Below are 51,759 nucleotides of genomic sequence, written 5' to 3' on the forward strand. Positions count from 1 at the left end.
TAGAAATAACTGCAGGAGCAGTACACATGCACACACAGGATTATGAGATATATTGTACAAACATTAATTTTGCAACTGAACCACTAACTTTAAAAATACTGTCATGTGAACTGCTCTTCCTTTCAGAGTTTGAATTTGAATTTGACCAAAAATGAGCAATCAATGCCGAAAATGAATGGACAGGGCATTGATTTTTGATGCTAATTACCTTGTTGCGTTTACAGATTTCAGTTTCTGTTGATCTGTAACCAGGCTTATATATTGTGTTAGTGGAAGAGGTGTGTGTGTGTGTGTGTGGGGGGGGGGGGGGGGGGGGGGGGGCATTCCCCATAAGAGTGTGTGCGGTATTATAGTGTAGAGAAGTCTAGTGCTTCCGCTCAGACAGCTCACAGACAGAAATAGTCCTGTGTCATCAGGGTAAATACTGTACTACAGGTTGTTGTATGTTGATGCATACAGGAAGTACAGCCACCTTCAGACGCCTCTTCAGAGGCTTCCTGCAGAGCCAGCGCCGGTCCAGCCGTTTGTTTTGTGTGCGAACGATTAATAAAAGCTTAACTCGGGCCTCAGTTGGTGGTTGACGAGGCCTGTAAAGCTCCCCCACAATCTCTTCCTTCCTTCCTCTCCCTTTCTCTCCTCGCTTTGTCTCTCTTCCTTTGCCACACCTCCCCCTGGGGAACCAAGGGATTGCGGCTGGTGAGGCAAGGTGGGGTTCTTGGCTTCAGCACAGGTGTGCTTGTTTACGCTCCTTTCTTCTTACTTTTAATGATTTCTTGGGAACGCCACCTGTCAGCTTGAAACAGCAACAAAACCAAATGGTGCACTTAATGGTGTCCCTACAGGTTTTTTTTTTTAACTAAAAAATGGCTTTCCTTAGCCATTTTTAAAAGGTTGATATTTTATCTATGCGTTGTGTCACTTGGTGTCAAACGAAGATGATACCACATGTACTTAAGTCTAATGTAAACCAAAGGGATCACAATGGAGCCCTTGAGTACAAACTAATATGAGCCAATAGGATGGGACCAATTGGTAAAAATGCAAATTTTACGGGGGGGTGAAAAACCAAGAGACGTTGTTGGAGACAAGTGCTATTTTATAAGAAAATCACTATTATGAAGCATGAAATACAAGGCTAAACTAGAACATTACACTGTGATTTTTCTCAAAAATAGGGTTCCCTAAAAATATGTATTTACAAAAAAAAAATCAACCTCAGGTTTTTGGCACAGCGTTTCTCTATGTATAATGAACAAAAAAGCAGAGAAAACAAATAAAACCAAGTGTTTCCATTCCAAACCCAAATAAATACTGTTTATGGTTTAAAAAACAGTACGCATGTGCACTATGCTATTTTGTTGAAATGTAAGCGATCAATGGCAGTGATGCTCAGCGATTGGCTGGCAGGCTGGGCACACCAGATTTAGATCAAGCGTACAGCAGTGTTTTACAAAATATATAACATAGAAACTTTAACAATATAACATAACACATGACATCAAACACTGACAATAATAAAGTCATAACTTCTTACATACAGTACTTGTTTTTTGATGTGGTTATAGATGAAAGAGAAGTTTCAGTCTTTCATCCACTGATCAGAAATGTCATGATCACAGAGTGCAAGACCTCACACAGCCCTGCTGATATTAATTGTACATGAAAATCATTTAGTCATCAAATTAAAACATCAGATAGAAAAAGAAAAAATATTTTTTATTGCTGAAAATGTCTAAATAAGTTTAAATGTATTAATGGTCGTTATCAAATGAACTAATTCAATGGCAGCCATTTTCGGACACTCCTTTATCCTAATATTTAAAAAATGTGCAAAAATATGAGTAAGAACCTAAGTAAGTAAAATTAGGCCTACCCTTTAATTACAAATGCTACGCACACTTATACACACTGGTTTTAAAAATTTTAGAACAGAGATAATACAGTACAGTACCATCAATTTTGCTCTAGACGGAAAATATTTGTGTTAGACTAGAATAATAATAGTTTTTGACAATCTTAAACAGATGGAATGGGCGGGATGCTGTGGCATGTCGTGTGACGCCAATCAAGGTGGGTGTTCCCTGTCGTGGCAGATGTGCGGAGTGATTTCAGAGCGCTAACGCTAACAGCAAAAGATTTTGGCGAACTTGTCCTTGTGGTCATTTGAATTTGGTGCCGCGATTCACATTTTCCTCATGCAAATGATGTGGCTTGCTTCCACCAAAGTTAAGAACCGACTCGGTCACAGCCGCCGGCTTTTCACATGCTGAAAAGTCTTTTCTTTGGTTTCTCCTTCTCAACTCTCTGTCAAACTGCCCTGAGGCTGGTGCAGTACAGGTCCCAGGCCCTAAGAGGTCAAGGTTCACAGAGAGACAATGGTTTCCCACTGAGGGTCATTTGTGGTCAAGAAAACAAAAAAAAAGGGGTGAAGGTCTGGTTTGGACAAACTGATGCAGTGTTTTAAAGTGCTTGGTTGGCAAAGCACTTGAGACAGAGGGGAAGAATATGTTTGAAAAATAGAAGGCATTCTAAAATATTATTAGCTAAGCTAAATTTCCGAAAACGGATGAAAAATGGTTAAAACTAAAACCAAGAAAATGTAGCTCCTCAATCAACCTTATTTGTTTAAAATACTACTTATTTCATACAGAGAAATGAGTTTCTACTGTATTATACTTGCTCAAATCCCTCTAAACTTGTTCCTGCCGCTCCACCACCCTGCTGACTTTCCCTCTTTTCCCCCCTCTTTTTTTTAATCCAGTACCATTGATCATGCATGCAGAAATTGAGCACGCCCAGCCAACAGGATAGGTTAGCTGCATGGTGCAAGGCCCTGTCCTACATACTGTTCCCTCGCTATGGTCCACCAGGCCGCAGTCACACCCTCCCCCTGATTTGCCTCAGACACGCAGACATACGCTGCACTAACCAGCACTTGCACACATGCATCCACTATATTTGACTTTATCTTTACCTAAATGTTCTAGACAAGCTCTCAAGTGAATCTTGGGAGCAAAATAAATTCACTGTGATGTGTTGGGCTTTGTTCGCAGCAGCTGAGGTAAATGACGGCTCCGCTGACCAAACTCACCCCGGTTGAGAGAGTAGCTGATGTCGAGGTAATGCTGCTAATCTTCCACTTAGCTGGTTAGGTCTGCCTGTCACGTGGGCTCCGCACCACAGGAGTGAAATACTGTACGAAAAAGGACCAGTAAAGACCGGAGTGGGGTTAGATTAAGTTGAACTTGTGTAAGAAGTGGATGAGAGATGTGCCGCGTTGACATGATGTATTAATAATGGGAGTTTGGCTGGCTTGAAAAGGTGTGCTGAGTGGTATTGGAAGAATGGACCAAGCAGGGATGATTGATAGAGAGCTTCTCAGAAAGAACATTTTCTTTTGGATGAAATCATGGGTGAGCTGGAGTGGCTCCCGGCTGACTTTTGCTGAGCGGTAGATCGGACTGGTCAAGCAATTGCAGGACACGTATACTGTAAACCAGAAGTTCTCAAATGGGGGTAATGAGTACCCTTGGGGGTAAATGAAGGCACGTCTGGGGGCAAGTGAAATTTTAGGTTTCCGAAGCTGTCAGCAAATCTAATTTGATGCTTTTTAATGCCATGGCAGGAACCGTTTCGTTCTCTTTTCGAATTGAGAGAAAATGAATTGGAAGGTGAATCAATTGTGTCATGGTGACTCATTTGCAAAACCGCACATGCCTTTATTTTGTTTACTTTTATGTGAATTCTCATGAGTGAAGGAATTCCCAAGCAGATGAGCTAAAGTATAATATTACACTTTCCATCTTCTTGGGATGCTAAATAAAATATGCAGAAGAGATACTCCAACCCTATGTAGTTCTATTGTCTGAGGATGCTAAGAGTCTAACTCAACCCGTCTGCTGCTCATGTATGTACTTTTATTTTTCTTATTAAGATGGTGAAGCTATGCTAGAAACTATTAGAAAGGTCCACAAACACCATTAAAAAAATGACTGGTTTTGCCGCCAAACACAAAAAGAAAGAGCCTTTTCACGCCTCTAGACATATAAAGGCAGACTTCATGTCCCAAGGAGATGTTTTCCTTTACAGTCATGTTGTCTTTGGGAGCAAACCCTCCACTGGAGAAGCCTCTGTCCACCACAGTTGACCTTGAAATATAGTAAACCATGACTTTGCCTCAGCAATGCATCAAAACACAAAATATAACTGTAGTAAATATAGTCCACCCCACTATGTTGTTCCACGTCATATCCCCCTGATAATTCTCTCATAGTGCAGCGAATGATGAGCTTTTCTTCACGATAATGCTGCACAGAGAGGAAGAAAAAAAAAGGCTGGAAATATTCAAAAGCGCCTTCATGGGCCGTCACGTCGTGAAGGGCCAATGACGTGAGCGGAGGGAAACACTAAGCGAGAGCGCGCCAATGGCTCCATGAATAAAGACAGGCCGTTTGGGAGGCGGGGCCTCTCGCTCTCCCTCCTCCCCTTGTGTGCGTGCGTATGTGTGACGCTCACCCCTCCTCCTACTAAGCACCCCACCCCCAGCGCCCCACCAGCCCCCCTTCCCCTTCCCCTTCCCCTCCTCTAGGTTTTGCCCGCCCCTGAGTCTGGAGCAGCAAAGCGGCGGAGCTTCACTGGCTCTCCTCGCCTCCTCTCAGTGCGGGAATACAGCAAGCGGAGAGCAGTATGGACACGGAAGGGAGCCCGAGCAGCTTATCGTCCGTCACGGACAACTCCCCCCACGACCCCTGGTAAAAAGCCTCCGCCTTCGCCCGGCCTATTTGGCCCGGTTCGAGTTCACCTTGGACTTTTAAGTTGAGTTGAGTGCGGGAGCGGAGCCGAGACAAAAGACAAGCACGCCGTGTGTGCGTTTCTGCCTGTGTGTGGGATGGGATCCACTAAACGGAGGAGACGCTCTCTTTTCTATTTTTTTTTTACATTTTTATTTCCACATCCTTCTTCCTCCGGCAGGCCACATTTTGTCCTAACTTCTGCAGCATCAACGGAGAAAATCGCTCCCTTTATATAGTCTCCCTTCTCGTCCTCTTGGGGATTATAACGGCCCATTGGTGACTTCGCAACATGGCCGATGCTTTCGTCTTACTTTAATGATGCTCTATCGCACGCACCGACCCCACTTTTCACTCCTCGTATCGTTGCTTGTGTCGTGCTTTTCTAGAACACGCGTGTTTCCCTCTGTGACTTACTGCTTGTGTTTCTCCCATTCAGCAAAATGTTCATCGGCGGTCTGAGTTGGCAGACGACACAAGGTGAGATGTCCCGCACGCTACTTTATACACACGCACACCGCGGTCGAACGTTTGCGTGTTTACGCTCGCCTTTTTCCACCGAGTTGCAAATAAACTGCAAATAGTTCCATGCATGCCTTTCTGTTCATTGAGGATCAGCTCTTAGGATTTAGTCTTGCCGAGACGCGGGGAGATTAACGCTGCAAAACATACAGGCACACTGGCGGACTTGTGTGTCCTTTCCTATCGAAAACATCAACGATGAAACGATAGATGATGCCTTCACAAGTTTACACATTGATGGCCACGCTGGCGTGTTGTTTTGCTTACTGCAGTTCTCCGTGCACCCTCACAGGAGCCATGCGCGCAGCACACTGTTTATTCCCGCCACTATGCACCCCCTCCTCAGCCCCCCCCCCCCCCCCCCTCCTTATTATCATACTGACTGCAACGGTGTCCAAACCATCAAGTGCTGCGTTGCTTGCGTGGGTCCTTCAAAAGAAAAGCACCTCATTAGACGCTTTAGTGAATGATTCACATTAGTGAATTGCATATGTCTTTTGTTATAGAATAGTATAGAAATTGCCCATCCAATCATCTCACATGCAAAAGTATTTTGTCACAGAGGGCTTGAAGGACTACTTCTGCAAATTCGGAGAGGTGAAGGAGTGTATGGTCATGCGCGATCCCGTCACTAAAAGGTCGAGGTAAGAAGGAGCCGTGTGCACCCCGTTGCCACACTGTAAAAAAATAAGGAGTGATATTAACTTCTAAAAATCCTGGTAAATGTTTTTTTCACTCCAAAATGCAAAGTACATTAAAGGGAGAGTTTTTGAGTAAATTTTCTAACCATCCATTTTCTTAGCTGCTTGTACTCACAAGGGTAGGGGGCTTGCTGGTGCCTATCCCAGCTGTCTTTGAACAGGTTGCCAACTAATTGCAGGGCACACAGCGATGAAAAACTATTCACATTTACAAACACACCTAATGGCAATTTGGAGTGTCCTATAAACCTACCCATGCATGTTTTGGGAGGAAACCAGAGTGCCGGGTGAAAACCCACATGGGCATGAAGAGAACATGCAAACCCCACATAGGAAGGCCAGAGCTGGAAGCGAACCAGGGACCACAGAACTGTGAGGCGGACATGCAGGACCTCTCGGTTGGGAAATGGCCGCTCTATCACCAGAGCCATGCCACATTAGTAGATCAATGGTGTCAGGTGAAATCCTCATACCTACAATAGTGGACTTTTTTTTTTTTTTTTTTAAATCTCCATTTGGGGACACCGATAAAACACTGTAACAGTATGAGCAGCATGGCTAACTGGTGGTGGCCATCTCATAACCTGAAAATTGTGAGTTAGTTCCTTAACATCTAAATATTTTTTTTTTTTTTTTTTTTTAATATTCAGAAGCGTTGTTCACAAACTCTCCTTCTAAACTTTACTTAGAATTTCTGATTGAAAAATGTTGCCTGTTTTTTTTTTCCAAGTAACCACAGTTGTGCTGGGCTCAGCAAGTAACCTATTAGGGCTCACCCGTTTTCTGAGTTAGGTCATGTGATGTTTGCAAGCTGAGCCATGATTGGTTGGTACCTGTGCTCTGAGCAACTGTTATGTCTTTTTCAGTCGACCAAAAAAAAAAAAAAAAGTTAGCTGTTTAATTCAGATTCAAACTCAATATTAATCAGAATGTTTAGACATGTATGGCAGCAAAACAATTATTCTATTAAAAAAGTTGACTTCCCCTTTAAGCTTTTTAAGTGATGTTGTTTATTATATCTTCCAGGGGCTTTGGGTTCGTCACATACGTGGATCAGGCCGGTGTAGAAAAGGTGCTGGCCCAAAACAGACACGAGCTGGACTCCAAAACAGTGAGTCCAACCTCTTTTTACTTATGGTGCCACTCAATGCTGTAACTTTTCCAAATGAGTATTGCGTGTTTTTCCCCTCAGTGCATTTAGCCACCCACCGTATGGCTTGTAAAGTTGAGAAGTACATTTCGAAGCAGCCCCCCCCCCCCCCATGTCTTTTCTTTGCTCATTTCCCCTTCCAAATCCTGGTTCACGGCGCCAACATGAAAGCGTTCTTTCTTGGTCTTCATTGCCATGGTTACCTGGGGGACCTGAATGGGGTCGAAGCCCCCTGCAAAACCCTCGTGGTGTTTATGCAGAGAGTTTTTCTCTGGTCGAAAACATTTTCTCGTGGTTCTCAATGGGGGGGGGGGGGGGTGTTTAGAACAGAAAATAGCAGTAGAGTGACTGTTGTGAATGTCAGGAGTGACGCTCATGAATGCCTGCAAGCTCGGTTTTAATTACTGACACTGTTCATGTAATTTCCCCTCCTACACACGTAACATGTGGGCACTCAACTGTTCGGAAATGTGTCACACACAACCTACATGTGTGATGCTGTGACACTCCCATTTCAATCTCTATAAAGGTGTGAATATTGCTGTTTTGGTCATGTAGATTGGGTGTTGTCAGCTTTGCGGCCTTTTCCTAACCACATACACACATAACAATAGGATGATTTGAGAGTGAAAATGAGTGGCACAGCATGGGCCCAAGGGTGGAGAAAGGTAGTGTTGGTTAGTTGTTGGAGCAAGCCTGTTGCCGGGGGTGACGCCAGCCACTGGAGACAGTACTGGAAGTACACAGCCTGTTGGGATTTATGTCGCCATAACAACTTCGCAGCTATTTTGCATTCATTTAAGACCAACTTTGCGTGTGTGCGTGTAGTAGGGCTACGGTTGGACTAACACACAACAACCGTGCTAGTTTGCTAGTATGTTAAGTGCGGATATTGTCGAAAGTGTTTAAAGGTATTCGAATTCAATCGGAAAGTGGTATTCTGCCGGGGTTCTTCAGGCAAAAGAGCGCCATTTCATATTTTAGGGTGGAAACGATTTCCAAGCCATTATAAAGTGTTATTTAAAATGTCATACTTGTGTTTGTGTGTGTACTCATGTGATGTGAATACTCGTTTGGAGGAGGAAGCTTTTTAAAACACAGTTTTGAAGACCCTTATTACTATTGTTAGTTGTTGGTGTCCTATTGTAAACTGAAATATTTGAACTCATTCACTGCTTTTAGCAATAAAAATAACCCCAACCCAGTGAATGAGTTAGTTTCCTCGTTTCCTGTCAGCCCTGTAAAAATCAATCTGTGACGTCAATAGCCGTCAATGGCAGTGAATGAGCCAAAAGGATTTTTTTAAAACAGGCTTTGATTTGCATTCAGTTATTGACAACCAGGATTCTTTTATTTGACATTGCAAAAAAAAAATTGAAGATTTCATTCCTGGTTTGGTCTTTAATGTCAGAAAATTGGCAAATATGTTAATCATTATTTTCCAAAATAAAAGACGATTTTTGCAAATGTCTTATTTTGATTCCACACAATACTAATGGGTGTGCTTTCAATGAGAATTAAAGGAATCTAAGAATATTTCCTGTCGAGAAGCTGAAAATCTGAGCATTTAGACAATTTATCATCAATGATGACCAAAATATTTCTTGATTAATTTGGTAATCGATTATTTGTCGATTAATAGTTGCACTTCTATTTGTGACATACAGTTCAAAGCCTGAAGTTGCATATGTGAATATCTACTGTGTAGTTTTCCTAAAACATGCTTAAAACTGAAGGTTCTTATATCCATTTAAATGTTTACTCCTAAATTATTTTTTGGGTGTTTTAAAAAAAATATATATATTTATATATACATATCAAATTTCCAATGGTTTTTAAACACAGCCAGTTAACAAGAGTGTTACAACTTAACTATGGCTACTTAAGAGTGGGACATAAAGTCTTCTGGACGTTATAATGGACAATTTATATGTATCAATATTTGCACGTTTTATTTGCAGTGTGCTCACTTTAATACCAGACAGCCCTCATTACGCGAAAGGCAAACATTCCTTATTTGAAGGGATAAAAATGATCTGAAGCTGGATCGCCTCCAGATAAAGCCAAACTTTTGATGTGTGAGGGGGAAAAAAATTCTTTAAGGTTCAAAAATATGACAAGGATAGGAGATATCAAGAGTCCCGCTGCCTTTGTAAGTAAACTGCATTCACAGGTGCAAGGTCCGCAAAACTGGGGAACCAGCGCTTGGTTTTGCACGGCATCAAACATTTACAGTTTTCTTAACATCCTGCTTTGTATTACAAAATTGGCCACAGCTCTAATTCTGATTGAGCTCTAAAACCGTGCTGTAAAATGACAACAAATAGCAGGTCGTGTATTGTTTTTAGAGTGGGCTTGTTGCTGGTTAGATTTCCTGCCAGGGCAGAAAACGGCCTGAGGGCGGCCGTGTGCTGTTTTCTGGACACAGGAGAAGGGCACAACTGGTATTTGTTTTCTCGGGAGAAATACTTCACTGGAAGCAGTTAGGGGAAAGAGACCTTCTTTTTTTTCCACCCATTTTGTATAAACACGGATTTAGTCAAAATGATTTTAGTTTCCACTATTAGATGGCTTGTAAACTTAACTGAAATGTAAATAAATTGTTCCTTGAGGTAATACAGTTTTAAAAGGATCATGAATTGATTGTAAGATTAAAAAAAAAAGAAGTAAAAATGCGGAATATCACTTTCCATAATCGGTCCATCACTTCTTTTTGACGTTTCAGTACCATTCTAGTTTAAGATTCAATGGTTGGTGTTCATTTTCGTTTACATTTTGCATGTTAAATCTACATAAGCTCATTTTATTTCAAATTAGAACATCCAGTATCTTTATAAGTTCACCCTCAAGAATCACAATTCCAATAAGCATAAATGACTCTTTTCGTCATCCATACATTGCTGCTGACCAATGCTTATTTTGTTTGTGTCTTTGTTAGAATGAGATACAATGTTTTACAAGGAGATACATTTCAGTTATTTTGAAATTTAATTATCTGCCAAATACTATTGGAAGCTGCAGTCTTTGTTTATTTTCATTTACACCGTTCACAATAATTTAAGGATATTGTGAAACACATCTTGATGGTATTTGTTTCAATTGAGAGATTTTTCGGTCAGTTAGCCGATTGTACTGGGGTGTTTAGACACACCTCATTTTCCACGTTTATCGTTTTCCACAAAACCGTCTCACTGTTTACAAGTTGTCTGCACTCATGCAAATAACACTATTCCTAACTTATTGTAAACCGTTTAATTTTTTTAAGACTGTGATGAGAACTCCCTGAAATTTTTGTTCAAATGACTGTAACTCAAAATGTGTTTGCAAATCCGAAAAGCTGTTCTACTGGATAAAATTTTGCTTTAGGACATTTCAACAAAGTGCAATATTGGGGTATCTGGAAGAAAATAGCACTTCTACTATGTTGACCAAAAAAAAAAAAAAAATCCTGGATATGTGCTCCACCTGTCTGAAAACCTTTTTGCAAATTGAAGAAATGAACAAAACTGACTTTTTGGACTGCGGAGCAATGTTGTTGATTTGATCTTTTTCTTGCAATTTGGGCGTATGGCACACACTCTTTCATCTGTAGCCCCACTGAAACTGCATATGTTAGAACCAGCTGCCGTGCATCGACGGCAGCGCGCTTCTCGACTGGGCTAACACCTGGTTAGCAGAGGCTGGCTGCTGGCTCCGGCTCTACCGGAGATTAGCGATTAATGCTGACGTGGTCGAGACTTGAACAAGGGGGATGGAGAAGGTGCAAGAGAAGAGGAGGGTGGGAGGATTGCTGTAATTAGTATGGATCTAAAAAGCAACTAATCGGATTGAAGGAAACAAACTGGATTGGGCTTCCGAGGTCCATGCTCGGCCTCAGATCTGCAGATAAAGCCTAGAAGGTGGATCCAGGCCCTGCATGTGCACGCCACCGTTAGCACGCATGCCCAAATGCTCGGCTTGGCAAAGCAAAAATGTCATTGGCTAACAAGAGCATGGGGCTTTTGTTATATTTGGGGTGGGGGGGGTCCTCATTAGTAAGCTTCGTTAACTAATTACTTGTGCTATTGTTGAGCTGTGCAGACTGACCCTGCAGGGTCCAAACTGAGACTCTCTCCATACTTTAGTCTCGCTGTGCTTTTAGCACTTTGTAGATGTGCAACGATTTAATAATTAATCAACGACTAATCATATAATTTTAAATTAATTGATATATTATTATTATTTTTTTTTTAGTCAATCAATTATTCTTTTGGAAACCTGAAATTGTCCAAATGCTCAGAATTCCAGCCTTGCAACTGATGATGTTTTAATTTCTTTCGTTCTGTATGAAAGAAGACTATTTATTTATTTATTTATTTATTCAACTTTGACAATAGTCAGGAAAGACTTCACAGGTGACAACCCTTGTGAGCGATCTTCCTAAAATGTTTAAAGAACATAAGAAAAGCTAAAGGTAATAAAAAAAAACACACACACAAACATCGGGGAAAAAGACAGGAATAAATGTTCTATATCAGGGGTCACCTTCCTTTTTGAAACCAAGTTACTTCTTTGAAAGTGAGAAACACAAAGAACAACCAGTTTGGTGCACACTTCTGAAATGACTATCTTACCTAAAATAGTTTCACCTTTTTCACAATAACTAGAAAACAGCACTAGCAAATTGCACTAAGTAAAATGAAATACAATATTTAATGTACATATAATGTATGCAAAATTGTATGTAAAAATACAAGGTTGAATATGTGTTGGAGTGGATGCATCTCCTTATTTATCTTCTATTCATATTAATTTTTAGACATCAACCAAATCTGCCTTTGCTATCTGGTTTCATTTTGGTAAGCAATCACAATTATTTTTAGCGCACTGGCGATTACTGTCTAAGGTCAGCAAACACTTAACTAACATTTGGTTCACACGTTCATAATGTTAGATTTACTGTATATGTGTAATGGAGACCTTAAATTCACTTACAGACAATACTTCAACAATATTTAATGAGTAAACTTGAGAGTAGAGCTACCTTATACTTACTATGAGGTCAGGAACTTCCTGTTCTTCTTCTTCATCGACTTCTTGACCAAAAGACGGGGCACCTTTTGTGCTTGACCATTCTTTGCTGGTTAAAATTTAAACTCCTAAAATTGAGCCACAAGAGATTGTTTGCAGTGAGTGACAAGTCCTATTCTTGGATATACAGACCTTGTGCTTTTTGGGAAGTTATTTCCTTTAATTAGGGAAGCTCCAAATCTTAATATTTTCTTGATGAAAACCAGTTCACGACTAAATCGCTATGTGTTTTTAAGCTCACAAATAGTATCAGCCATTTGACCACTTGTTTTCCTGTTCCTTGTTTTTTTTTTTTTTTTTAAATGATTCCAAACTTATTTTTGACAAAAAAAGGCCCATGTAGAAAACGGTGGCACAAACATGGTTTTGGCAAAGGTTCAAGGCAGATATTTTTAAAGTGCTTACCCAACTTGGTTGACCCCCCCCCCCCCCCCCCCCCCCCCCCCCCAGCTCTGTATTCCACCGATAAATTGTTCTGTTAATACATGAATGTCGGAAAGTATCCGTCTTAAATATAGGAATTCTCATCAAAAATATATCCTTTGCTTGAAGTGAAACAATTTACTGTATGTTGAATAACAAAAAAAAGACATTCACAAAGATCTTTATTTTTTTTTGGGAGGATTGAAATTTTTGCTGATTTCCTGACATTTGTTTTCATTGGACCAAACCAGCTACCAAATCATTAAAAAAACGTCAGTGCATTTTCTGCAGCGTCAGCTTGAAAAAAAACAAAAACAAACGTTTTTCAATAAAGGAATATAAATTTGAAGCCCTTAAAAAATCGGATTCATCATTCGATCATTACTAAGGTAATTGTCGGTGCAGCCCTAGCTGATTGTTGCTATGATGCGATATAATAATACCACAGTTAGCTTTCGGTTGTTTGCGATTTTGTTACAGTCTTAGCAAGTTGCTCACTCGATACTTGTGGATTTGCTGTAATGAGCGATTCAAAGCATGGGTATGCTTATACGTTAGTGCTCATGTTGGTGCTACATTATGAGTTTGCTTGTGTATGTATACAGTATAGAGTATGTGGGCCTGTGGGGGTAGCACGGGAGCCCTAGTTCCTCTACGGGCCCATCTGTTTTGTACTCTTTGTCCTGTTAATTAATGAAATCAGAAGGGTTGCCTGCTGGGATGGCCCCGCTGCACGGCTACACTGGACAGGCCCGCCTTCTCATGAGCCCACTCTGTTTTCCAAATGAATGCTTTCTCTTTCTCACTGTGCGTTTGCATCTTTAGTCACTCACCTCTATTTTACCCGTTATGGTACCAGTTGAAAGTAGTTTTTGTTTTAATGTGTTAATTTGAGGTACTATTTAAAAAAACAAACAAACATGTTTTTATTTTTCAGTCTGTTACACTGGTGAACACGCCGGCCCATGTGAGGTGACTATTGGTAGTAGATTAGTCCTAAAAGCGAAGCTACTAAAAAAAATTATATTGCTGTCACTTTGCTGCATAGCTGGAGCACAGGTTGGATGTTATGAAGCAGGGTGTTAGTCAGAGCATTACGAAAACACTCAGTTATAACTCTTGACAAAGAATTGCTTTCTTTTTACAGTACTGTATACACGATTAGGCACATTTTCACTAGTTGACTGTTACATGGCTCAGACACTTCTCAAATGTCAAGCCTCTCTGTTCAAGATGTGAAGAGCTATTTCTGAGTGTTGCAAACAGTGATCTGGCTAAGCCATTTTACGTTAGCTTTTGTGGCCTGTCTGTCTTCCTCAAGGCTAATTCAGCAGTCTTAATAGATGCTTGAGTTTTCATTTATTATAGCCTTCCTCTGAGTATAGCCATTTGTAGAAATGACGTTAGATGCATTCTGTTTTCTTGCTGAAGTGGAATGATTTTTTTTAACAGCATGGCATGATTGCAGTAGCCATAGTAGCACAACAAAAAGATGCATTAGGCCTAACCTATACTCATAGTTGGTATAGTAACCTTCTGTATTGTAGGCTGTTTTCAATAGGAGCGCCTTATCATTTCAGTTACTTTTACTGTTTTGGCAGGGAAAGATCAGTACATTCAAAAAGAGATTTTCCCATCCTGTTAAAAATAACAAGTAATCAAATTTATTAGTCAAAGGCTCATCCTTAAATAGAACACCTGATCTCAATTTTCTTAGCCTGTGTTGGATTAGTGCATTCAAAAGACACTCGGGTTTACAGGTGTACCGATCTGAAATATTGGTCCAACTTCAGTCAAAAAACATTATAGGATATTATTGACGTACATGCAAAAATCTTGACTTGAGCTCTTTTTTAAATCTCTTATCCAGCAGTGCCTATTTTGTCCTACTTGGGGTTGAGGATTTTTGTGTTTGGTTGTATGGTATTGCTTGAAATCTTAGAAGATTTCATGCTAAAAAAGTACATGAAAGCTGCTGTCGGATCAAAAATTGCTATCAGACATCTCTAGAAAGAGTCCCGATTCATTCCTAAGGATGGTATTAAGAGCCTAAATAAGTGTGGATCCAAATTTTTGTTTTTAATTAATTTAATTTTGGGTAAAAAAAAAACTATGTTAACATAGCACTTTTTGTATAGCGAGTAAAGCAGTTGTTTAAACCAAGTGGCCTAAAATGTTCTAACGTCCATGTACATCCCACCTTTAAACTACAATATCGACATCATATTAACGTTTGTATCGGGTGATGCCTACTAGGGCTGCAACTAAAAGTCATTTCAGTTATATATTAATCTGTCAATTACTTTGTTGATACATTTATGAATCGGATCACCTTTGTTTATTTGAAAACAAGGCATTTCTAGTTAACCATCAAAAAAAATGCTGAAACATAAATAATATATTTTTAGTTTGCTCCATGACATGTTAGAAAAAGGTAAAACATGTTGACAATTTCCTTCAAAGCAAAAGCAGATGTTTTATTTTGATTCGTCATAAAGATAAGTTAAGAGGACAACCTCAAAAAACGAATATTTACTGCTGAAGGGCAGAAATTCAGAGTTGGATCTTTTAAATTACACTAGGTCTCGAAACAAATACTTTCTGATCAAAAACCGATTAATCTTTGCGGCTCTAAAAGATACTGGGGCCGTTAAAGAAAATGATTGTTGTGTCTTTTGCTAGTGCCGTTGCCATTAAAAAACATTGCCATGGGACCGGTCTTTAGCCCGATTGGGACCTTCTATCTTGCACTCACATAAACACAGTTTACTTATTCTGTTACCGTGTTACACTTCAGAGATCTGCTTGACTTTTGCTCTGAATAGTTACATATTAAATTTGGGTCATTTTGGTTAAAGCGCTCATATCAAGGTGACCAGTACACATTGTTGAGTGAGAAGGTCTTCTGCGGGATGAGGAGTTGTTTGACAAACTAAAAGCCGGTAACCCTATGTTAAATATGATAGTCAAATCCCGGACGGAATATCACGTGGTCAGTTCCTATCGCCAAAAGTGCGTGTCCTTGTCACCTTGGCGTACGCCGTCTCTAGGCTCGGAGCAGCTGGAAGTGACACGCCGCTTCTTGTCTTTGTCTTATTTGAAGCTGCAAAGTCGTCCAGCAATCCCTCCCAAGGGCACTGCTGCTGCATGGTAGTTACCCCGCCTTGTGCTCTCCAAGTGGCCGCAAAGACACTCAAAGGTCCTCGAAGAATATTTTGGTCTGAAGAGTTGGCATCAGAAGCTGGGCATTATCACAGGAGAGAGAGGAATTCATTGTGTGAATATTGAAGAAAAGCTCGCCGGATCGTGCGCGGTGCGCATTGCTCACTTTTCGAGTGCGTGTTGTCTGGCTTTTTGATAGGCTCCTTTTGCTTGCCAATATAAATTCAACGCCTGTGTGAGACACAAGGGGTTTCTCTTCACACATCCAATTATTAGAACAAAGATGGAAGCCTAAGACCTTAATACACTACAAGGTTCTGTGACCTAAAAAATCATCTCTTGTTGGCTTGAGTGAGAATAACACAAGATTCCACGCAAATTTAAAATGCCAGGCCAGGCTTTGCATATTTAGCATTATTACAGGCCAGCTCATTCAAACCTCATTTGCGTCTAATTTTATCTATAACCTTGACCACCGCTCAGACATTCCAGAGGGGCAAAATATGGATACATCAAATCTTGTTAATCCTAAATGGAGGTTGTCTGGATTTGTCAGTGTGAACAATCCTTCTGAAAATATGAATATGAGATTCCAGAATGCCATACTGGTGGCTTGTATGTGCTCAAGATCAATTTGTTTATGAATACACTAGTAAGAATAATACACACATGTCCTAATGTGTATCTTGTTCACCGTGCCAATGGATGTTTAGAGGGCTCGCATCAATAAGGGTCTACGATACATATTAGAGTATTCGCATATATTCTATTTTGAGATGTGTCTCCTTCCGTGACTTAACTACAGCATCTTTCTTGGAGAAATGATCATTCTTGGAAGATGAATTGATTGATATATTCATAGCACGCAGAAACCTTTATTATTTTGTAAATTAAGCTTCCTAAAACTGCTTTTTAGCTTATGTTATTTTTGCTTATTTTAGTCTCAAATTGATCAAGGGACTTTTTGATTTCCTTGAAGGATGCTACATTTGTTTAGCCATTTCAATAGGAAAATAAATAAATACAGTTTTTTGAGTGATATTTTTGAGTGTTTAGCAAAAGAAATGTCTAAAAATGGTTGGAACTAAATGAATCAGGTACTAAAGTAATCAATTACTTCCAGTTCTAAAGTAGTTAAGTAATCACTTACAGTAATTGATTATGTTAGTACATTACTTTAAACATTACTGTTTTTTTCATACTGTGGCACCACTTCAAAGAAAACACAAAATGCACTGCATTTTCTGTAACACTTTGATGCATACTGAAGTTTGTTTTGTACGCAAATTTCCTCCTGAAACATTAACATCATTTTAAAGACCTATACTGTCTGTAATATCACATTTTTCTTTAAAGTTTCATAAAATTAAAACCTTCATCAGCTGCTATTGCGAGTATCAATACATTAAAATAAGGCCCGATATCACCCTGATAACGAAACTTGGTTTTGGTATACACCTGCCCTTAAGTATAATACGTCTGATAGTTATTCTAAGAGTAAATCAATATTAGAGAGAGGTAAAGAAGAAAGTCACTTATGGAAATTAGTATCACATTTTTCATTAATGACTAAACGGTTCCTCACATCATGACAGTGTGATGACGTCTCCCACTGAAAAGCATCAAATACTCTAGTGCGCTGCTTCACAGAATCATAGCATCACAATTTACTAATAAGTTAAAGCGCAAATGTGAACGTTGAAAAAAACGTTACGACTTTGCTATTGTTTGTGCATGACTAAATACAAGCCGTCTCCCTTCATGTCTCCCCAACAGATCGACCCAAAAGTGGCGTTCCCTCGCCGTGCTCAGCCTAAGGTGAGTGCAGATGGAAGGCCAAGTGATGTCATGTGTCACCCATAATCGCTCAGCTCTGGTTGGTTAGGATTAGCGTCGGTCACATGGTGGAGGAGGGGCGGCAATCCACTTGACCAGCCCGACACTGTGACCCTGTCACCCCGACCCCGCCTCCCCCACCCTGACCATCGGCCTCACCCCCCACACAAACACTGACATATTTGTGCACTTAAATGAATGGACACACTGCATGTATTCACCTGTGCGCACACACGCATAAAATTTAGCTCACTTAGCCCGTATGTTAAGCAAAGCTTTCAGAAAATGAAATTAGGTACGAAAAGTTGCATAATCAGTGATTAAAACTTTGCTCCTTTTTCTCTGCTTCTAGTTGGTCACCCGAACAAAAAAGATCTTTGTTGGTGGACTGTCTGTCAACACCACCATTGAAGACGTGAAGCAATACTTTGACCAGTTTGGAAAGGTAAGCTTGGAAGAACTTTCTAATATTTCTAACATTCTAATATGTTCAGTAGTCTGCACATCTGTGATTGATGGCCTCCTTCTTTCTGTGCCGTTTATATGTTGACCTTTTCTATGTCCACAAAAACTGACATTCACATTGTATTTATTTGCTTTTACGACATCCACCTTTAGCCATCTCTCGGAAAAAACAAAACAAAACATGATACAATAAAGATCATGGTTTCCTTTAGAGACCCAGCCTATTCATTTATGTCTAATGTTGTGTCCATTTTGCCTCGGCGAGACTCAAAGTGAATTGAATCACACTCAATGACATCATTGGAAAGGCCAGAATGTCCTTGACTGAGCACACAAGGACCTAGTTGTGTTGCTCAAATGAGTCAAAAGATATAGACCAAAAACAAATGTCCACTACAGTGGACAAAAATGATCAGGCTGGATCTCAGGAGGTTATTTGGAGCTGATATTCATATCCAGTAAAAGGAAAAACATGTCCCACAAAGTTGAATGAAAAGTACAAACCTTGATATCGGTTTTTATCATAAAAAAAGTTCTCCAAAATTTAGAAATCAAAGAACATTTTAAATTTACCTTATCTTTGTTTTCAACCAAATTTTCCGCCAAAACAAGCAGTGCACTGCAGTGCAGCATCTCCTATAAAGTTAATTGAAAATGAATTGAAAATGTAATCACCACACATATTTAGCTGGGATAGGCCTGCGACTCTTGTGAGATAATAGATGAATGGTTGGATAATATGCAGTAAATTCAAAATAAATAGTTCGCTCCTGTCAAGTTATCAGTAAGAAAGGTGGGAAGGTGAACACGCAGAAGAAAGCTGAATAAAAAGTGTTTAGATAAAATTGATCATTTGTATGGTGTTGCGCAATTTTGAGTCACATCTCACTTTGTGTACAGCTTCTTTGAATAAAATTTGGTGCAAGGCAAACATGCTGTGGAGACAGATGCGTGGCTAGGGAGAGGGAGGGAGGGGGGGGGGCAAAAAAGCCGTGAGAGGAGGGTGAAGGAGATGGCGGGGGACTGAAAGGGAAGAAGCAACCCCCCATAGAGCAAGAGGGAGGGGAACTCGGAAGGGTTGAAGGGCAGAGAAAAGGAGGAATGTTGGGATGGTGCAGAAGAAATGTGAGTTTGAATGGGGGAGTGGGGGGTGCATATGATGGGCCAAAAACGCACTAAAGTATTTGGCTTGCATGAAATAAGGGGATACTTTTTAGCTTACTTTTTTCTGGATGTCGGCTGTGGGGCTGAGACTCTTTAAGGACTTCAGGCTTTTCTCTATTTACTAACCAATGCAACAGCTGCTCCTTTACTCTGTTAGTCCCCCCCAACACACACACAAACACACATACTTTTCCCCAAAAATCAGTATCATGGATGCCCTTCCCCATGATACACACATACCCTGATCAAGTCCCATTGCTTGTTGCTGTGGTGACCCGCTTTTGCCTTTTGTCCCAAAGTAATCCAATGTTGTTTCTTTTGGGGTTGGGGTGGGGGTGGAGAAGGTGTATTTGCATGAATGGAAAGAGGCGTGTGTGACAGTGGCACAGTTTTGGCTTTGAGCAGAGGTGAGCTTGCATACATTTGTGTAGACAAAGAGGGTAGAACTTGCAGTCAGCGAGCCAACAAATGCTACAGGTTCCGTTGTCAAAAAGTCTGCTAAAATTGGACGTTGCTTTATGCTTAAGGCCTACTATGTTGTTTGTCTCTCTTGGCCTATGAGTCAGGGCTCTGAGCATATTTAAGGCGCTGATTTGGCTTCAAATGAAGTCATCTAAAGTCTATCTATCTATTTTGAGTCATTTTCAGGGTTACTCAGGCTTAGGGTTGCACGATTATGGCCAAAATAATGATCACAATTATTTTGGTCAATATAGTATTAAAATCACAATGATTAATTCCGATTATTCATCATGTTTGGTCGAACATGTCTTATTTGTTGCCCTTTTTTAAGCAAGCAGTATACAAACAAGGCTTCAAGGCTTGATATATAATAATAAACTAAAATAAAGTAAATAATAATTCAAACAAATTCACCCAAGTCATGGCCAAAACTTGGCACACAGGGCAACACAGCTAACTTACTTGCTGAGTGCAAGCCAATGAAAAAAAGGGAGCCTACTTAGAACCAAGCACCAAGTAATTTGAAAGTAAATACTTTTTAGGGAATTTTAACCAATTAGCAGTCAAAATGTAATTTCGGAAGTCATGACGCGTGGAACCGCACGGATCTCGTGAGGCGCGTCAAACATAAACCAAGGCTTGCTTCTCGCCGCTGCTGCCGGATATGTTTGCTTGCTATTTCTTAAGCTTAATGAAATCTTAACCTTGCGTTTGCCCCCTGGTGGTTGGATGCCAAAGTGTTTGATATGACATGTATTTTATAGGCTTTTTAAAATGTTAAAATCACCAAGGATCATTTTAATTAATCATGGCTGCCAATATTGTTATCGCGATTAAAATTCGATCAATTGTGCAGCCCTACTCAAACAAAGAAACCTTTATGGCACATTAAGTTTTTCATTGATTGTTGCCATGTAAGACAGGAAGCAAAAAATTATTGGCTAACCTTGAGAGGATTATAGGCAGTGAGCATACGTATTACAAATTTTCAGCTAGTTTTGCAGGTTTTCATAAAACCCATATGTATGTTGTTGAAAACCTACCGTTTGTCTTGTAGCTTGTGACATGCTAAATCATTTTACAGGTGCTTTTGTGGCCTGTCAAGTTCTCATGAACGTTCCCAAAAATGTCTGCAGCTCTGAGACGAATCACTTTTCGCTGCCGGTTACACACTCTCATATCAAAGACAGCAGCGAGTCCACAGAATAAGGGAATATTTGGACTGTTTGGACACATGAGACTGAAGCTGTATCATGCGTAGCGCCAATCCCACAGTGCATTCCTGCTGAGCAGGAGGTATTTCTTGTTTATTATCTGAGCCCTGTTACAAGGTGCAGGTTGGGATGGAGTGGGACTCAGTGTCCTGTTTATTTTCATACTGTGGCACCGCCTCAGAAAGAAAACACAAAATGCCCTGCATTTTCTGCAACACTTTGATGCATACTCAAGTTTGTTTCTTTAAGCATACCCCTGAAAGCACATCTATACGACTCGGCTTCATCAGAGTGGAGGCAAATGGATTTCCAGCTAACGTTTTTTCACCAAGCCAAGGTGCAAGTTTATTTGCACGTACGGTAAAAATGTTGGCTGTATGGGAATATCTTTTATCCTGTATGACTGTGACTGGCATGCACTGTATGTATTCAGACATCATGGTGAAGGCCCTCTCTTCGTTTTGACTCAAAGGAGACTTTAGACTACACCCCTTAACTTTTGCGCTAGAATGATCTTTTTTTTCTGTCATTCTTAGGTGAAATTATTTGATCATTAACATTTCACACAGACAGTTACGGTCCAAAGGAAATCCCAGTTTCAGGCTTTTCATAATTTCCCTCCGAACTCTGTAACCTACGGAAGTGTGGACCTAACAATGTGGAATTAATATATCTGACTGGCAAACTTGTTTTGGCCCACTTGAAAGAATGTTCAAAAGTATTGGTACAAAATGATTTCAAACACACTTGAAAATACGCTAAAACATGCCACAAAGTACTGACATGTGCTTGCACGTGTAAAAAATAATGAGATGTTTTGGGTTTCTCATTTACCTACATTATACCAATACATTTGAAAATCAAGTAATTAAACAATGTTCATTAGTATTGTTGTTGTCAGATAAAAAAAAAAAAAAAAACATTTCAAAGGTCTGTGATTAATTTATCTAATCAAACTCATTTTAATCCCACCTGAAAATTCTTGGAATTTTTTCACTCGCCAAATAATTACAAATCCACTTAAATAAAACAAATTATATTTTGTGTTTCACTGACTTGCATGTTTTTGAGTTTAGTTTGGCAAAGAACTTTGCTATCTCTCCCTAAATTAGCATCTTTGTTGCTCTCAATTTATGTGGTAGCCTAAACGAGAGCTCCTTTATCGGAGTTGCCCTTAGTTCTTTTTTTTTTTTTTTTTTTAAAGTTACTTGTATGTATAACGTTACAAACTTTCAAATACATTTGAACATATTGAAATACGTTCAAATGAATATATTTGCAAGTATGTTCAAACATCTTTGCTGGTGAAAATGTTTACGCTACAAATGCACCTCCATAACAAAATTACTGCTAAAATCTTTGAGTAGAATCCCAGACATTGGAGGGGAGGGGGGGGGGGGGGGGGGGACTTGGATACACATTAGTTGTTGATGGATAACAGAGTGGCAGAGATTTAAAAAAAAAAAAGTATAATGCAGCATGGACAGGGCAGACGGGAAAAGTTGGGACTCCACTCACCCGTATGAGCCAGCAATTAAGAGGCTTGACTGAACACTTTGTCTGCTGGCCTGTTTTGAGAGCTGTCCGGAGAGAAAGAGTGCAAGGATGAAAGAGGAAAGATGTGAAGAGCGAGCAGCGAGGAAAATGTGAACACCACCCTTCATGATCTACAATGTCGAAGGCACAAAAATAACTGCATGTAAAAAAGGACATTTTTTCTCCTTTCAGGTGATCCTCAGCTGGTCTTGAACATTTTGAGAATAAATGTTGCTAAGTAGTTAGAGAACAAGTATCTAAGATAATCCCAGTCGTCCTACTGCTATCCAATCAGATTGTCTTACAGCACCCTGGGTAGTGGACATCGGAGATCATCTTTTTATTGGCTTTGGCAAGGGCAAGGGGCCGGTGTGCGACCGTAACACAAGATCATACAAGTTCCTTTAATGAAATAGTGCATGAACATTGTCTTCTGTGGAAATTCTTTTTTTTTTTTTTTTTTGCTATCTTTATATTAAATATGTGATTGTTGCTTCCATCTCGGGATTTGTGTGCGTGTGAATGATTTGGCATGTCATGCTAACCTAGCATACATGCTTCTGATGCTAACAAGGGCTCAAAGTGCTCATGTAACTCTAGTCTTATGATAACATGTTGACTTGCAGCTGTCTACTTACTATCCTGTTTGCTGTGCTCTCTGCTGTGTCATTGAGTTTGGACGAGCGGAGAGTAGGGGAGGACAGAACAAACTCAATGAAGGACTGAGGGAGGAGGGGGCGCTGTGTGTCTTACTGGATGGCTGCTATATATTGAGATAGATGGGAGTCAAAAGGGTCATGGAGACTGCAGAGGCAACCTTGATCCTCTCCATTACCATCATCACTACATCGAGCTCGCAAACTTTTTTTTTTTTTTTCAAATGTGTTGGGACAAACAGACACCAGATCGGGTGGCGTGTGTGTTCATCATCTGAAGGAAGGGTTAGAAATCAGACTGGCCTGGTCATCCTGAGGTCTCTGCCACTCACGTTACATTGGTGTGAGTTTCAGTGCTGCTGCAGCTTAATGAAAATAGACATGTAGTCATTCCCCGGCTGTGTCGCCATGTGACTACGACATAGTCGGACCGCGTCTTTGCATTTTCACCTACAGATGACATTGTTGGCAAAATGATTCCTGCTGGCAGTGACCTCAAAACAGCTGAACTATACAAATACTGTCTGCTTACCATGCCAGAAGGTTTTTTTTTTAATTCCCCAAGAAACACTACGCCCTCAGTTGACACTGCTGGACACAGTGGCGATACGGTACACAAAAATGGGCACTTGGCTCGAAATTAATTACAAAATTAGTACAAATGCTACTACAATCACAGATCACTTAATTCTTCCAGTGCCATGGATGAGAATTCTCGTCCTTTAAAAGAAAAAAAAAAAGCATTGAAATTGCATCTTGTTTTTCAAATCTGATTTTTAGGTTAATTGTCAAGATAATTGAAAAATCAAGTGATTGTTAAAAGAATTGTTAGTTGCAGCCCTAATATTGACAATGACGAACTGATGTAAATTTCCACTGTCAACATCCAAACATGGATTCCGAGATATCTGCAAAACCCCTCTCGAGCCTGCGTTTTTAGAAACTTCCTTTTTAATGGAATAAAATCTTCGGGGATGTGTGGATGACAGGGCAAACCGCAGAAAAATATCTCCCCTCCGCACAAGTTGGACCTCTTCGTAACCTGCCTTTATGATCAGACCACATGAGCGCTCCTACACCATCAGAAGCTTCAAAACTTTCCTGCCAGCAAAGGGTAGGCGGGGTGGTGATTGGGGGGAGTTGGGTTGAGGCTTTGCTGGTTAAAAAGGGGAGGAGGAGGAATATGAATAGGGCAGTGGAGTGAACGCGAATAGCAAAGTAGAAGGAAAAGAAAAGGAGTGCATGTTGACAAAGGCCCTTGTTCACTTTATTCACTCTCTTTCAGATGCAAAGTGTTTGTCATCAATTTTTCCATGTTCACTCAAAAACTTTCTCCTCTTTTGATCCCTCACGTTATTCAGCATTACAGTTTCTCATCTTCTCTCCCCTTTCCCCCCTATTGAAAATGAAGCTGGGGGAGCCCTGTCCTCCTAATTGAAATTCTTTACATCTCCAAGGCAGTTGTAAACTTAGCGGAGAAAGACGAGCAGCAAGCGAATGAAAAAGACGATAAAAGAGGGAAGAATTTCCTCAAGTATCCTGTGATTATTCTTGGTTTTTCCCCGATTGTCTCGTTTAAAAAAAAAACGCGGATTTCAAGTTACACACACACACAGCGGTCACCACTTTTTTGGACCTCATTCTGTCTTTTCTCCTTTGTCACCTGTCACCCCTCCCTGTCCCTCCACCCTCTCCATCTGTTTTTCCCTCTTGCTCCAGTGCTAAAGAGGGACAATGGCACCCCATGCTGTGTAATGTGTGTGTGTGTGTGTGTGTGTGTGTGGGTGTGTTGACGGGGAAGCCCATCCAAGTCTTTGCTTTGTTCTCACAGGTCGACGATGCCATGCTCATGTTCGACAAAACAACCAACAGACACAGAGGTGCGTAGAGAGAGTATCACACGCCCACACATACACAAATTAAAGTAATTGGCGTGCAGGGCCTTATGAGAAGTCCTCGAGGGAGGGGAAAAAAATCTCCCGGCATATTCATGTGCCTTTCCACCCTCTACTCCTCCCTGCTTCATTTATCTCTGTCCTCTCCCAGCGAGGATGAAGTGCCTCGCCCGCTGAGGGTCGCAATAAAGGGTCAGAATGGTTCCGGGAGAGGATGGGACTTAATGAGATGAGTGAGGAATAACGGGGGAAGGAAAGGAACGAAGCAACGAGCTCATAAAGATGATTTGAGTCAGGGAAAAAGGGGTGTGGCCGGCAGAGGTTAATTCAGGTGTGGAAGAAGCGGCATATCGAAAACAGCTGATTGGCAGGGGAGCAATGTGACGTTGGTTTCATGTTGCTGTCTCCCCGCCTGAGAAAAGAGCTGTGATGAAGAGTGAGGACAGCTTTAATGGACGGCCGTCACTCCTGTCCAGTCTATTCCTGTCTGCGTGTCATCAACCTATAATAGTCATGTTCCTCTATGGGAGCGAGATCTGAATCCATTTCCTGTACAAATTGGTTTGATTTCCCTGAAATATTAAACACTGTCCAAATGATTCTTGATTTTTGTACCGTGCGAACGCTCTTAACTTTTACTACACTTTTTGATTGCGAAGATGACATTACAAGGGTTGTTGTGTCATTCCAGGTTTTGGTTTTGTCACCTTTGAGAATGAAGATGTGGTCGAAAAAGTGTGTGAGATCCATTTCCACGAGATCAACAATAAAATGGTAAGCAATCAGAAAAACAACATATTGAAACGTGACATAAAATATGTAATAGAAACATCCCACAATATATTATAATATGTATTTTGTATTTTTTATAATATGTATTTTTCCGACTATAATGGGCTTACTGTATTTTTCAAACTATTATAGTTGTAGCATGTTTCAAAATCTAATACTATAGAAACAGTTGCCATAAACACTTTTTTTTCAAAATTTCTATATCATTTTAAGACGTAGCTTATTTTGTGTCCACTGTTTATCTTTTTTTTTAAACAATAATCGGGGTTTACCGTATTAAAACAAAAACATGATGTTAGACAACCTACCTTCAGGGGTTGCTGAATAAAATACATCTAGAGATACCAACACAAATGTAGTTCAAGAGTTTGATAAACCAGACACAGCATTCGTTTTTTTAATATTTGTTTTGTCTGAAAATGATTTTCACTGGTTGCGGAGTCCCTGACTTAAAAAAAAAAAAACCCACTCCTCTACAAATGGGCTGTCAAACACATCTACTTTACCAAGCAAGAATAATAAACACAAATACCAGACAATATGTAATTAAATGTACTGTACTTGTAAAGGCAAACCAAATCTTCATGTCAGAATGAGTGTTTGGGACAGTTATTTTCACGTGCAGATTTTCTTAACTCGGTTGCTTCTGTCATTTTATTTTAGCGTCACTGAACTGATATTCCCTGTGTGCTATAGGTAGAGTGTAAGAAAGCACAGCCGAAGGAGGTGATGACGCCAACAAGTTCAGCCAGAGGTCGATCCAGAGTGATGCCCTATGGGATGGACGCCTTCATGCTGGGCATCGGCATGCTTGGTACGAACAACAACTTCAATTACCTGGATTCAGGCTAGTTTTTTTCATGCTTGCCTTTAGTCTACTTTTTTTTTCGTTCTCCAGCCTTTTCATTTGTATCCACTGTTGTGGATATTTGTTTTTGTTCACGATATTTTGACTCATTTGATTTAGTTTACTAAGCTGGTGCTCAGTTGAGGACATCTGCCCTTTCAATTAAGTCTTTGGGTGGGACGCAATTGACTGTCTTGCTGAGACAAAACGGACACAACCGTGGACACAAATAAATATGATTGGTCTCAGGAGCATATTAGTGAAAACATAATCGTCAAACCAAGCTTGTTTGATGTTTTTCCATATTAACCTACAAAGAAAAAAACCTGCAATCAGAGGTCACAGGAAAAAAAAACATGCTAGCATGCGCAACTAAAAATCATTATCAGATGTTTAGTTCCCTCTAGTGGACAGTTGGAGTTGTGTTTGTACCAGTGTTATTACCATATCAAACATACGCTAGATGTTATGCTGCGTTTTACTTCACAAAACCCATTAGCACCATGCAGATTGTCCTCAAATCGTCACTCAGCCTTTTCTATTTCTTGATTTTTCTGACAGGCTACCCAGGTTTCCAGACCACCACCTACACTAGCCGTAGTTACTCTGGAATTGCGCCTGGTTACGCCTACCAGTTTCCAGGTGAGTGTGTGTGTGTACCGTACACCATTTTTTTCACTTTGCACAGGCGAGTCACAGAGAAGAAAAGCCAAAGGATGCGGGTTGTGGCATGTAGTTGACTCAGCTGCAAACAGTACTGAGGCCATGAAATATGTTTGAACGACAAAGGTTCAAATCTTTTGCTCTGTTTATTTGATCAACTTATATAACTTGTGTCCTTTGGCTGAATGTGGCCTCCTCTTCCTCTGTTCCCACTTTCCTGCCTTGCCCCCACAATAGATGTTTTCACGTGAAAAACCTTATGCTCTCTTGCCTTCGTGTTAGTCTCCCACGGTGGCTCTGTAGTGCGGCTTGTGGATGGTGACTATTTACAGAGTGCTCTCTCTTGACCTTCTCTGTTTCTAGAATTCCATTTAGAGAGGACCCCCCTCCTGACATCTTCCCACCCCCCTGAGCTGACAGGTCAGTAGTTACCAAAAATATTAATCAGGAAAAAGTCAAATCCCAACATTTGACTTAATGTCTAAGAGCAATCATATCCAATGCTGATTGCGCTCGTCTTCATACCGCCCCCTAGTGAACGTGACGTGTACTTACACCTTACAATCGAAACCACATCCTCCTCAACATGATGCTTGATTTGGTTTCAGTTTTGCTGACGGATTAATGTTTGAGCAGCTGTTCGAACTTCCTGGACCTGGATCTTGCTCAGTAAATCTGTGGTTTTGTCCCTTTCTAGCTATTCCCTTGACTGCATACGGACCAATGGCAGCGGCGGCGGCAGCAGTTGTTCGAGGTGTGTACATGATGGAGTAGTGGTTCTCCACCCCCCTGCTATCCCATATGAAATATTTTTTCAACCAGGTACCCCCTGTCCATTGCCAAACATGGATGTGAAAAATAGACCTAAAACAGAGCCCTGTTCCATCTTTATCTTTAGATGAGCTTTACTGCTTTCATCATCGTGAATATTAGGAGAGTAATTTGAACACCTTAGCTTGGCCATATACGGAGCAAGACTGACTGAGGCTTGCTCGTGTAGCATGACATCATTACGTCATCATCCCCTACAGCACACACACTACTTCACGCCATACATGCACAGGTATAAATAAAATAGAAATACGTATTCTAAATCCTAATTGAATATCAAGATGTATAATATGTTAAATATACTGGCCCTCTAGCGATTGTTTTTTTCCCCAATAACGCTCGGCACTGAAAGAGTTCAATTTTATATATTGAATACCTGCAGAAACCCTGTTAGAATCCCACATAGCCAATAAATTGCCTTCACGTTTCCCTCAAAGATATTTAAATGGGCGTACTATTTGTGAACCGCTATGATAGGGAATATATGTATGCACTAGCAGTGGTAAAGAACACACTTTGAAAGAGATATATGTTTGCCATCAACCTGTAAATGTTTAAGATGGACTTATCGCTTGCTGCCCAGGCGCCACTCCTTCTCGCACAGCTGGATTTCTGAGTACCAGCAGCCCTGGACCAATGGCTGACTTGTACGCTGCAGCAAATCAGGACTCAGGAGTAAGCAGCTACATCAGTGCGGCTAGCCCCGCCCCCAGCACAGGGTTCGGCCATGGTCTAGGGGTATGTCGCTAATTCTCCACTCCTCTTGAACAGCGTGGATATAAAAGGTCTTTGCACCAGTGTTCGGATGCCGCATGAACTCCAGCGAGTCCATTGGCTGGTTAGCCGTGTTCTCTCCCACAACGGCGCACACACCCGCTTCTACTCAATCATCTGCGTCTCGGTCATCTGGCTTTCGTTTTGTTATATTTCATAGAAACCTGGCATTTGAACAGGGGTGTGTAGACTTTTTGCATCCACTCTGTACACCGTGCATGCTCGTGTTTATTTGTGATGCTAACGTGTATGCATTCAATCTGTTGTGTGCGTCCTCAGGGTCCTCTGATTGCTACTGCGTTCACTAATGGCTACCACTGAGATGACTCAGGTCAGAGATGATTCGGGGGCTTCTCTTCTGCTGATGAGCCAATCAAATGCTGAGTGCCCTTTGGCGGCACAACCTGATTGGCTGGCTGCAGCTCCGCCTGGCTGTCCTGTGGCTAAACCCACCGACTGAATATCTTTTTGAAAAACCTGAACTCTGTTTTTGCTGTACTAATCTCACATGAACGTAATATCCAAGCGCGTCCTCATCTGGATCTTCATTCGACCCCACCAATATTCTTGTGAAACTGAGAAAACTGAAAAAAAAAAAAAGGCTCTGGTGAAACCTTTGACAAAGCCACAGAGGACTATTTTTTTCTAATTTTTACTGTATCTCACTGTGTTACGTCTCCTCATAAAATCCTTGAGAGCTGTTTCTGATAAAACACCAGGCACGAAGCGTTTTCCTTAAAAATCCTTTTTAACGTACAAAGAACAAATCAAGTCATTTTTCTAAGCCTCATGGAAATACGGAGAAAAAAAATGTATATTTTGATAGTCTTTAAAAACAAACCTTTGTAATATTGTTATTAATATTGACATAATATGATAATCTGTGAGGTATTTTATTCTGTTATTGGGTTTAAAGCAATGTTTTTATGTCTTCCTGTAAGATATTGTACATAGACTTTTGGGATGGGTGGGTCAGGGACTACTGAACCAGCTGGCATGTCATTGGTTGGTTTGTAGAGGGTCGACTTCGATTTCACTGGATGTCATCGATTATGGAATGATATGTGGTCATCTCACTACTTATTACATGAGTGAACAAGGCTCTTGTGTATGTTATTGGCCTATTCTCTCCAGCATTGTGTGTGGCACTGGCGATGAGAAGGCAAATACTTCCAGGAGTTTTTTTCTGGCATTGATGATCTTTTTCAAAGGCATCATTTTTTTTCAAGCTTTTCTGGAAGCAGCAGCTATGTTTTATTTTTTTTTTAAATGGTGGCGAATTTCAATTTCTTGCATCTGCATGGAAACTACTTAATGGAGTATGTTGACGCAGTAAATTCAAACCGGAAAAATCAGGTTGGGGGGGCCTTCACTTGACTTGTTTTTTTTTTTTTTTAGCCATTCACTTCTTCTTTTTTCTTCTTTTTATGTTTACACGGTGAGGCACCGTGAAAATAAATGAAGGACATTCTCTGAGAAACAAATGTAGAAAACATCACAACGTTTTGTTCTCACGAATTTTGAAGGTGCACGTGAACGCGTCTAAGTGTGTGTGTGTGTGTGTGTGTGTGTGAGTGTGAGTGTGCGGGTTTGAAAATGCGATGTGGAATGATTTTCGGCAACCAACGGAGCTTTCCAGTTGCCCGAATTTGGTACTGATATGATCTCCCTGCTCCATTTTGTTTCACTGCTTCCCTCGCATCTCTTATTTTGTATTCATGGCTTTGTGCTCCTCCATATAATTGTTGATTATACACAGTTGCTGCTCCATGTAATCTTGGGTGGAGGGGGTTTGGGCAGGGAACGTGAAATGTAACAGGGTCTGGTCCCAGTCGGCTCTGATAAAGGGTCTCGATGGAGACAAACGCTGGCTGGAAGGCAAAGTCAAACGCTGGAACAAATTCAACATGTGCAAAAAAAAAAAAAAAAAGGTGACCTGTTTGTTCAGCCTTGTTTCATGTTGAGCAGAGCAAGACACTTGAAGCCACTTCCTCGTCCAGCCAGTCATTCCTGTCAGACCATCTGGGACACGACACAAAACTACTGCTGGACACCTACACTGTAACTTTTGAACTTACAATAAAGCAATAAGTTATTTTGTACCTTACAAATGAAAATAGTGCTATTATTGGTCAAAGCCGACTGTGTGGAGAATCTTGCGGCATTAAGATTTTATTTTCAGCTCAAATATAAATCTATATTTTTTCTGTGTTGACACCTGCTCCCCTTTGTATATTGATGATTTGATCTGTCTTGTGTTGATGCCAGGAAAAGGGCCAATGCTTTGAAATGAGCTTGTCGCGCCTTATACGTACAAGGTCATATTAGGGAAGGCCCCGGCAAGCTTTACAGCAATTCTTTTCTTAATCCCCAACCCGAGACCATTTCAATTTTAAAATCATAATAAATTATTCTAAAGTGTATGTCACTGTTGTTTCTGTTGGGATTTATGTGTGTGTTTTGTCTCCACCATGACACTTATTCACTCATTCAATTCCAAAGAAATATATTTTTTTAGAACTTCAAATACTCCAGACAATCTATTCCAGGTAATTGTATTTTTTTTTTCAATTTTTTACAAGTGTTTTTGCAAAAGGAGTATCAAAAAATGGCTGGCACTAATTTAAGTCTTAAAGTAATCAATTATTTAGGTAATTAACTTATGAAGTAATCAATTACTTTGTACATTGAAAGAAGCAATTGCATTAGGTACTTAGATAGATCATTAAATACTAGTACTTACAGTAAGTAGTACTTGATTACCTTGATATGTGAGTATCTAAAATAAAATAGCTAGTTTAGTGCTTATTACCTAAATTTATCAAGCATCTTAATTCCTTAAGGTAATTGATTTCTTTAGTACCAATCAATTAATTGATTAGTACTTTTACCACCTAAATTAATGAATTAATTGAACTTGTAGCAATTGATTACTTGTTTCCTGAAGTAATCAATGAAAATATCGAAGCACACTTGTAATGGTTTCTCTAGGCATACTTTAGCAATTCCAAAAGATCAACTTTTTTAACATGTTTTATTTCTGCCTCGTCCGCTGGAAAAATACCTCCCTAATGACAATGTGCATTCGTATAGTCACTGCAACAATTTAGCAATGATACTTCATGTTCCAATGAATTTGCTCTTAATTAGAAAAAAAGTACCATTCCTGTCACAGCATTAGAAAGAAAACTTGTCCCAACTACCCCCTGAAGTGCCTTCATGTACCCCCAGGGGTACTCATACCCCAATTTCAGAACCATTGCTCTACTGGATGGAGGCCAATAGGGTTTGTGATCCTCTCCTGTCTCTCCTCAACCCTTCCTTGCTCCCTCTCCACTCACATTCACAGTTTCAAGCGGACAAGAATTATCAACACAAGAATTTCAGATGTACGGCGTCAAACTTATTGTGTGACCTTTTATGGACTTTAGAAACTGGAAAATTTCCCCTCTGATTTGAGATTTTCCTCCTGCTGTGACCTATTCTTTGGTGTGTGACAAAATGGCTCTGGGAGTGCTAAACCAGCAGGTGAAAAGTTCAGCGAGCGACGGTAACCTTTGCGATAGCAGTTCAACTGAAGAAAAGAAGCCTCCACTTAAAAGTTATCTTTTTTTAACCATGCTTACCTGTTTTTGTCCTGCATATCCTGTCAACGTTGTTGCTCTGGTCTTTTCTATCATGGTATGTATATTATTGTGTCGTTACACTTTTCAGCTAAAATATTCTCACAAGGATATAGCATGTCATAGGTAAATTTCTGATTGTATTCTTCTTGTTAAAGCAAGACATGATAACATGATACTGGTTTCAATTAAAAGTGTTTTAAATGCAACATGTCAGTAGTTTATTGGTGGAAATAAAGCAGAAGCTGATTTAAACGGATTTATAAAACCAAAAACACAATGGAGCATAATTGTTCTGTGCGACGGTTATACCTTTGCCATCATAAAACATTTATTAACTGCTCGGGTTAAATGTACGCAAAAGTGATCATCATTACTAAATAACCACAATTCAAACGCAATGCTTTATTTTCATTGGTTTATGTTTTTTTTTAACTCAAGAGTATTAAAAATACAATTTTCCCAAATTTCACACAAACAACTGAATTTGTCTTTTTATGGGTCCCAGCCTTCTGTACTGGCTAAATATTTTGACCACTACCATTATTAGAAAACTTTTACCAGCATTTTCAATTTGGGGAACATGAAGGCACTTGGGGGGTGAACAGGTCATTTTATTTTCAAATAATAAGAAAATTAATTGCAACATGAAGCAATTTATTGCTAAACTGTGCTGTAGTGACTAATTTGCAACTTTAAAGGCCTTTATTTGATAAGGTTTTTCACATGCACATTGTTATTAGTTACGCGATTTTCCAGCAGAAGAGACAGCAACAAATAAAAGTCTTCTGTAGTTGCTGAAAAAAATATACGCCTATTAATACCACAACAAATGTAGTTGAAGAGTAATTAATTATTGAATTTGGTCATTTTTTTTGCATCCAAAATTATTTGGTGGTATATATTAAGAGGTATTGTTAAAAAAATTACATGTGGTTGAAAAACGGTTTGAGAGCTACTGCCTTAGAATTTGCTTCATTTTTTTTTAGAACCTCCTCAGCAATGTCTGAGAACTAATGCAGAAATATCAAGGTTTTTTGTTTTTTTTAGAAAACTATATTTTTTTTATCTAACTTTATATTTCAGAAATATAAAGCTGTTTTGTTTTTTTGTCTGTGATATCCTCAGTCAAGGAACAGTTATGAAAACGGTGACTACGATGGCTCAAGGCGGCTGGGCAAGAACGCTCTCTATGTCGCTATTGCTTCCATCATCATCGGCCTACTCGTCATCACTATCATCTGTATTGTGCAATTTACCACCGTAAGAATTTTTTTTAGCTGACGTACACTGCGAGCAAAGCTATATCTTTTCTTTCTTTTTTTTTTTTTTTTTTTTTAAGAATAAGGCATTGTGTTTCTTTCTGTTTATGTTCCAGATGAATCATATGGTCTGAGGGAAGAAGTGAGAGGGAGTTTTGGAACACTGGAACAGGACAAACAAAACTGCTGATGTAGGATGTCCATGACAATAGTTCAAAAGAACCGGAGGGACTGCAATCATTTTTATTTGTGATCTCTCACAACTCATCCTGTTTCAACCCTCTCTATGTAGACTTTTGAAGACTTTTAGATTTATTTTTTTTAATTCATTTCAGTGATGTCGAGGGCCAGAATGGCTGTGAAGTCAAATCAATTTGAAATGTGTTTTAAAAGTTTTGAAATCAGAGGCTGGTAAAAACTGTTCAAAAGAGAGAACGGGTTATTTTTTTTCTTTTTTCTTTTCAAAAGTTGAGGACAACTTGCAAGTTTGGTATTTTAGCCAGAAACTTGAAGACGAATCAGAATTTCGCGGGCCACACATAACGATGTGACGGGTCAGATCTGGCCCCCGGGCCTTGATTTTGACACCTGTAGTTTAATAAATATATTTTGTAACATATATGTGTCTGTTGATTAAATTAAGAAATGACTATATTTTGTTTTTAAGTGATGAGAGAAAACCAAATCCTGATGATATGAATATATACTGTAAACGGGATTATTTCTGTGTATTTTTTGCCCTAATCAATACAGTTAATTGCTGCACAATTTAAAATGGGCTTCCCTTTTTTTTATTCCTTCTGAAAGAAAATTGATTCCAGTCTTGCTACTTGATTAGCGTCACACATTCTGGCACGCTGAAATGGCTTCAGCGCCAAACTCGCAAACTTAGCTGAGATATGTTCTAGTAGCCTGATATGTCATAGTATATCCTCCTCTAAATATAACTAATTTCCTGTGCGCTTTGCCGGTAGTTTGGACTATCGCAGCTGGTGGTTAGTTCAGTTGCCATGATTTTTTTCTTTTTGTTTTTGTCAGCAGCATGGCTTGAATCCGTGGCCTCGACCGCCAATGAGAAATGCATTTGCATTAATAATGTACATCTGTAATGTAAATGGTTGCTAAAAAAAGTGCTTTCTGACGCACTCCTTTTAAATACATTGCATAAGACACAAGACTTGAAATTTCTTTTTAGAGGCGCTTTAAAGTGACAGTAATATTTAGTTATTCTTTTTTTTCCCTTCATAGGAGGTCACCATGTTTCATCGCCATCTTTAAGCGAGTTTCTTTGTTTGCCAACCGCAAGTAAAACGAAAGAAAGAGCCGGAAAAGAAAGAAGGGGAAGGAAGAGTAGAAGAAAAAGGAAAAGGAGAGGGTGTTAATTATTTAAACAATAAATCCATAATAGATAAAGGGTAATAAAAATGACTGACTAAATGACTGAATGAATGCTTGAGTAAATAAATTCTTCCTGAATTTGAAATATCAGAATGCTTTTGAATGCATCTCATGTCTCTTGCACTCTTCAACGCTCTGTCAGAGCGGCTAGCCAGTGGCGGTGTAATTAACTTGTGTTTAAGATGATTATTTTTTAATACTACACTTTTTTTTTCATTTTATGTATCCTAATCACTGAAAGAGTTGGATGAATACAACAAAGCATTTCATGCGTTTTTTATTTTAAAAGTTGTTTTGGACAAAAGCATCTACTAAATGCCATGTAATTGAAATCCAATAATGTCATATAATGTGCGGTAATAACGTAAAGACTGGACTGCAACCATATATACATTTTTTCACTCGAAACCAGTATAGTGGAGGTGCTCTTTTTTCCACCTCAAGTCACCTGAAGCATTACTGTTGCACAATAGCCAGTGTGCTGGAAAAGCGCTGTGTGACTCACTGAACTAGGTCAGTCAAGGCAGCTGCTTCCATTAGCACAAGACAGAGCCTCCTTGCAAACATATCCCATAACACATCCTGGCCAGTAAGCAACGGTTTGATCCTTGTTGATAGCATGAACTGGGATAGCTGTGGGAAGGATGCAGACTGGGAAACATAAACTGGGATTAAGGTACTTGAACAGTAAGGCCGGGTTCACCTTTGTACAGTGGGTATTGAGTTTGTGTTTGATTATGGAACAAAAATATTTTTTGCGTGGCAATCAATGGGGAAGTCGACCCATTTTTACATACAATTTGTTCTATGTGCCCCCTATTGTGTTCTGATATATATTGTGGATGTGGGAAATGAATTATTGAGCAAAATCCACTAGTTATTATCCATCTCAGCAGGCGGCCATTTTGTCACTTGCTGTTGACTGAAAGTAACGTTGCTCAAGGTTCAGTTAACAACCAGTCATGGCTGAGCTTGCGAATGTCACGTGACCGAACCCAAAACAGCTGATTCATGATTGATCGTTACTTGAGCACCAAGCAACTGTGGTGTCATTTTCAGTCGACAGCAAGGGGCAAAATGGCCGCCCACTGGATGGGTGAAAACAGGTGGATTTTTCTGTTTTATTCAAATTCGACAAATGCAATAGTAATTAGAATGCTGTGTTTAAACCTGTAGGGGAGCATGTAGCATGTTATAATAAAATAAAGTTTTTCAGTTCGCTTACTCTGGTGCCATCATACGAGTCCCTAATTGTCATAATTCACACTTGCTAATGCTTGGTTGTGCTTGAAATTGGAAACAAACAGCAAACAGAGTCCCGGCATTAAATCATAGTTATTTTATTTACAGTATTATTTTTTTCACCAAATATTAGGGTCTGAAAATATTTGGCATTGGCTGAGTTATATGAATATAATTCTTATCATACTCATTTTCATATTTTGGGTGAAAAACAATGGATGCCTCTTGTCTTAATTCCAAAATTTCTTTAGTGTCACATGTTTTCATATATCACAAATGTGCCATCTTCGCATTATCATAATGTCATCTTTGCGCTCCCACTAATGTCATCAAAAACTTTATGATGTCATCCCAAAGAGACTTCATGTGAGAATTGCAGAGAAAAACAACATGGTGTTTTGTTTACATTTGTAATTTTGTGGATAAATACAGCAAAGATGAGCAAAGATCCGGTAAGTGACTGGTGGTGCACTTATTATAAAAAAATAAATAAATGAAAATGTTTCACGCGTCCATGCACACATTCATGCTGTATACTGTAAAAAGATAAAGTCAATTGCTTAATCGGGGCTATTTTTCCGCCATGGGTTTTCTGCGCTAAACAAAGCTCCCCAAAGGCACGCTTGGATCAACCAATTGTTGGAGGATTTTGTTGTGGAAGCGCTTAAATCACAGGTGTAAAGCTCCAGTCCTCGAGAGCAGGAATCCTTCATGTTTTCCAGGTTCCTCCCCCCAAGGACACCTGACAGAAATGATTAGCTCAGGAGCTTGAAACTTATCCTGCTAGTTTCAACCAGGTGTGTTTGCGAGGGAAGCAAAATGTGCAGGATGTCCAGGCCCTTGAGGACTGGACTTTGACCTGAAAATGAGGCCCAGACTCCCCGCGCTTCAGACATGTATTTTTAAAACATTTTCACTTCCTGTTTGTGCGATTACCAAATGTCTGTTTTTTTTCATGAGTCTGTTTCAATTCGTAATTGCTACAAAAATTATTTTATCTTTTAAAAGCTATCGGCTTCAAAAGTGTAACAAAGAGCCTAATTATTTTAACCAATTACAAGAAGTGAGTTAGCAATCTTGTGTCATTTTTACAAATACTGTATTGTCTTGTGTTTTCACAATGCACCCAGGCACCTGGCAAGTCATACAAAGCTCAAAACAAGAAAAAGGTAAGTAGCAAGCAAATTACTGTCATTCTTGATGTAAATTTCAAGCCAAAAAAATAAATAAAAAGGTGTAGAATCAGAATTTGATCTCATGAAACTCGTTTCAGGAAGAAGAAGATCCAGGGAAACTTGTTAAGCCTCCGGATCAACTGGACCTTACTGAGGCTGTAAGACTAATGCAAATCATAAGTGCTGTTGTTAGGCAGTAGATAATGGCAGACCATTAAGTGAATTAACAGATAAACCTAATATAGGTAATAGGTATTGATGAAAAAGAATATGAAATAAAATTCTGCCTGGTTTTGAAATTTCCGAATCCCTTTGAATGCACCTCTCGTTAGCACTTTGCACGCAACGTCGGACGCTCGTGCGGTGTCCTACGATGATTGCGTCGATAACTTATGTTGTGTGTTTGTTTTTACATGTGTTTACATTTTTTTCTTTAATTTGGGATGCAGTGTTCCCTTGCTACATTGCGGTTCGGTTCATGCGGTTTCATTGTTATGGATTTCCATTCATGAACATAACCTTTTCCGTTGCAGGTTTTTTGTGACTATTTTACCTGTGTATGCGAAAAATATGACTGGAATGAATGAATGTGTGGACTCGTTTGTAGTCCCAGTACTTCGTAAAAATGGCCATAGTCTAATAGGCTAGAGGCTAAAATTAAGAAGTTAATTTATCAATTATACCCAAAAATATATTTTATTTTCTTATACACTTTTGAGACTAAGCCCATTCATCTATGTTCGCTGTAGGGGACATTAGTTTTTGGTCTATATCTGACTCACTTGAGAGACATCCTGGAGGACATTCTAGAGGACATCCTGGTCTTTCAGTAGAGGACATCCTGGTCTTTGCAATGGTGTCTAGTAATTAGGTGGAACTCAAGAGATTTTGCTGTCATTCTTAGACAAAATGGATACAACAGTGGATAGGAATGAATAGACTGCGTCTAGGGAAGAATATACTGTGTTTTCTTGGATTGATTCTCTCATAGGAGCTGAAAGAGGAAATCACAAGGACTTTGACAGCAAAAAATCCACATGCTCCCCACAATCTTGCCCACTACAAATTTCACGTAAGACAATCTTGAAAATGTTACCATCGTCATTGTTTATTATCACATTTTATCTTATTTTTTCTCCCAGGATGGTGCTTACAAGTTGACAGACGGTGTAAATCATATGACTGTTCACTTTGTCTTGGAGGGTTGTCTCGAACATCAAGACATTGATGACAGTCAAAGTAGTGTGACACCCACTGAGGAACTCACTGAAGACGGTTACTAAAATCATCTTTTTATTCTGTTGACATTAAATATTCATCCCAGATCCAGTATTTTGTATTATTATGATATTATGTCATGTTTTTGCAGCTTCGGTAGAGGATGGAGAAGAGTCTGAAGAGGTAAGTAATGTGTGATGTGATTTGATTGTTGCGTTGCAGCAGTCAAATTTAAGTGTTCTTGATCTCTTGATTTTTCCACACAGGAGATGGATGATGGAGGTGAGGAAGAGGAGCAGATAGAAGATGACATATCAGGCCCAGAGCCAAAATGTACAAACCAGTTCAACTTCATCGAAAGGGCCTCTCAAACCTTTAATAAGCCACTACAAGTAGGATGGAAAATTAATTTAACGCCCTATTTTTACATATGTATCTATTGCACAATTAATAGTTCCATTATTGTTTTCCTATAGGGTAGAAGTAGCCAAACTATCCCACCTCCGCGCCGCAACTACTACGGAATTGCTTGTCAGGTAGGAAATTCTCTGACCTTTTTAATTCACTTTTATGAAAACAGCTAAGTGGTTTATAAATGCTCGCTTGGGTATGCTTTTGCAGTGGAACATATATGACGCTTACATGTTGGAGCTAAAGAAAGAAGAGGTGATAAAAGACAAACCGAAAGGATCGGATAAAGATAGTGACGAGAAGAAAAAAAAGATGATGCTCATGGAGGCACCTGTAAGTCATACTTTGCATTGTACCCAGTAGCGAACTGTAAATTGCTTGTAGCCAATTCTTCATGAAACTTCATTTTCCCATCACTACTCTTGAGATCCAACCTATTCATTTGTGTCCACTGGAGTGGACATTTATTTGTTGTCTATACCTCTTGACTCATTCCAGCTACCCTACTGTCTGTCATGTGTCATATTCCAATTAATTTTCTCTTAATTTAAAAGGAGACATTTGCTGTTCCTGTCATGACTTTAAAAACAATATTTCCTCCCAACACACAGGATTTTGGTCGATCCATTTTGACTCATTCCAGCTACTCTTTTAAGTCCTCGTGTGCTCAATAGAGGACATCTAAGTTTGCTGTTTTGTTGAGAAAAAAATGGACAAAACCATGGACACAAATGAATAGACTGGAAAGGATATCTGATATCATTTTCACATTGAGACACCTCTAAAATAAATAAATGAATAAATAAATGTAATTAGGACATTCTAGCAATTTTCCACTTTTTTGTCTCGGATATCTGCAGAGTGACGACATCACCAAAGTATCCAAATCAGTCAAACTGTTAGAGCGGATGGTGGTTCAGAACACGTATAATGAAGTAGCACAAGGTATTTATTCTTTTGACATGGATGTCATGGCACATTGCAGATGAATGGATAATACGTCACTTTCCTCTCGTTTTGTACTTCCTTTCAGATTTTAAATACTTTGAGGATGCGGCTGATGAATTTCGGGAGCAGGAGGGTACTGTTCTTCCCCTGTGGAAGTTCCAGTACAACAAAGCCAAAATGATGTGTGTCACTGCCCTCCGCTGGTAAGTTTGGCCACCAACACATGAAAGAGATGACCCACGCAATTAATACACTTTATTCCACAGGAATTTTGTATATCCCGATTTTTTTGGTGTAGGGTTGGGCTCATGTAAGTCTAAAAAAAAATAATACTTAGATTCGCGCCATGATTAACAAGATATTCCATGATGACAACTCTTTCTATTCTTTCAGATGACTTCAGCAAACAGGGCCGCGGAATGCTCCTCTTCTACACCTTGAAGAACTCCACCTACCCCGAGTACATCTTCCCGACAGGTTCTGGCGTCATGAGCCTCGATATCCACAAGCGATATTCGTCCCTGGTGGCTGTGGGGTTCCATGATGGATGTGTGTGTGTGTACAACTTGAAAAACAAGGGACAGGAACCAGAGTACAAGAGCACAGTGAACAACGGCAAACACACTGATCCCGTCTGGCAGGTGAGGGAAATGATCCAGTTGCAGCGCTTTCAAAATATTCAGTAATGCCATCAAATATACGCAACTTTTAATTTCTTTTGACTCAATCGAGCTCCCATACTAAGTCCTCGTGTGCTTATTTGAGGACATCCTGGACATTCCATTGATTTCTCATGTGTTTGGGTGGGATGCAATTGACATTGCTCTTTTTCTGAGACAAAATGGACACAACGGTGGACAATAATGAATAAGCGGGTTTTACTTTTATTTTTCATTCAGGTACGCTGGCTGAATGACTACAGCCTCAATTTTTATTCGGTGTCTTCCGATGGTCGAGTTGTGTCATGGACGCTCATGAAGGTTTGTTCAGCGAAATAAAGCTGAAATGTGATCCGGCATGCGCACTGATATATTCTCGTCTCTACTAAACTGGATATCTGCAGAACGAGTTGGGCTACACAGATGCAATCAAGCTTGCATTGGATTATACTGTGTCTGATGGGCCAGAGGGTATTCAGGATCTCACCAATTGTGAGCTATCTTTTTATTTGTGCATTGATTTAATAGACATTGTGGATTAGGGTGATAAAACTCAAGGTTGTGTTCAATGATTACTCACAGTATAGGACATCTCAAACATACCAGATTTACTATTGATGACATTTGTTGTAAACAGTGAGAATTTATCGTGGTTTTGATTTTCAGTGAAATTGTGCTGTCCTGGTTTTAAATCTGAAAAATCAGGTGCTCTATTGTAAATACAACAACTCCTACTCACAGTATGTTTTGTTTGCGAGCCAATCCAATTTCATTTAAGCCACATACTCCTCTTGTCTGCAGCGAGTGGAACAGCCTTTGACTTTCACCCGAAGATTGATGATATCTTCCTAGTTGGCACTGAGGAAGGCAAAATACACAAGGTATGTTGGAGAAATTCATTGCACCAACCAAAATTTGGCCGTCAATGAACTTTCAGGTGCTTGAAATACAGCAGCATGTGCTACAAGACATAATGTTGATTTAGCCTTAGGATGTGCTTTAATTATCACTGCAATCCTGCAGCGAGTAAAAACAAACCGCAATACTCAAACTTGAACTCCTCTTTAAAACTAATTCCAATCTTTTTTTGTTGTTTTTGTTTTGAGACACATTTTTTTCTGGTGTAACTTTAACCTTGTGCAGTGTTTTGTTTAATCTTTACATCAAAGGTGTTTCACATCAAAGAGAAAACATTAAAAGAAGAGCGTAGGGAGCTGAAATTTTACCCGCATTGTGACAGCATTTCAAAGTTGAACACGGCATAACCATTTAGTTATCGCACGACCAGTCACACTACCAAATTAAATAAACTACAATGTAAAATTTTCATGAGATGTTTTTGGTTTTTTAATGGCTTCTTGTTTTTTTATTGTTAGCAGTGGATTATTATCATAACAGTTTAAGCAGCATTCAACATTACAGTTGCTCTCATTCTCTCGTATAGTGTTCAAAGAACTACTCTAGTCAGTACCTCAAGACATATGAGGCCCACAACATGGCGGTGGACAGAGTGAAGTGGAATCCCTATCACTCAAAGGTTTTCATCTCTTGCAGCTCAGATTGGACCGTCAAAATCTGGGACCAAGATTACCGGTAAGAGGAATCATGATTGATAAAAAAATAAGATGTGAGGGTATGCATCATTACATTTGATCATTCATTAATTTTTAAAGTTAGTTAATAGTTTAACTCATTGACTGCCAGCCCGGTTAAAATTGATTTTTGATGTACTGCATATGACTGTTAGGGCTATCAAGTTAAGGCGTTAAATGTGGAGCGTAATTAATTTTCTTATAAAGCATTAACAAAAAATAAACTCAGATCTAATAAACTTCCTTTGGCTAACTTTGCAACCAAAATGAGAGAAGTCATTGGCACAAAGGCGCTTAAATTATTCATTACGATTTTTGACATCTATAGCCGTCAATAGTATACAATAATATATTAGCATTTTGAATCTTCCTGTCTTCCAGATCTATAACCGTTGCTTGTCATGATCAATCCTGCTTATTAAAATCAATTGTTTTCATGGGAGTCGTTGACCTTTCTTGCTTTACCAGTGTTCCAATGTTCACGTTTGACCTCAATGCACCGGTTGGAGATGTGGACTGGGCGCCGTACTCCTCTACTGTTTTTGCGGCTGTCACCACAGATGGATTGGTAACCGAGAGTCACTTTCTGAGGTTTAGGGGGGCTGGATTGGATTGGATTGGAAAAAAAAAATATATATATATACACATACACACACACACACACAAGTCTTCTTTTAAATTTTAGCGGTGCTGAGAATCAATTTAGGGGTGCTTGAGCACCCCTAAAAACGGGCTAGTAACGGCCATGCGTTGACCCAACTACAATAGTGGCCATTAATACAACAAAATAAAACCAGAGTTGCAGAGGCTGCCCTCTGTGAACCTCTGTACTCTACAAAGTACAAAACATTCTTTGTGTGCAGCTGGGCTGTCACAGACAGTGGAAACACTAGAACGTTTACAGTCATCTCTTGGGTAGATGTAGTGGGTTGAATATATTGCATGTGGGAATCTGACACCCCCACACGTACAGTACATGAACATGTGAACAGGAGTGCATCCTCACTGAATTATTCGGAGCGGCTCCTACGATACGGTACCAGAAATTTAGCTGTGTCGTTTGGATGAAGATTCCAAATGTTGACATCATCCCTGTTAAATATGTTCAGCACACTAAATGCTCTGATATGATTTTTCAGGTTTATGTTTTTGACCTCGTCATCAACAAGTATCAGGCGATTTGCCAGCAGGCGGTGGTGAATAAAAAGAAAACTAAGCTGACTCACATTGAGTTTAACCCTGCCAATCCCGTCATTATAGTGGGCGACGACAGAGGTTTTGTCATCAGCCTCAAACTGTCCCCGAACCTCCGCAAGAAACCAAAGGTAACGTTTTAATGTCCTCTTGAGCCGCAACCTATTCGTTTGTGTCCACTCTAGTGGACATTTGTTTTTGGTTTGCATCTTTTGACTCGACTGAGTCCTGGTGTGCACAGAAGAGGACATTCTGGCTTTTGAATGATGTTTTACGTGTTTGGTTAGGATGCAATTCACTTTGTTGTTTTGCTGAGACAAAATGGACACAACAGCGGACACAAATGAAAAGGCTAGCTCTCAGAAAGCAATATTGAAAAAAAACAAAAAGGTTTTTGGTTGTTATGGTTATAGCTTACCTAATGTATGTATATTGTGTGTGTTTTTGTGCACGTGTAGGGGAAAAAAGGTCGAGAATTGGTCGAGGGTCCTGAGGCAGAAGTGACCAAGATGGAAAAGCTACTCAGTCTGCTTAGAGACGTTGATTATAAAAATGTTTGAATTTTTACTATATAGTATATTTCTCAGTAGTATACATTTTTCGGTAGTTTGTACATAGATGGACACAAAATTTGCACGTGCACAGTAAATATCAGTATTTGAAGTGACATTTTAAAATTCCATTAGGCTACCTGGAGTTATTGAGAGACTATAACAAATGGATTCTAGTTTTTGTGATGAACCAAACTCTAAAATGTCAAATGTTTAATTTACATCATGTACATACTGTTCAGTAAAGTCATGCTTAAATTGCCCATATTCACTTTGTGTCACTAATGATAGTGTTTATATAGAGGGCATGGTTTTAGCTGTATTTTTCAGTGATGACAACTTCCTTTTTTCAGTTTCAGTGATACACACTTCTGTGAGATGTTTTTTCATCGGATTAAAACAAGAACTTAAAAAAGTGTTTTACCATTTGTGTCTGATTTATTCAAACTTGGAACTACATTAACTCTAGTATAGCTAGACATATTTATTCAACAGCTTCAGATCATCAGTTTTTTTTCCCGGCTCATTTGCTGCAGCATTGCCTCATTAAGGCGGCACACATTATAAACCGTAGCAAAATAAAAGCAAAGAAGTTGCTTCATGTTCCAATTAATTTGCTTTTAATTAAAACACATTTCCTGTCACATCAAAAAGCATTATACTGTATTAGATTTGCCGATAACGACAGAAACTCATCATACACCCCCATTTGAGAACTGCTGGTTTAAATGCAATGCAGTGGTTTCTATGATTATGGGAGTGATGAAACCTACCAGCAGAGGGCAGTGTCACACAATATCGAGGTGTTGGCCACAAAGCAAAGCGGGGCTAGGAAATAGAGAAACCTTTTATTTATTGTACTGTCATACCGACTGCTGTGTCATCACGTTCATTTTACTCTGACCATTCTCATTTAGCACTGCAAAATAGTGAATTTTGATCCATACTTGGCTTTACTGTTTGTAAATGCTGACGTATAGTGTCTTTCTTCCATGTGATGTGACTTTTTTTGTTTAGTATTTATTAAGTTTTAAATTGTGAAGAAAGGGCCTTTTTACACAACTAAATGTGGACCAGCGTGTAGATCGCAACTGCTACTTTATTCTTTCATTAATTGACATATGACCCACAACAATAGAAGGCTGAAGCCTTGATCTGATAAATATTTATTAACCAGATTGATTAATTGGTCATTTCCCCTTCAGCATTCTTCTTGACATATTCCATCTTGAATCTACAGAAAGGGCACATTTTTAGAATATTTGCAGTTGTTATTGGTTCATGCATAGATGGACCTTTTTAGCTGTTGGAATTGGAAACTTGCAACTGCATTTGAATGCACCGCGGAGTTCGTGGCAGCACTTATTTGGCAGATTTATCGTACAACGGCAGCATAATTGCCTAGGAGTTTAATCAGCTATTGAACATAATTTTTTTTTAATGGCGATATGTTGATCTGAGTTAACACGTGATGACAATAAAAATGGAGTCACCAAGAGGAGTAGCAACCACCGTGTGAAGGCCACCTACAAAATAAAAGGCATTGGATTGATATTTGGTGTGTATATTTTCAAGTTTACATTCACAGCACATTATTGGCACGTGATGTGATGTATGCTGCCTTTTGTTTGGTAGTGTACGTCTAGTGTAGTTACATGGAATTTAATTGATAAAATCGATCCTGAAATGTAGTAAATGAGAATTTTGCCTCTTTTGTGAATCTTTTTTTTTTTTTAATCTACTATCCATACTATTTTTGTCTTTCTGAACATCATCCAGAAAGAACAATAAATGCTAGCTTTGATAGGATAAAGTAAACGGATGATTCTTTCTGTGTGTTTTATTTATTTATTTTTTTGGAGTCATCCATCTGATGTGTCAGGTTAGTGAACCCCCAGAGAGGGATTAGTGATTAGGAATGCATGACTCAGGGGGCACTCATGGTGTAGGACTTGACTGACAGCGTGGGTTCAGCTGCTATTCACTGACAGAATGAGTGAGTGTGAATGGTTGCCTGGCTTTCTATGGAGCCAGTGATTGACTGGTGATGGGCCCAGGGTGTAGGCTGGCTTTCCTTTCCGGAAGTCACTTGGGATAGCCTCCTGAGCGGGATTAACCGTTGTGGAGCGTGGATGGATAGGGACTCGGGTGGTTAAACTTGCAATCAAACAGATTTCTTGAAATAATGAATTCTTGTGTGGTTTAAGGTTTATTTGCAAATGATTGCTAATTGGCATTTTCCCCGAAGACACGCTCCACTGTGCTGAAGTTGTTTTGTCAGCCCTCTGCGGCGCGATGTGCTTGTTCGCCATAACAACACTCCCTGCGCTGCAGCAGGATCCTGATGTAATTGCGTCCAAACTGTTCCCCTCTCTTTTGCGCTTGATATCACTGCTGACACCCACTAACTCCGACTCAGCCCCGCCCCCCTCCATCCTTCCCATTCTCTCTCGCTCTGACTGTGTCTCTCTGCTCTCTGCTATCACACAAGTCCTCAAGCGGTGCTGCCTCATCTTTGATCGTGTTTGAGGAACAGATGGAGAAGGGGGGAGGGCGGCGCACAAAAGTGGAAAGAGCCTGAGTGACGAGCACTTCGCTCCGTGGACGGCGAAAGATAAGCGAAGCTGCATCTTCATTCAGAAGAGCCTGCTGGGTAAGCGAGCAACTACTGGATTCTTATGCATGTAACTTTTATGCTGACATTTCGTGAGATGTACGATCTGAAGAAAATGTGACCTTGATCAACCTTTCTATCAAATGTTCTGCACGTAAATAGAGTACGCATATTGCAGAGGAGAAAACTTTCACTCTTCCCGATTGGTTATCTTCAATTGTTTGCCTAATTGCCACTGGCATGCTTAGTCACAATCAAAGTAGAAACATTTAGCTCGTACAATTAGCCACGTGTGTTTTTAATTGAACTTTAATGACTACTTACAACTAATTACTCTGCTGAGGGCCCAGAGAAAATAATGCTGCTAGATTTGGGATAAAGTTCCTAACCAAATAATCAGTTTCACTTTAATATTTTGATTTTTTTCTTGTAATTTGGCCCAGTTGCCTCATTTAATACATTCATTAGCTGTGCAATAACAATTGGGCCTTTTGGCAAAAGTATGTGTCTATGAAGTTGAATTCTGGTGAAATTAGAGCAGTGCTTCTCAATTATTTTGTGCAAAACCCCTCCAAGGAAAGAGAAAACATTTCACGCCCCCTTACTTGCGGTGACTATAAATGAGATCATTATCTATGAAAATGGTATCAGGATGCCAAAAATGTATTATTTTTTTAACAAAAAAAAAAAAAACATTTAAAAACTTTCAGCAGATGTTGATTTTGTCTGTTTGTGTGTGTGTTTTTACAGGGATTTATGCAAGTTATAGCTTATTATGAATCTGAAAAAAAAGCCAATTAAAGTGCATCAAAGTGTCTGAAATAAAACACAACAAAACAAAACAAAAACACCAATCTTTGTTCAAACTAGACTCCATTTTGACCAACAAAACTATTAGATGCTGAAAAAAATTAAATGGTTAAAAATTAATAACTGTAAATTGATCTGGAACACAAAAACCAATATCTTTAATGTTTTATTCTGGAGAAAAAGGCATAAAAAATGTGCTGATTTTTTTTTAAAGCAAAATATTCATTAAATTGCGTTAGAAAGAAATCTGTTGACAACAATTTTAAAAGTTACTAACAATGCACACTTTCACAATGAGTGCCACAGCACCACCTAGTGCTGTAAATATGCAATTACACCGTAGATCACAAAAGTAAAGAATTCCTGATTCCATATTCAAGTACCTTACTCGAAAATATGACAATAATAAACACAGAGCTGACTCAAAGTGACATGTGGTTGGCCCCCAGAGATATTTACTCTGCTGTTGAGGTTGCTATAATTAGAAATAAAATGTGACTTCTTTTTTTTTTTATCTGTGTCTGATCACTACTCCTGCCAAGATAATGTGGGGGATATGGTGCACAGTCATACTAAAGGGGAAAAAAAGTGCAATCAATTAACTTTAGGAATCCATGGGAATTATTTCTGCATAATTAAATAGCTTTCTTTAATTATTAATTTTATTGGCCTTGCCCAATGTACATGTGTTGGGTCAGTGGAATTTATTATGGTTGATTAAACTAAATGACTAAAATTGTGTCTGAACACCATAACTGAAGCTTGAATCATTAATTTTAAACAAGCCAGTTCACGCAGTCTCAGCAGATTATGAAAAGTGTTTCTGCTATGTTGATTCCAGTGCATTATGCTATCATTTAATTTTAAGCAAATACATCTTTGACTGTCTCTCGATTCCATTCTGATTTTTGGATTTACACTTTGATCCAGAATCGTTTTTTTAATTCCAAATGATTTGGGATTAAAACGGTTTTATCGACTTTAAAATGGTTTTATCGACAAAGATTTCTGCCTCAATCTATAGATATGCAAAGTATTGTCATGATGGAGTCCATTCTGCTTTGCAAGATACAATGACAAATGAAGAAGTGTTATTTTTTACATTTCAATTTTGAAATTTAAGTAAAGTTTTTTTCCCCATCAAAACAGCATGTTTTGATCCAAACCGCTACACTTTTTTTTTTATTCATTAACACCAACCACTAATGGAAGACGGAAGCCTTTTTGTTCTAAATTAAAATGACTTGACTTACTATTACTAAGTAAAATATGAAAGTAATTTCACCCCTTCATTTCCTTTTATATATGTCAGCTCTTATAGTTTGAAAGAAAGCCACATTGTTTGGATATTTGCTGTTATTAACGTTTGTTGCATTGATGAACCTTTTTTTTCTATATGAGTTGGAAATGTCCAACTGCATTTGAATGCACTGCCAAGTTAGCAGCTAGCGCTAATGCAGAAGACTTGTGCCGTATCATTCAATGGCAATGTAATTAACTAGTGGCCTTAATCAGTGATTAAATATGATGTTTTTTTTATTTTTTTAATGGCGACAGATTGATGGTTGTTTACGCGTAATATGATGGCAAGTTTTAGAGAGTTGTGAGTAGAGTAAAGCTAGCTGTTAGCAACCACCACTTCTTAGGTCAACTTCAAAATAAAAGCATGATATGGCCGTTGCATTGATATCCATGTATTTTCTTTTATTTTTGATTTATTTTGGTTTATTTTGAAGCCAGCCTTCACAGCACGCCTTTGCTGTGTAACGTGATGTTGTCTCTTCTTTGGCAGTGTGCATTTGGCGTAGTTCAATGAATGCCAACAGGAAATGGATGTGTAGAATGTGGATTTGTTTTCTTTTTGTTTTAATTGATAAATAGTAATAATTGGCAAACTTAACATCAATTCTGAATCGGGAATGAGAACCTTGATTCTTCCGTGAGTCGATTTTTTTTTTTTTTGGGGGGGGGGCTCTCTCATATACAGTAGTTTGAAAAGACATACTCAAGAAAATGCAAATTAAGGCTACCAGTTGATGGTTTTCCATTTTCATAGCATCTCATTTTCTGCTCACTTTCCATCCATCCATCCATCCATTTGCTAAACCACGTACTTTCATGAAATTCTTGGGCTATTTCAGTTTTTTTAAAATAGTATTACAGTTATGTGTGCGTGCTTTATTTGTACCACCCTAATTGTGATTGCACAATATTTTTCCAAATCTCTTTTAGACACTACGCGGAGTCAATCACACAAGGACACTTTTTAAGTTTCATCCGAAGAGATGTCTAGGTGAGAAGTGTGAGACTGCTTTTATCTAACTTGGTTAATCACCTGGATGTAAAACACACTGAATGGAAGTGACCTTACTTTACGCTCATCATCAAACGTGGGAAATGGACCCGCAGATAACAAACACCCCCACCCGGCTGCTTTATGAAGACTGATGGATCCTGCCTAAAGTTAAAGCAGAGACTGGACGCTTGAAGCCCCCGCTATGGAATCGGAATCGAGTGCGCCGGCTCTGTCCACAGCGGCATTGGTGGCCATTGTGTGTAACGCGTTTGCCGCCATCTTCCTCCTCCTCCTGTGTCTCGTCCTTTACCGAGCTTGCAGGGTCCCTTCCAGCCCGGACCGATTAATGGTGCTGTCTTCGGGTGAGGGAGAAGGCAGGCCTCTGAATGAAAAGTACCTCCTGACTTTTTGACTGCAGTGGGAGGAGTCAAATGTAGCAAAGCGAACAAAGTGCGAGGAACCACTTGGATGCGCTGAAAGCAATAATTAGGCATGTCTTTTGTAAATACCAAACGACCAGGGGCTTTGTTTAAAAATAGATATAATGTATAGAAGTGGAAGTTTAACGCACACAAACGGAGGAAAATGATTGCTGTAGGTGGTTGCTAAATTTATCCTGTCATTTCATCTCAGCATATTGCAGAGACTGAGCCCGTGTGTGTGCCATTGTCGGTTATAAATCCCAGCAATCTGTGTGCCAGAACTCCTTACAGGGGCGCTTACATAATGGACCAAGAGGCCACAATATACTGGTGTCCTTTTCAAGAAACACTACTCAAAATAAATGAGTATGGCGCTTTTAAAAGTAAGCTTTTATTCATTTCTTGGTTTTCAAAATCAAATTACTATTAGATCATTTCACTAATTTTATCCTGAATACATATTTTTCACGTTGTTTTTAAGAGTCCACAAAATCAGTCCCATGCACTCATATATTTTTTTTAATTTTTTTTTTCATGTGTTTGGATAAAGAAGAGTCTAAAAAAGCTGTCAATAAATGAGTATTTTTTTTTTTTGTTGTTGTTGCAATGTTACAGGAATTCAGCAGTTGTTTTGGACGTTTGTAATCAATGGCCCACATTTGTGGGAGTACGCAGAGGTGTCATATTCATTTTTGTGATTGAGGTTTCCCTAAAACAGCCATTTTGACTGTGAAATCATCATGATTTCTAATCATCTCCATTATATGTTTAGTGCACGACAATTTGATGGATATCTGGTTTTGAAATAAGTACATAAATGTACTTAAAGGGTAGAATATGTAAAAGATTTCATAAGATTTCTGCAGGTATGAGCACATGTAGTAACAAAGTTGAATAAGTCAGACATGGATGGCATAGCACACTATTGTAAAACAAATTTTTAAACATTTTATTCAAAAATACTATGCGGTGGTTAAGAGGTTCTTGGCTGAAAAAAATACTGCACAGGGGTATGCCCTGAATGAGGGTAGAGAACCACTGGTTTAAGTTACGGTAATGCTTGCAATATCTCACTTTTTATGAGATCATTTCAAATTTGGGTACATATTTTAGCAAGTGTCACATAAATTGACACACATTATTTGCTTTTGCGGGCCATATAGAATGAAGTAGAGGGCCAAATCTGGCCCTCGGTCCTTGGATTTGACACTTGTTTTTTTTGAGTGTCAAACATTTTGTGTTTAAATTTAGATTATGAAAGGAAATTTAAAAATGTTATCTTTAGGGTTGGAATTAATTGACAAGTACAGTAACTGATTAGCAAATTAATCAGCGACAATTTTAATAATCGAGTTATTGTTTAACTTTATTGTTTAACTTAAAATGGTCCG

General features: G+C 39.2%; 3 protein-coding genes across 6 annotated transcripts; all 3 read left to right on the plus strand.

The window, feature by feature from the left end:
• The first annotated feature begins 4,570 nt into the window (after positions 1–4,570).
• On the plus strand, positions 4,571–31,376 carry LOC148419131 (RNA-binding protein Musashi homolog 1-like). 4 transcript variants are annotated; one of them, XM_088423738.1, is made up of 14 exons: positions 4,572–4,751; positions 5,230–5,270; positions 5,875–5,956; positions 7,040–7,124; positions 17,595–17,636; positions 18,007–18,099; positions 24,983–25,031; positions 25,738–25,820; positions 26,535–26,685; positions 27,247–27,327; positions 27,712–27,768; positions 28,046–28,102; positions 28,763–28,917; positions 29,233–31,376. In XM_088423738.1, the coding sequence occupies exons 1-14, from the start codon at positions 4,687–4,689 to the stop codon at positions 29,272–29,274; spliced, it is 1,083 nt and encodes a 360-aa protein (XP_088279864.1). In that variant the 5' UTR covers positions 4,572–4,686; the 3' UTR covers positions 29,275–31,376. The 4 variants fall into 4 exon arrangements, with proteins under 4 accessions (XP_088279867.1, XP_088279864.1, XP_088279868.1 ...); XM_088423739.1 differs by having other exon boundaries at positions 4,575–4,751; positions 26,535–26,652; XM_088423741.1 differs by lacking the exon at positions 27,712–27,768 and having other exon boundaries at positions 4,571–4,751.
• Positions 31,377–32,311: 935 nt separating this feature from the next.
• On the plus strand, positions 32,312–34,385 carry LOC148419132 (transmembrane protein 233-like). The gene is made up of 3 exons (XM_088423564.1): positions 32,312–32,634; positions 33,705–33,839; positions 33,955–34,385. The coding sequence occupies exons 1-3, from the start codon at positions 32,455–32,457 to the stop codon at positions 33,970–33,972; spliced, it is 333 nt and encodes a 110-aa protein (XP_088279690.1). The 5' UTR covers positions 32,312–32,454; the 3' UTR covers positions 33,973–34,385.
• A 2,491-nt stretch (positions 34,386–36,876) lies between these two features.
• LOC148419133 (dynein intermediate chain 2, ciliary-like) lies at positions 36,877–44,544 on the plus strand. Its single transcript, XM_088423681.1, has 20 exons — positions 36,877–36,930; positions 37,609–37,647; positions 37,752–37,811; positions 38,645–38,725; positions 38,796–38,928; positions 39,023–39,054; positions 39,138–39,263; positions 39,348–39,407; positions 39,493–39,615; positions 40,143–40,227; positions 40,316–40,433; positions 40,497–40,540; positions 40,624–40,871; positions 41,130–41,210; positions 41,294–41,381; positions 41,691–41,770; positions 42,334–42,482; positions 42,950–43,049; positions 43,621–43,806; positions 44,134–44,544. The coding sequence occupies exons 1-20, from the start codon at positions 36,916–36,918 to the stop codon at positions 44,233–44,235; spliced, it is 1,950 nt and encodes a 649-aa protein (XP_088279807.1). The 5' UTR covers positions 36,877–36,915; the 3' UTR covers positions 44,236–44,544.
• The last annotated feature ends 7,215 nt before the right edge of the window (positions 44,545–51,759 follow it).

Source organism: Hippichthys cyanospilos, chromosome 9, assembly GCF_059441005.1.
Source record: "Hippichthys cyanospilos isolate Australia breed blue-spotted pipefish chromosome 9, RoL_Hcya_1.0, whole genome shotgun sequence".
In the NCBI taxonomy this organism is placed as follows: Eukaryota; Metazoa; Chordata; class Actinopteri; order Syngnathiformes; family Syngnathidae; genus Hippichthys; species Hippichthys cyanospilos.

Coding starts and splice junctions, on each gene's coding strand:
- LOC148419133 (XM_088423681.1), top strand. Junction 41,211..41,293: donor TGTCATGGACGCTCATGAAG/GTTTGTTCAGCG, acceptor GGATATCTGCAG/AACGAGTTGGGCTACACAGA. Junction 43,050..43,620: donor CTGTCACCACAGATGGATTG/GTAACCGAGAGT, acceptor ATGATTTTTCAG/GTTTATGTTTTTGACCTCGT.
- LOC148419131 (XM_088423738.1), top strand. CDS start 4,687: ATGGACACGGAAGGGAGCCCGAGCAGCTTATCGTCCGTCACGGACAAC. Junction 17,637..18,006: donor CTCGCCGTGCTCAGCCTAAG/GTGAGTGCAGAT, acceptor CTCTGCTTCTAG/TTGGTCACCCGAACAAAAAA. Junction 28,103..28,762: donor GGCGGCAGCAGTTGTTCGAG/GTGTGTACATGA, acceptor CTTGCTGCCCAG/GCGCCACTCCTTCTCGCACA.
- LOC148419132 (XM_088423564.1), top strand. CDS start 32,455: ATGGCTCTGGGAGTGCTAAACCAGCAGGTGAAAAGTTCAGCGAGCGAC. Junction 32,635..33,704: donor CTCTGGTCTTTTCTATCATG/GTATGTATATTA, acceptor TGATATCCTCAG/TCAAGGAACAGTTATGAAAA.